General features: G+C 37.5%; 1 protein-coding gene and 1 long non-coding RNA gene across 3 annotated transcripts; both read right to left on the bottom strand.

The window, feature by feature from the left end:
* Positions 1-12,878: 12,878 nt before the first annotated feature.
* Bet1 (Bet1 golgi vesicular membrane trafficking protein) lies at positions 12,879-22,739 on the bottom strand. Its single transcript, XM_034518737.2, has 4 exons — positions 22,553-22,739; positions 18,115-18,239; positions 15,646-15,702; positions 12,879-13,991 (listed from the first exon to the last, which is right to left on the bottom strand). The coding sequence occupies exons 1-4, from the start codon at positions 22,569-22,571 to the stop codon at positions 13,836-13,838; spliced, it is 357 nt and encodes a 118-aa protein (XP_034374628.1). The 5' UTR covers positions 22,572-22,739; the 3' UTR covers positions 12,879-13,835.
* Positions 22,740-30,547: 7,808 nt separating this feature from the next.
* On the bottom strand, positions 30,548-37,785 carry LOC143434428 (uncharacterized). 2 transcript variants are annotated; one of them, XR_013103894.1, is made up of 4 exons: positions 37,638-37,785; positions 32,794-32,892; positions 31,793-32,078; positions 30,548-31,464 (listed from the first exon to the last, which is right to left on the bottom strand). It is a non-coding gene; the product is annotated as an uncharacterized LOC143434428 (long non-coding RNA). The 2 variants fall into 2 exon arrangements; XR_013103893.1 differs by having other exon boundaries at positions 31,793-31,969.
* Between the last annotated feature and the right edge of the window lie 34,304 nt (positions 37,786-72,089).

Genomic DNA, 72,089 nt, shown 5'->3' with positions numbered 1-72,089 from the left:
AAGTCTGTGTCTATGGTAACCAGAAGTCTCATTTCTAGAAAACTACATCTATTGCTATTTAAAATAAATATAATGAGGGTCACACTTCACATAGAATGTTTATAAGCCGAACTTGGCAAAAAAAAAAAAAAAATGCCTACAATACGACCATGTGATCAGTGGTTTCAGCTTTAGCTCAAGATTTTAGATAAACTGCTGTGTCTCCTGGAATAAAAAGTATAGTAAGAGCTCTTGCTGCATAGTGCCACACACATTTCTCCAAGAGCTATACAAATAGTACACTATTGATTTATCTTTACAGAAGGCTCTCTCTCTTTGTGTGTGTGTGTGTGTGTGTGTGTGTGTGTGTGTTTACAGCGGTTAGAAAATGTTGATTTAATTTTTTTCATTTTAATTGTTTTTCACTCTAAATGTTAAAATGAATGTAAAACATTCATTTAAAATGTTGATTTAAAAGTTAATTTAAATGATTTCTCCCATAAAACTACTGTGTTATTTTTGTTCGTTTCTAGATTTTTAAGTTAAAAATCAATATTTGTGCCCAAACATATCTCTAACAATATCTCTATGGAAAGGTCCAAGGTAAATGTTTGATAGGAAAGAATGGCTGGCCAATGGTGGACAGTGCATTAACAGGGCTTTAAATAAAACTGAAGAATGCAATTTCAGAATCCAAAATACATTTCTTATCATATTCAGAAGGCTTCAGTAACGTGTGCAAGACCCAATCTTACTCTGTCTCTTTCTTATTTCTCAAACCTGTGTGTTTATGTTCTCAACAGGATGTAAAGGGCATGTTGGCTTAGAAAACATTTTTTTTTAAAGATCCTGGATATTCTGGTTTCTACTAAGTTCTTTCTGGTGCTAGATTCAGATTTCAGCTTTAGGCTGTCTAGAACTCAGCCCTGGCCATGGGACTATCCTTCCTATGACCACCCTACACTGTACACAGAAACTTCTCTCTGAAGATGGGTTTCCAGCTTAGGGAAATACAAAGGAAAAAAAAAAAACCTTAAAGCTACAGCCAATTCTAAAATTCATATTGTCTGTGTCAAACTGTTGATTCCTCCAGATTTCAAGCCATTTCCCTGCCTTTTATTGGCTACCCTACACAATCTCTTTTCCAGTACTTGCTGGATTGTCCTTCGTGGCGATTCCATTAACTCAGTTATGGGATCATTCCATTGGTAGTTAGTGATGGAACCAGTCATAGAATCAAATCATAGGAAGAGTGGGAAAATGTTAGGATCATCCCAGCCTGTGAATAAGGAACATGGTGAAGGACCATGGTGAGAACAGGCAGGGAAGGATGAGAGTCTGCAATGTAATGTGGCTTCAGGACCAGTCTTGGATCCAAAAGAGTTGCTGGGGAGCAGCACATAACTAGCTGCATCTGGTACAGATAATCAGAAATAAAATCCCTACATTATCAATCCACCTGCTTTATTGCTTAATTGTAACTCTAAATACAATCATAAAGCTCACTGTAAGACTTCTTTAAAAAAAAGGGAAGGATCTTCCTGTCTGCTGCATGCAAGATACATACTTCAATATCAAGGATAGATAATCACCTCAGGATAAAAGGATGGAAAAATATATTCCAAGCAAATGAGCCTAAAAAGGCAAGCTGGTGTAGTCATTTCAATATCTAACAAAATGGACTTCAAAGCAAAACTAATCGAAAGAGATTGGAAAGAACACTACAGACTTATGAAAGGAAAAATCCACCAAGATGAATTTAATCTTATTCTTGGTTGTCAACTTGATCACATCTAGAATTAACTACTACCCAGAAATGGAGGGCATACCCATGAGAAGTTGTTATTGCTTGGTTTGAAGTGGATTAATCCATTTCTAGTCCGGACCTTTGAGGTAGGAAGACGCATTTCTAATCTGAGCCACATCTGCTGATAAGGACATGGAAGAAGAAAGCTTTTTCTCATTGCCTCCTTGCCCTCATATTGCTAAAATACCTTCATTTCCATTGGAGCCTACTTATCTGGGATCCCACTTTGGTAATCCCCGAACAACCCAGACTGATTCCAGGATAAAAGGTTGCTCTCTACAGACTGACAGTGAGACTGAATTGCCAAGGACATCCACACAATTCACTGAACACGGAGAAGTCAAACTATACCTACATGGAGCTTTCCCTACAATGTTTGAGTGTCTTTGGTGTGGGAAGGTACTCTGAAGGCTACTGAAAAAGAACATGGGCAGCAAACCAGGAACAAAACTTTTGACTTACAATATGTCCTGCCTGAAAAATGTGCTAGGAAAATGGTAGCACAGTATTTGTGAACTAGCAAACCAATGTCTTATTTAACTTAAGGTCCACTTGATAGGAAGGAAGCCATATCTGAAACTGCTTGAGTAACCAAGAATCAGAGACTAAATAGCTCAAAGACCATGGGTAAAACCAAACTTGACTTAGTGGGATGGGAGAAGAGACCTACAGCCAGACATTATGCAGAAAGAGTCTAAATTGGAGAGCTTCATAAAATCCTGTCCCTCAGAGCTCAGGGAATCCCAGGAAAGAGGAGACAGAAAAATTGTAAGAGTCAGAGGGGATGGAGGACACCAGGAGAACACAGCTCTCTGAATCAACTAATCAAGACTGAATCAACTAAGAGGTGGGAGAAACTGGGAGCAACAAAGAGAGGAAAACCCATAATTACATTATATTGTGTGAGAAAAGAATCCATTTTCAATAAAAAAAAAATGAAAAGTGTGAGATGACCTATCCCTTGATGTGGTGATCACATTGTTACGTCTATCTCATCTTGGCATTTCATTGGAAATTACATTTTATCAGCCATTAGCCTGTTCATTTATCTTGGCCCTTAGAACTCTATACTTTGGTGCTTCTCGCTCAACATTTTTTGTTTTGACAAATGCATAACTGTCTTAGTTACTTTACTACTTTGTAACATCCGAGGAGGCTAATAGTTTCAGAGGATGGGTCTATGAGCACCAAGTCAAGAAGCATGGCCACAGGCAGGCAAGCGTGACACTGGAGCAGTAGCTGAGAACTTATATATGATCCACAAGCACAAGGGAGAGAGAGGACTAACTGGAAATGGCATGGGCTTGTGAAATCTCAAGGCCCTGCACCCCAGTGACATATCTCCCCCAACGAATTCAGATCTTCTAATGTTTCACATACAATTCCACCAAGGGCCTACCAAGCATTTAAATATATGAGTATATGGGGTCTGTTCTCATTTAAACTACCACCACAACAAAGCAACTTTAGTAGGGCAACTTATTTAGGCTCACAATTCGAGTGTGCAATGACTCCATCAGGGAGAGGAAAGCATGACAGCAGGAACATTGAGGCAGATGCTCACACAGCATCCATAGCCAATAAGCACCAAGAGATGAATGCCGCTGCTGGTTTCCCTCCACTCACATTTCCTCTTTTTATGTAGATGACAATAACCCACAGGGTGGAGTCACCTATATTCAAAGTTAAACCTCACCTACATTCAGTTAAACTCTCTAGAAACACTCTCCAGACATACTTAGAAATGTCTCCCCTAAGTGATTGTAAATCCAGGTAATCAACAGTGAAGATTAATACTGTATTAATTTATTTATACATTCAGCCCACCCATTTTCTGCCCCGTGCCAGCTATGATGTTTAATACACGTAATACAGACTAGTGTGGCAATCTTTTCCTGTCCTTAGGAGACTCCAAGTATAATTAGAAAGGCAAAAAAGAAATCGAGGCAGAATGAAAGATCCCATTTCTCATTTCCAGGAGTGAGGTATTGAGTAAAGACTGTTTCTATGTTTGTTTACATTGTGCTTGATTCTTTAAACACCTCTCCACATTCCGATAGCAACAGTGATCTGTGTTACCTATACATGGGAAAGAGAGAAACTACATTTTTCATAAATACAAAGCCAAACAAAGGGGAAATGAGATACGCCAGATGTTGTACCCTTCAAATAATCCATCTTACAGATCTAATGTGCATTCTGATGCCAATTCTCTCCATTAGAGAACCAGAGTGGACATGTGCTTGGATCCAAGAGATAGAGGGGTGGAACCAAGGGAGAGAGAGAGAGGTAAGGGTTTCACTGTCTCACTTTTATTCAATACATAAGGTTGATCTATGTTTTGGTGTTTACTTCTTTTCTGCCACAGGCTATGTACCCAACAGTGATGGAGTATTCTGTCAGAGATCATTACTTTCTACAGTTCTGATTGTCATGTGAATACCCTGTGACTTCACGGAGACTTATTAATTATCCCTTTATTCCATGCCAAGTTGATGCTTGTGCTTCAAAAGCTTGTGGCAATGGCATCTTGTTCCCATATATTGAAACTATAGAGGTGGCATGAACCGGTCTGAAATTCATCAGTGAAATCTATGAAACTTGTGCTGTATTTAGAAGGCCAAAAGTCACAAGGGCTCGCACATGTGGAAACTATATACTTCATGTATCAAAGGTTAACTTTGATAGACATTGGGTTAATGTTTTTCAAATCAATATGAACATGGGTTTTACAAAACATCAATAGAAAAAAATGTTTAAGCATTATACTGTATTGACCAGAATGGGTCAGTTTCCTATCAATTTTTGGGTTCTAATTTTAGAATGTTTTCATTAAGTGCAAACTTATTTCAGATATTGGTCCCATTGACCTGTCTGCATTATTTACCAAATACAATGTTCTAATATATCAAGTTTATAAAAGGGGAAAAAGTAAACTATGAATGTGAAAACTTGGGAGTAACTATCTCTAGAATTTCTATGAGTTGTCTGCCTAGGCAGGCTGGCACAAAAACACAGGACAAGCCAGGCGGTGGTGGCGCGTGCCTTTAATCCCAGCACTTGGGAGGCAGAGGCAGGCGGATTTCTGAGTTCGAGGCCAGCCTGGTCTACAGAGTGAGTTCCAGGACAGCCAGGACTACACAGAGAAACCCTGTCTCGAAAAAAAAAAAAAAAAAAAAAAAAAAAAAAAAAAAAAAAAAAAAAAACAGAGGACAGCCAGAGTTCTGCAGTCCTCTTTATGGGTCTCCATGTTGGGCATGGGAGACATTATCCTGACACTGTTTTGAATGGGTATGGCAATGTATTTGTTTCCTATGGGGGGGGGGGTAAAATTGCCACAAACCAGTAGCTCAAAACAGCAGGTCTTTGTTATCTTACAGTTTTGTGGCCACAGCTTCACAACCAACATGTTGGCAGAGCCACATCCTTACTGAAGGCACACAGGGCGGGCCTTTCTCACCTGCACCCGTTCATGGTAGCTGTTGGTGATCTATTGCAACCCTCTGCGTAGAAGCAGAGCCCCCCATTCTCTCCATGTCTCTGCATACCATTCTCCTTTCAGACCACCAAATATCATTCTGGATATCAGGCATTGGCTGTGGCCATTGTAATCCATCCATTCATTGACTACATTCGTCCCCAAAGACCTTATTTCCAACTAAATTTTGATAGTCTGAATAGATCTGAGTCATTAGGAGATACCAATTAATCCAACGAACCTGAGAAGAGTTAGCAGCCAGCTAGTAACTGGCAACCTTCTAGTAGTATTGAAGTAGCACCTCTGTCAAGAGATACGAGATTTGACCATTACATTCCTTCTTTTACATCCCCTATTTTAGAGAAAGATACTTTCCTTATTGTACCATAAGCTAAACTAAAGGCTGCGATTTACCAAATAATAGTTATTTAGTAGATTGACAAAGCTTAGTGCTGACCAACATCTCCTTGCTAATCATTCCAACAATGCCTTATTGGATACAGTAAATATCCAGATTATGATTGCAGACGGCTGATGTAAATTCAGATCAGAGCACTGTACATTATTAAACAAAATGGGAAAAGTGATCTTCCAGGAAAATTCAGACATAAGTTTGGCTAAATGAATCAGTATTATTATCCCTTAGAAACGTGTATCATATACTACATTGCCATAGGATTGTATACCAAATATTGGACGACACAGGGATATGCCTACCACATTTGCTCACCAAGTCAGCTTCTGACTTTTAAAACTTAAGTTCACAGATCAGCCCCTTTAGATAGATTGGAGTTTTCAAAGATGTAAGGAATCAATACCTCTCCTCTGTATTTTGAAGATTCAGTAGTTTTAAACCAGGCACAGTTCTCAACAAGATAGCCTTGCTATTCCATTCTCTCATCCCAACAGCTCTGGCTTCTACTACACTGTACACTATACCAGCTCTTCCAACGAATCCTGCAGCTGCCAGCTGGCTCTCCTCCCATCAGGCTATAAAGTTGTGCTGTGAGCAACAGAGGCATTTTTTGTCTGATTATTGCAGGCTTTAGGGCCAGAGTCCCTGAATTCTAAAGTGTATGTGTAACTTTGGACTGCTTATTGGTTCTAGGCAAGGATTGTATGTGAAAAATAAGGCTATTAATAATACTTAGCACCAAAATATTATGAACCTGAACAAAACCCCATTAGAAAATGTTAGGTTGGAATAGTCTGGGGTCCCATAGTATTATCATTTATGATGATGATGATAATAAGTTATTATTATTAATGGGATGCTGGTATATAAAAGAATAAACCTATATGAATTCGAAGTAAACAATGGAGAACTCTAGAAAGAAACATGGTTGGTTTCCCATAGTGAACATACTTGAAATTTGAGGTGGCTCAGCTTTATAAGTGGATGGAACTGAGTAGAAAGGGATTCAACGAATAACGACACATTTCAACTATATTTCAAGCTCAGTACCCTCCCACAGTGAGAGACGGTCCTTCAAATAACTTCTTCCATGATGCTAAACACCAGAGCAAAATAGAGACAACCAAGCAAAGACCTACCAGAACCTCTCCGGGCTTTGAAGTGCATTATAGTTCAGTGTCATTGAGATTCCAGTCTTTTAAAAAATTCTTTTGTTTTTAAGATTATAATTGTATAATTCCTTGAGTCTCTTCCCAACTTGCAAAGCCTTGCATATACCAGCTTCTTGCTCTTTCAAACGCACAAGTACTCGCACACATGCACAAACGCAATCGGCTCATATGGGTAACTGTATGTTACCCATAGATATATTTGGGGAAGCTTTTGTGTGTGTGTGTGTGTGTGTGTGTGTGTGTGTGTGTGTGTATCATTTGGTATCGAATAATGAACTGGTTTGCTCTTCCCTAGGGAAGACTATTTCTCCCATTTTCAGGATTCCTTAATTGCCCCTTTGGTCTTTGTGTATGGCTGAGGCCTGTGTACTCTCCCTACTCAGTTTAGTATGTCTGAGCATGTCTGTCTTATCTGTGCCCGCATCTCAGTTTTCTTTCTTTAAGAGCTATGCTTTTATTTACCCAGCTAAAATCAATGGTTAGAATGTCGAGAATGAGATATAATAGCAGTTCAGGTATAGTTGTCTCTTATTCTACCTCTGAGTACTCTCTTGAATAATTAATCCTCAGTTCTCTTTTGATCTTACCTGTGAAGAGATGCAAGGCAGAACTTTGGACTTATAAAATATATTCTAATTCAATAATGCATCACTTGAAATTCAGAGTTCTATCTCCTAGAAATTTTAAGCTCTGAAAATGCATGGTAAACATAAAGAATCAAGTTCTTAAGAATCCTTAAGTTTTTGATATTCATCACCTTTCTTTCACAGACTCACTAATGGATCACCTGCTCTGAAACCTGAAGAAGAAACCTTCTATTTTCTCTTGTTCCTCTTCACCAGAGTTGGGGAAGAGCCAATGAATGACTGAAATACCAACCAGCCATGGATGTCATGGTGACTGGAAGTGCCTAGCTGCTGACAGCAGTGATGGATCTCACTAAATAACCTAAATAAACCCTTAGTGTGCCAGTGAAGTGCTCTAGCAAATGAGAGGACCCAGCCTACTCTATGGAAAATCGTTTCCACATCATACTGTTGGATTCTGAGTAAAATGCAGATATCTTTGTTATGGCCAGCAGTTAAGTTTATTGTTTAGAAATAGAACAAAAAAGGTGGCAATTTTAAAAGAAAAAAAATAATCTAAGTTTTCTGGAATGAAGAATCTTAATTACAGGATCAACTTGGGTCACTGTAGTCATTGATCTTAATATATGAACTTTGATCGAAGAAGAATATTAAAAAGTTTCCTTCCTTTATTCTGCTTCTGGGCTTAAATCACATCCATTCTTGACCCTACAAACAAGACATTCAATTTAATCCACACTCTCAGATTTATAAATGAGAAAAATATAGGAAAAATTTAAATTAGCAAAAATTTCATACTCCAGTTAACCTAATGACTATGTTATCTTCCAATATTCAAAATTTAAAACTCAGCTAATAAATTTATTTTGTTGACCAAATCATCTTTTAATTATATGCCTTCTAGAAGCTCAGCATTGGAATTTTAATAAGAGATGAAAAAATAAAGATATGTTCTCTAGCAGGAATGATTAATACACCATTAACTTATTTCTCAATCATGTGTTGGCATCTACTATGGCACTGAATAATACTTGACAGAAAGCACAGTTAATCGATGTAAGGTCCCTTTATTGGTATATGCCAAGGATTTTATTCTTGAATTAATTCAACAAAAACATTTTTAATTGTGCTATTTTTAATTGTGTGTTATAGAAAATACAAGTGCCCTCAAAAGCCAGAGCCATAAGATCCTCCCTGGAGCTTATGAGTACTGAACTTGGGTCCTCTGGAATGCCAGTATATACCTTTCCCAGTAAGCGGTTTCTTCAGCCCCAACAACTAAGTAGCAAGAATGTCACAAGGCAGGGATAAAGGATGCATGAATCTCCCTGAGAAGGGGAAATAGGTATCACGGGTGGATAAAGAGAGCAGGTGGGAATGGAAACAGGAGGTATTAGGTGCAGGGAGGATGGAGGAGAGAACTGGCAGAGACAACTGGAATTGGGGGGGGGGCATCTTAGAGATGAGCTAGAAACCCAGAATGTACGAGGGTGACCCTAGTTAAGACTCCTAGTAATAGAGAATATGGATCCTGAATGGGCCATGTCCTGTAATATATAATATATATGATAATATTAGACAAGATATAATATCATCTCCTAATGATATTCTGTTACACTTGTGGACAGGATCCTAGCATAACTGTCATCAGAGAAGCTTTATCCAGCACCTCATGAAAACAGTTGCGGAGACCCACAGCCAAACATTAGTTGAAGTTTAAGAGAATCCTGCAGAAGAGGGGGAGGAAGAAATGTAGGAGCCAGCCCCCTGTAGGATCAAAGACACCACAAGAAAACACACAGAATCAACTAACTAGTGCTCATAGGGGGCTCACCTAGATCAAACCTACAACCAGGGAGTCTCTATGGATTTGACCAACATCTTCTGTATAAATGTTATGGTTGTGTAGTTTGGTCTTTTTGTGAGACTCCTAACAGTGGGGGCAGAGCTTTCTCTGATTCTTTTGGGACCCCATTCCTCCACTGGGTTGTGGAGAAGTGCCTAGTCTAACTGCAACTTAATATGTCATGTTTGGTTGATATCCCTGGGAAGCCTGTTCTTTTCTGAAGGCAAAATGAGAAAGGGGAGTGGAGGCAGGGAGGAGATGGGAGGTAGGGAGGAAGGGGAAACTGTGGTCAGGATACAATATACGAGAGAAGGAATAAAAAAATTTAAAAGTCCATTTTAGAAATAATACAATTAAGTCCAAACAATTTAGTCAGGAGAAATAAATGCAAAGTAACGAGTTTAATGAAGCTAACTAGCACATATTGCTCTGAAATTGGCTTGTCTTTAAAGCAATAATCTAGAAGATAATCCGCTAATTATTGAGTTTTAATCTAACAGTATGTATCTAACAGTATCTCTTTAGCTGACTTCTTCACTGACACACATTTTATAATTGTTTGGGTGTGTGTAAAGACCAGCAAGTTGCCTTTAATATCTTTCAATATTTAAGTGTGAAATTAAAATGTTAAAAGGCCCTTTAAATATCCAAGCATAAAATCTGTAGGAATCCAATGCACTTTATTTCAATAATTTTTCTGAAACATGCTACTACAGTTAACACTCATCTAATTTCCTTGAAAGGAAGAGCTTATCCTGAGTGCTCTAAAACAAATGGTTACCAAATAACGCACAAGTCTAATAAGTTAGCTGCGTCAAGCTCTCTACTCATTCACTACCGACAAAATTCAGGGGAAAATAATCATATTATTTTAAAGTGTAAATCAATGACTTTAAACTCTCTATATTAGCATGTTTTATATAAATTTTGAAAAGATGATGTCTTGTGCTTCTGCTCATTTCTAAATTCATTACAGTCATCAAAGAATCTATGCATACCCAGGCGTGCATTCTTATGAGCCATTACACAGGAACAGATACAAGAGAAAGCACAGCAGGAATATATGTTTTCATACAGTACAACTATGTAAAATTGCATAGAACTGACACTTGTGGAGGCCTGAAAGGTCGACTTACTTCATTAAAAACATTAGGTTTCAAGTGCCATAAAATCTGTAGGATATATACTCTTAAAATATAAAATGTGGTCATATTTTAATAACACTAGTTTCAACGGTTATAATTAACTAAGCTTACATGAAATTTAAAAGACAGAACTGCTATGTTTGATTTGGTTAAAAATGTGTGCATATTCCCAATTTTCTACTCATCTTGAAGATTAAACAAAGACTGGCAGGAATTGGCACTGAACAAGTTGGCAACTCTCTATTTTTCTCAGGTCATGCCTTTGCTTCTGGAATGTTAAAAGGTCTGTCCTCTAGTAACTCAAAACAGGCTTCAGACTAACACATAATTCTATCAGACTGTTGGTGATGCAAAGGAACCTAAATGAACTAAATTCCAGAAGATTCCTAGAAAAGACAGTTACTTCTGTTACTGGCAGAAGAGTGGATGGAGAAAGCCCAAATTCATCAGCATATGTCAGGTGGTGTGACACATAAGAGTCCCAAGAACCTCAACAAGGAACCAGTGCCAAGCACCCAGGCTAGACCATTTTCATTATCACAGAAAGCTTTGGAGGGAATGACTTCAATATGTGATTTTGACTCGTTTCACAAATACAGAGGTTAAAGGGTCATCAGCTTGGAATCGGAATGTGGGGTACAGCTGGGGTTTATGTCCGGCGATGTGACCTTACTGGTTTAGGTTTAGCTCTGAAGCGCTTTTGACTTGCCAGTAAGTTTATTGATCAATACAACATGATGACCAGCTCCAATTACCAAGCATTATTTCAACCTTCTCACTGAGTAAACTCAGTATTTATATAATTTTAAACATAGAAGCATTAAAAAAATTAAAAACCAGCTTTATAGAACCAGAAGCTTTGCATGGATCCCAGTGCCAGGGCTCTCCACTGCAAGCCGCCGGCTTAGCACCAAAATATCACACATCAGATTTAACTTATTCTCAGCACAAATATTTTAGAATATGAATAACTTACATGACATCAATAACGTATAGTTCACCCCTTCCCACTCATATGCTGATTAGACCTATAAAAATAAGTTGTACCGGACAGTGGTGGCGCACGCCTTTAATCCCAGCACTTGGGAGGCAGAGGCAGGTGGATTTCTGAGTTCAAGTCCAGCCTGGTCTATAAAGTGAGTTCCAAGACAGCCAGGACTACACGAGAAACCCTGTCTCGAAAAACCAAAAAAAAAAAAAAGTTGTACTTTTTATTATTTGCAAGTCAAGTGTTTGGTTTATTTCTAAAGAACATCTAATGAATTAAAGCAGCTACATGTTTTAGGAAAAAATTACCATTTGGAACTTTAGTCTCAGAGCATTCAAATAGATTATAGCATGAATAGTTCATTAACCCTATGATTTACAGCCAACTTCTCTAAAATAGCACATGTCTTTTAAAGACATAGAAGTTTATAAACTACTTATAAACTGGTGACTTTATATACTAGTAAAAAGAAACAGAACATTTTCATATTTTAGTTTTTCCCCAAATCTGACTCATAGGAATGCTCTTACCTAAGGAAACAGAATACTGGCCAACGGCCCTGAACAGAGCCGTGCAGGCCACGACTTCCAGAGTTCCCCCTGCCTCTGGCATCTTAGCACACAGAGATAAAGGTTTGCGGAAATCCCATGCGTAGTTCTCCATGAAAATAAAAATGTTATATTGACAGATATTGTAGGAGCGTCACTTCTCCCTCATCCTGTGTGACTCCTACTGTTTGCCCTCAGTGAGTCCCAACTGCAACTTAAATTACTGACGGTGACTTCCAGTCTTCCATAAGTGATAATGTCATCTAAGGCAGAGGACAGCTAAAAATGTCTCTAAACAATGAGTCACTCTGAATGCCTAAGGAAAATAACTGCTTAGAGGTTGTATCAGCGTCTCAAGACCTAAAATCAAACTACTGTCTGACCTTGAAAAGGATGAAGAGTACCTGAGTGTGGACAGGGATAACACCTCCTGTGGTGGGTCAGGCACTTTCCTCTAAGCTGTACAGATGGACAAATAGAGGCTACATGCCTCAAGCATGTGCAGAAGGAGTGGTGTTCGTAACACAGGATGTTAAGTCACAGTACAGCTTCTCCCCTACACCTCAGCCCTGTCTCTTCAGGTCATTTCACGGCATTCAGATTCAGTGTTTGTAACCTGTACAGAGAGGCCCAAATGGAGCACCAGAACAAGCAAACAAACAGTCTTGACCTGATAAGGAATTGCAAATGAAAAAAAAAAAAAAAAGAATTGAAAACTCATTCAAGCCCAAAGGGAGAGACTCTTGAGTAGAAATAGAAAGAATGAAAATATTTTGAAGCTGCAACCAAAATTTGTCTTACTTGTTCTGATTTAATACAAATACTAATTCTGATTTACTTTGTTTGGAATCTGAGCTTTTGGAACATTAGATTTTATGCCAAGAATATACAACACTTAAAGAAGCCATAAGCATACATTAATAAAAGTTTATTTTTGAACTTAGAAATAAGCAAATTTCTAAAATAAGAGCAATACAGAGTGTTTTACAATATTTTAGGGTTTTTTTCTCTTCTTTACTTAAATCCATCTTGTGTTTTGATTTCTGTAAGCAAATAAAATGCAACTGAATAACAAACGTCTGAATTCTGGATTCAAAGCCTAAATATTTTCAGTACTAAATTTGAGCATATAATAAAACAGGCAATTAATTTTCTTGGACATATCTTTTCTTGTCAGAGCTTAGCAACCACTTAACTTTACATTATTCTGACACAAATAATAATCAAATGGCCCACCAAAGCATCTATAAGTCAGAAACTATTATAAAGCAAGTCAGTAGAATTTATCATTGATATAAAACAACAGCTACGTTGATACATATGTATATTAGGCTCCAGTAGAAATGTGCCAATAACTTTACTGAAGGAAGTCCTTGTACAAAGAATTCATGTGACAAATGTATTAAGAAAATTGTAGGGGGAAAGAAATGGCCCTACATGGTATCAAGCAAAGGTGCCCATCATCACAACGATGATATCAAACAAACAGAAGCGGGCTTTCTACCACCACACAAGCACCTCCCAAAGGCTGATCCCAGGTTCTCTGGAGTTCTTCTGCTCTCCCACTTGCTTTAGAAAGCTACACTTACGTAACAGCAGGGTATAGTAGTCATGTTTACTCTGACTGGAAAACATACATAGGTACAGCCACACTGACTTCAAGCTAACTCAATACTCCTGACAATGGAAGGTATAATGAGTCAATAAGAAACAGTATTCAAAACATTATCTGGTATAGTGTGATTTCTGAAAGAGACAAACTCCACTAATCTTCAATGGAGAAGACCATTAGGAATGTTGGGATGCTGGCTATCAAAGTGGTACCCCAAGACATTAACTGCAACAAATTCAAAGCCCACACTAACTTGCATCACCTCAGTTTAATAATCCAATAAATGACAAAAAAGACAAACAATGAAAACAGCATCATATAGCATAGCAATTTCGTTTGGCTCCCTCTGGATAAAATCTTCAGTCTTCCCATGGTTTTACCTAGAAATCCAGTTGTAGAATCAAATTGGGAATCCTATGAGGAAATAAGGAAAACGGAATAAATTCTAATATTCTAAACATGCACATTCAAACAATTTACATATTGTTATTAGTATGTATTTTTAAAGATAATCTGTATGTTTAATCAATTCAAGTATCTATTAGCTTACAAATCAGCATGATTGCTCCATGCAAAAGAAAGCAGTTCTCTCTCTCAGGGGTTCTTTCATTATCCAGTAAGCATTTCTTTCAGTTCTTTATCATAACTAAAAAGCACAAATGATTTAGTTTTTCTTATTCCAGTCATATGGATAAAAAGCCATTAACAATAAAGGTGAATAATTTGTGTGCTATCAAGTACGGTTTTGTCCACTTTCTGTCAAGGCGCTATTTTTCCAAGGTCAAATGTGTGATTGTTTAGAAACTAGGACTTCATCTAAAATTTAATATGGTTAGCACAAAAGTTGATAGAGCCTTTGTTTAGACACATGAGTTTGAAAAACAATAAAATTTACTAGTGTTAAGAGAATATAATGTTGGTGGAGCAACAAGTAGAGATATTTAAATACAGATATGAAAATACCAAATTAAATTAGAGCCAGGACAGCCTTTAAGATGAGTAGACTAGGCACAGATTAGAAATAAAGCACTTGTATTAAAATTCAATGTCCTGAGATGAGAAAGCAATCAACACAATGGGGTTCTGCATAGTTTAGTCTCCGCACACCCGGGCACTTGAACTCTTTGCTTTGTCACCAGAGTCACTGTATCAGAACCACTTGGGATGCTTTTTCACAAAATATATGCCTGGGCTCCTCTCTGTGAGATTTTGAATGCGCTTATTTGAAGAAACAGGAATATCTGTTTTTCAAAGAACACTGCTTTCAATGATGTCATATTTGCTTTCAGATAGTCATTTTTGAATGCACGTAAAGAAACAAAGGAAGGTCTAGAGAAGCTGGGTATCTAAAGTTAGCATTAATGACTGGAAGCCCGCTCTGAGAAGAAAAGGCACATGCTCTTGAGCTTGTTTTAGACTAGAAATAAAGGGACCCTGGCTACTCAAATTTGTTCAGTAGATTGTTCAAGGAATTTGTTCAATAGTAATCCTTAGGAAATCAAGCTGAAGAAAGGGTTTGTTAAGTGAAAAGCATTAAGTTGGTTTGATATAAAGTGCTTTTTGATTGCTTGGTTAATAAATTACTAGTGGCCTACCCATTAGGGTTTCTAAGACCACTCAGCATATCCATTAGCCTTCAGATTTTAACAGTGCTTTAAATCTAGGGTTAAAAAAATGCACTGGCTTCAATCTTCACTTCTTATTTATATCTTAGACAAAAACAATGAAAAAAATACATCTGATAGAAATTGTAAACTCATTAGATTAAAATGGAGTGAAATCTATCAGGATGTACAAAGTCTGACTTTAAACGGGATGAAAAAAAAAAGAGTGAGGGGACTAGGGAGAGTAGTAAGAGAAGGAGCCAGGGGAGGTGGAAATACTCAAGATATATTGTAGGAAATGCTTGAAAAGTACAATAAAATAGTACTATAGTATGTAAAAATATATCCTAAAAAACTGTTGACAAGAATGCTTTATTTAAAAAGGAAATTCATTATCCCTGGTGAACAGACAAATTTTGAAAACATCAGGGAAAATTTCTTAGTTAAAAATCATAATGACTTACCATTTCAGCTAACAGTTTGTTTTGATTTTTAACTTCATGGCCTATTTCAATGGAAAGCTATGAAGAAGAAAGCATATTCATTACTGCTTATGTGAAGTTATTCAAATAAAGTAAAAGCACCAAAGCCATCTGAAGTGGATTTAATTTCTCAGCTGAAACTGTATTCTAGAAATATATATTCTCTCCTGATACTGAGTCCAGAGAAATTATTGGTAATTTTCCCACCTTCCAACAATGAACATTTTTTCTAGTCTTCCACATATTATTCACCCCCTGTGTTAACATTCTCTTCCTGTCTCTCTTATTCCAGCATAATTTGTTCTCTGTATTTATTTATTTATTTACTTATTGTCATATAAAATATTTATCTGTATAATCCTTTCTTATATTTTAGCAAATATAAGCATTCATGTGATTAGTTCAAATGCAGACATATACATTTAATAGTCACCTAAAAAGGGCATTTCTTTGAATTTAAGTCAAGATTTATTATTTTAAAGACTTTTGCTTTAATATAATAAATTGCAAAACCCCTTAAAAGTTAGTATTATGTATAACTTAAAATTACACAGAAAGAGTCTTAGCATGTCAAACAACTAACTAATTACAGCTGCTATGCAACATTATACTTCATACCTCACACAACAAAGTCACCAAAAGTTTCCCTTCTAATGCACTTGACTAAATACAATTGCTGAAACTCTTTGTGAATAAACATACAGGTTCTTCTAAATTTAATCTGTGTGAAAAGCATACATAATACTTTTATGAAATTACACTAATATTATACAGATCAGATATGAGGTTTTCCTCCAAATTCATCAGATTAAATGATAAAGCAGGCATTCTAACCTATTTAACTACTCTGAGCATGAAATTTATGCCAAGGAAAGAAATCTCCAGTATATCACAGCTTTCTTCTAACACAGAATCCTACTAATCAACCACAGAGGGATTTGTTGGTTTGTTTTGTGGTTTAAGACATTCAATTCTACGTCCTTCCCAATGAGTAACTTAACTTTTTAACAGGCTACCTTACTCCGTCCATAGATTAAATCATTTTAATTAGGATGACTTTGGAAATAATACCATATATCAAAAACACTATTTTGAGTACAACTTGAATATAACTTTCCAAAGACTGATATTCAATACCAATTACATGTGACAGTGTGACCTTCTATTGATGTTTCACAAGTGGGTAGTATGTTTATTGCCATGGAAATCAGTAACACATACTTTTCAAATCATCCTGTATAATTCCTTCAACAGAAGTTTACTCAGTACTGCTGAGAAGGAACTACACTGAATGTCACGAATGATCCTTGTTTTATAGGGAATGAGTTAATACCGGATAAAGTACTGAGCTAAAGCATGCAGAGGGACAGATTCAGCACTGGCATCTTCCTGGAAGAAGGAAGATGGTGACAGTACTAAAGGCAGTTTGAGTTTTTAAAAACATGGAATAGGGGCACAGTGGTACGCAGAGTACAAAAGAGAACTCTCATTTGTCTGGCCATAAACCCATATGCATTCTGGATGTGTTGGGGAGAAGCTCTGAAAGGCAGACCATTCTCTGAAGAACATAGAGAGAGCAATCAATCTACAGAATAATAACAGGAGAATCCAAGACTTCTGAGAGAGCAGGACATGTTTTAATAGAATTCTACCGATAGCCATGAACATTATGAAGATCAGGGGGAGCTGAGACAGGTCCAAGGATTCTCTCTGGGGTCTATACATAAATGGCAGGGCCATGTCAGAGAAACATGGGAAGGCCCAAGATTCAAATGAGGCCCAAAGATGGAAGTATTATATTTTAAGCCACTAGCAGAAAAGGCTGAAAGGACTATTTCACTGGATCCCCCAATGCTCTGACCAGTGAAATTATTGGAAAATGTCCTTCTAACAGTTACATTTTCTCTCTTCTTTATAATATTCAACTTGCTTGTTAATATTCTTTGGTTCTCTTATTCTAGCACATTTTATTTTCTCTTTTATTCATATATTTACCTGTATATTCCTTATATTTTACAACATACAAGTACCACAGGACAAAGTCAAATACATATGTATTTAATATTTTCCTAACAAAGTATGGCATTTCTTTGATTATAAGTCTAGACTGGTTAATTTAAATATTTTTTATTACAACAACAAATGGGGAAAAAGTACAAGTTAGCACTTACTATAACCTGAAATTATACAGAAAGCATGCCTAGAACTGTTGGAACTGCGGCATATAAGGTATAGTACATTTTAGATTTTGCTAGGTACAGTTTAAGAAAAAAAAAATAAGCAAGAATACCATATCTTTGAACTTGCCACATCTCTAACTTATTTAATGAATGGTCTGAATTTTTGGTGCACTTTGACCTCAGTGCACCATTTTGAAATGAATCCCTTCCTGTGATGACAATAAGTTCAAACTATGAGCTACAATGTGAACGGCATTGGTTCTGTACTTACAGATTTTATAGCCGTTACTTTGCTTCTCAGACTTTCAGTGAGTCTGTCATTCTCTTCTTCACAAGCATTATAGCCACTATTGGCATAGCCATAGTTCCCATAGCTGCCAGGAGGTGCTCCGTCACCTACAAGGATCAGAAGCACACTTGTAGGACTGCAAAACCAGAAGCTACTCTTAAACCTTAGTAGTTAAAAGAAGATGAAAAAGACGCCGGAGGGCATTGCAGACTACATATATCTATTATAGCAACACTGTAAATCAACTATTCAAAATCAGAACCAGATATTACAAAAATTCTTTTCATATCCTCTTTTGAGTATTCATTTTCTTCAATACATATTTATTGATCATTTATTGATTGCTTAAAAAACACTAAACTAGACACAGATATACAAGGATATTTGGAAGAGATTTGTTGCACACTAGAAATATGTTTTAATAAAAGACATAAATGTAGCACTATCTACCCATCATAGAAACGTGGTTATAAGACAAAAGGGAGAAAGATAATGTGGAGGGAAGGTTCTCATGGCAGAAAGATGGTAGGATTTTCCTAGCATCTTTCTCCTATAATAAGCAAATAGTAAAAAATCAAAGAACAAAGGGAAGAGAGGGCCATAGATGAAACCCTGGGGAAGGGACACAGTGGCTTGTTGAAGCCATAGCTGAGAGTCTCAAGCAATTCACTCATCTTCCAAGCAATATGTTTTTCTACTATGTTTACAGAACTTGCATTCTAGGAGGTGATGTGGAAGATAGAGGGATCCACTACTGTGTACTATAGTACTTGGCAGTCATCAGGAAACCATAGGTGTGAGCATTAGGCAACAAATTCATACATAAATGTTTGGGGACTGAGGGCACTTCAAGTTGTAATAAACTGTTATCATCATTTTCTTTATAAATGAAGAAAGCAAGCCACATAGTAAAGAAGAGTGATCCCTTAGAATAAACAATAAAGAGAATCATGAAAGAACCATGACTCAAATCATTCAGTATTACTATGAGAATAAATTAAACATGGCCATGGCAGTATACTGAATTGGCTTCTGCCCTCGCAGATACAAGATGTTCAACAAAATGGCTCCTCCTCTGTCTCAATCAGTCATTAAGAAGCTACACTATTGAATGGCTGTAGAACTGAAAGTTTTCATTAATGTTGGGACTGCAGAACAACAAACCCACAAACTTTGATGTAGTTTAATGGACAAAAGAGTATAGTAAGTATTGAAGGGACTAGATTGTCTATGGTTGGAAGCAGATTCTCTAATGACCTAGGAAGACAGAAGAAAGGGATACTCTTAAGCTATAGGCTGCCAAAGGCTCAAAGAGCAAATGCTTTGCCATGATAGTAAGAACAATCATAATAACAGCCAAGAGAGTGGGTAGCAATAAGTCTAGTAGCTGAAGAATGGTTATGTGTGAATTAGAAACTCTTTTAAAGCACAGCACAATTTAATTTTATTGAAGTAGCAAAACTTTTGAATCCTGATAGCTCTAAATGTATGACATTAACACTGACCTCTACATTGAACTATCAGAGCATAAACTAAATTTATTCATTTATCATTCCAGATCTCTGTAAACACACAGGTGTATGAGCAAGCATGTGGACATGGACACAAACATACACAGCCTACAACAGTACTTATGTAAATACTTATAAATGAACTACAAAGGACATTTTTCCTTTACTGTTAACCAGCTTTGTCAATAGCAGAGTGTCTCATGCTTCTCTACCCTCCTGCACCCAATGAACACTCTCTGTGTGTTAGACGTTTATATTTCTCCCTGTATCACAAAAGTCACAACAAAATGTTAAATATTTCAAACAGAGGGAACAGTTGCACGCTTATTGGCTGACACACTCTCCCCGAAGTTCTCCACACTTATTTTCAAACAGATCAAAAGCTGGTGGACTGGGTATAATCATTTTTCCCCACTCCCCAACTAAAATCAACACTTAAAATACTCCATGCAAACCCTAACAAGACCTGCAACTTGTTTTATGTGACTAAGGATTGGGGTATGACATACTGTCCAGTAAGTAATTCTGGATTGGATGAAGTTAGTCACTGGACAACTTCAACAATGAATTTGTCTGAAATTAATGGCTATTTTGTTTCATTTCTTTTGTTTTGACTCTCTGGCCTATCATAAATTTAATTTCAGAGTTCTTACACTTTGTTCTTTTAAAGCAAAACATTCCTTTTTTGGTCCAAAAATTTGTAATGCAGTTGCAAATTTGATCTTTCTTCCCACCATCTCCTATCCCAAAACAGAAAAACAAAAAAAAAAAAAAAAAAAAAAAAAAATAAGCTAAAATAAAATACTACAGTTGCTATTCCAACTGAGATCCAATTTTTCAGAGAGAATTAATTACTACTATGAAGAAAAGCAAGTAGAAGAGCAAGTCTTGAAGGTCATCTTTAGCTGATGTCATTTCTGAAAAATGCTACTTCCTTGAAACAGGTACTATCAATAATCAGGCCAATTCATTTAATAGCCCATGTGTAATGTGGCAAGTTTTACATATGAATGCCTATCAAACTCACTATTATTTCAAATTTCAAATTCAGGTCAACACACATGGTACTTTTAAAAATCTTAATTTAACACCAATTTAAGTGATAAGCGTACTTAACCAACTAATTACCCCTCTTCTCCACTGCACTTCAAAAAGAATTAGGAGGGACTCTAGCATGATGATTGTAATTTAATTGAAAATTTAATTTAACATCTTTCTGAGTAATCCTAACATACAGTCAGAGATAGAAACCTACTATCAAGTCTCCGACCTTCATGCACTAAAAACAGTACAGCACAAAGGAAATTCTAATAGGCCAGTGGCCTACTGATGAAATGTAAAGTCCTTGAACAGACAAAGATTTTTGGAATGCCTCAGGGTCCTAGTTTCACTCAGAGTGACTTCATCACCACAATCTCTTGTACACATCACTCATAACTATCCTGAATCTTGTCTGATCATCTTCTCATCTGGAACTTACTTCTCCCAGTCCTCACTATCACCAGCATCCTTCAAGTTCCCTTGGCTCTAGGAGGTCCACAACGAGCCATTTATTATGAAATCCCTACTGCATTCACTATCTGTTGAACTGAACTTGTACTGGGAATGAAAAGTTACCACCTTGGATCATAATTTGTCATCTGCTTCAGAAGCAATTTGTCCTTTGCTCCTCGGTAACACTGGAAGCTTTGGGAAGCACACTGTGTGTCACAATACATGTCTGATGTCATTAGTGATGGGAAAATGTAGGCATATATAACTAATCTTGTTTGAAAGTAGTTCTTTAGGTTGAGATGGACTACTTTCTTTCAATGATTGCAAGAATTCATAAAACTAAATTTACAACTTCCTTCACATGCACTTTTTTATTGATAACCCTGCAAATCTATATTACTGATACCTTTCAAGGCCCTTATTTTTCAGTGGCTTTAGACTCCTCACATTCTATTCCTATAACCAATCTTATTAAAAATACTACCATGTCTCCACTTTGTCATGAGCATTGTATTACTTCTTATATAACTAAAAATCATAACAAGCTGTGAATTATGAGTTGCAAAAAAGGCTTTATATTTTTCATAATAATTTTAAGTATGTGTCCATTCACTGGCTTTAAGCACCTAAATCTTTTTAAAACTATGTTTTTATTATTCCAATTTATGCCAGAATGGCAACATCCTTTTTAATATTTCATACATTTTTCAAGCACTCTGCCCTTCTGTCTTTAAAAGATTGTTAATAAAGAACTTCAGAACCAGAAAACAATATTCTAATTATTTTCTGTTATTATTAAGTTATTCCTTCCCCTGATCCATAAAGGCAAGAACAAGTGTTAAGTCATCAAAACTACCTTCTATTGCCTTAGCAGTGGGACAAGGTTTAGGTGAGAAATGCTCCCAGTAACTCGCCTTTGACCCAGACCTTTCAACAGCAGGCACTTTAACAATAAGGACACGTAAATTTACCTTTGTAACTCTGTTATCATACAATACATCGTTATTGGAGGCTTAAAGCTTACTACCCACTCCCCAAATGTCACTTCTTTTAAAATAAACAAACAAACAAAAACAAAACAAAACAAAAACGCTAACATCCAGAATGAGTAAAGCAAATGGAACAGCAAGGCTTGGGAAATATGGCTACTCCTCAAACTAGCACACAGAGAAAGAAAAACTTATACCAACCAACTCACCACTCTGTGCAATCTACCATATAGGTTTAAACTTTTGTTTAAATACAACTTAAGGAAAACCTCGGAACTGGGACAAATGATGTGAACCCAAAGAACTCAAACTACTTTCGAACCCTAAAGTCACTGACAGAAGGCCGGTAGTTTCCCTCCCACACCCCTACTCCCTGCTAAGCAAGTCTTAGGGTCCCCAAACTTCGAACCTCAGCACTGTTCTTACCCAGGCCTGCACGCCTCATCCTGCCAGGAGAGGGAAAGGCGGGCAAGGAGGAGTGGGTAGGAAAGGGCCAGGGTCACCCGACCTCGGCTTCAGTCCCAGGGCTCCTCAGAGCACCAACTTTTTGCCTCAGAGCGCCACGACATCAGTAAAGTCTAAACACTGCGCCGGTTTATGTCGTCACCCGGACAGATATAGGCGCTTTGCAATGAGATTTAGTTGCATTCTGGGAAATGTAGTTTTCCGTCTTCTGGGACACTGGGTAAGAGGGCGGTGGTAGGAACCAACTATGGAGCGGGCGGGGCTTCCGGAAAGGCAGAGACAGCTGCTGTGGCTCTAGTCCTGTGAATCTGGGTCTTTACCTCTTCCAGAGCTTCCAGTATGGCACTTTTTGATGTTACTGTCAACTTTAACCTGGGAGAGTTACTCCTCCCTAGATGGGATGATGATTGACTCATCTTTCCTGATTTTCCCTTGCACTCCCTCCCGCTCACCCAAAGTCAGAGGAGAGAAAGTCAGTGCAAACTTTTGTTCAAAAGTCTCGTCTTACTGTCTGAACTTCTTAGCAGGAATCAATCCTCTTCCTTCCTGATCCTGCCCAGTGAAACAGAGAAAATCTATATCCTTGTAGTAGAACATCTGGTAGGGAAGTGGGAGTCTCTCATACCTCGTTAATGCATTTGTTCTAAGTCTGGAACAAATTTTAAACACTCCCTCCTATTTAGACCTTTTAAAACGTGCATGCAAATTCCTAATACTTGTTTTCATGGAGCATGGAGTCCATTTATGGGGCTTAAAAGTTTGTTGGGATGTGGGGAAGTGTAGTTGTTCATTTTATATCACAAAGGATCATTATGAGGTCACACAAAAATAATGTTCTTTTGAAGCAGATAGTTGTTTACTGTCCATGTTAAGATGTTTTACAGTTGTGTTGCTTCTGTACGGCAGTGATGTGGTATTTATGATAGAGCTTTCTGAGAACTGTACTCTTTGAAAAGTAGTGTTTCCCACTATAAACACTGACCATATAAATCAATTCTCAACTTAAACATTGACTGCAACTATAGCTTAAGTCTCTGCCTTAGGGCTGTGTCTGTAAAATACACTTAAAATAATTTTCAATGTGATATATTGACTGGGAAGATAAACTTTGATAGCATTAAAACAATCTGCATAAAGCTAAAGTAAGCCACCACTCTCCAAAAGCAGTGTGCTTAAATGATGACAAGGGTCAGGGATAAGTATAATTCAGTGAGAGAGATGATGGGCTTTGTTTTTTCTGTGATGATCCTTCTCGCCACCCCAAACTCTTTATACATTCAAAAAATGCGGCTCAAAGTAGGTTTAATTTACAGAATAATAGTTACTGATCCTGATCACAATGGGCAGAGAAGAGAATTATTTTTCCATTCTTTTGTACTTTTAAAATTCTAAATTAAAAATCTTTAGCTTGCTTTATTGACTTGGAGATGAATAGCATTAGTAATTTGTGTCTATTCTCAGAGATAATCTTGTAGAAAGCATGCATGTCTTGGCTGTCATTGGGAGATTGATTAAAGATGACGATAAATTAAGTGTTCTGGTGATACAAAACCAAGAACACAGGCAGAAACGTCCTCATTTTTTTTTTCACAAAAATAGAATTTTGCATTTTCCTGTTTGATTGACTTTGGTCCACTTATAATGTCTTTCTATCACTGGCCCAAGTCAAAACCAAGGGATTGACAAAATACAAAGCTCTTAAAATATGTTAACCATTAAAATTTGTTTTAAGCAGCTAGAAAATTCAATACCTCAAGCATTACATTTGAACATAAAAATGTAGACTAAAGTCAAATAGGTTTTTTTGATCTACCAATAAAGTGTGGGACAAAATACAGTTTGTAAGTTCTTTATTTGCTCCCTACAACAGATTTTCTGGCAATGAAGTGTGTTTAGTTTTCAAATCCAGTTCAGAAAACAGAATGCCATCTAGTTTGCATCCTTGACAATCAAAATATATGTAATGGATGAGACAGTTGAAACAGTTTATGTTTTCCTTAAAGAAAATACATTTTAAAATGCATCCCCTAATTTAAAATAATGTTTTAATAATGTTTGTGATTAAAAATACTAAAGCTTAATATTTTTCTTCTTTCCATGAAACCTCGGCATCATGCTATTTAAGTTTGATAGCCTTCTAATGACAGAAACTTAGTTATTAGCATAAATTTAATCTTTATATTGTTCAATAGCAATTTCAAATACAAACAAAAACCTTAATATGTGAAATCACTAAAACTGTATAATTTGTGTCTTATGGCTCACAGCTGAGTACATATTTTATTCTTGTCAAAACACCAGGATCTGTTCATCAAGTGAACATATTACACTTCAAATTTTATCGCTTTTGGGGGGGGGGATGTGCTTACTTTCCCATGTATATGGATGTCAAAGAACTTTTGGGAGTTGGTGCTTTTCTTCTACAGTGTGGGTCCTGACAGGATCAATTGAGGTAATTTGCAGCAAGTACCCGTAGCTGCTGAGCCAGCTCACTACCCACATTGTACATCGTAATAGACACAGAAGGTACAAACACTCTGCCTTCAGCTTACTGAGGTTCGATGGTTGACAGAAAAAGGAAGTCGGAGTTCTACTGTCTTTGCTTATGTAATCATTGCCAATTCAACCAACAGACAATGTGAGATGAGTAAGGGGATATAACAGAGATCCTTGGTGATTTACTTATTTCATCACAAGTTCTGATTCAAGTAGAGCATGTGACAACGGGGACTATAAGTGTTCAGACTTGAGCATAAACTTGACATCTTTACCATGTAGCTTTTTGTATCTTGCCAAATTTTGACGAATCAGAGGGCTACCAGAATCCAGAGCACATTAATGAAGAACTATAAAAACACTTATTACAAATATACCCTTTACACATGAACATGTTATATTATCCCATTAGACTTCATTTGCATGATACAAGGTCAAGGGCAAAAATTATTAAGAATTTCAGAACAATGACTGAGGCACACCAAACAAGTGTAGGGGCTTGGGTAAGGGCACAACTACAGTGGTCACATACCCATGAACTTGCACTTGTCCTAGGAATTTTCTTTTTGATTATTCAAGGCTGTAATTGGTAGAAGAAAAGGAAAGAAATGGAAATATATGTATGAGATTTATGTGATAGATAGAGATAGGTATATAAAATAAAAGTGGGTTGGTATAGATATATACACAGAGAGACTGAGATAGGTAGAGGAGAGGAAGTTGGGTAGTTCATAGATATGATATCTCAAGGAAAAGGAAAGAAAGGACAGAATTGTATGAGGCACACTCCTCCCAAACCACCAACCAAGCAGGTTTGTATGTAGAATAAGTGGCTTCTATGGTTAATGACACATATATGAATGAAATTCTTGTGATTTAATAAGTCCAGGTAGTAAAACATGGTCTTCAAGATAGGCATGACCTTAGCAGACTCAAGGGATGGGTTGGGATGTCGGAGGATAACACTGCTGCTGTATACTACGCCAAGATGTTTCTCTCTTCCATTGCTTTAGGCATATTACTAAGTCCTAGTTCCTTCTTCATGCCAGCTATCAGTAGAGCCACACACTGAAGTTACATTTCAAAACAGGCACTCTGACACCTTAATAATTGTATTTAATTAATAATTTTAATTCATTTTTAAAATTTAAAATTTGTTGGCATCTCTAAAACATCATTTTAGATTAATAGAGGCAGATTTTATTTTCATGGTATTTACTTTAGAAGATCACGTTTCCTGCCACTCATGATCAATTTGCCCAAATTCATAGTCAGTTTTATAGCATTCAAAATTAAAGAAATTTGTTGAATGATCTTACTGATAGATTCAAAATGCCAAGAGAGTTGGCTTGGTTCTTTTCCTATCCATGGATACAGTATTGTGACATGTTGGGGGCCAACTTTTAGCAGAAAGCAGCTATCAGCTTTGCAGCCATCTTGAGCCATATACCCTGACATGTGACTTGGATTACAATAGCCTACAACAGCTGAGCACACTCTGATAATCTTGGTTTAGATACCTTGAGATTAAAGGTGCGTGAGATTAAAGGTGTGTGACTTAAGAGTGTAATTTAGAGATAAGATTTAGAGACAAGACCTAAGGGCATGATTATAGGTGTGACTTAGAGGCATGGCTTAGAAGTGAGACATATAAAAGGCAGAGACAGAACAGAACTGAGTATCAGACTAGAGAGAGAGAACCAGACACAGTAGAGAGAAGACAGGTAGCAGGCACTTGGAAGAGAACTTGGAAGAAGTAACTTGGAACTTGGAGGGACTAGGAGCTAGTCCATCCTCACTCTCGCTCTTGCTGAACCCGTCCCTCGGACCTGAGCGGCAGCTTGGGCCAGGATACAGTGGCCGCCCAAATGTGGGTCGGCCCAGGCCTCAACATTTTGCTTGGGTCTCGACATTTTTTGGCTGCCCCAACGTGGGGCTAGTGTGGACCCCAACAGTGACAGACAAGTGATAACCATCAGCGTACCTTGTGGGTTTTTAAACAATGGTGCAGATTGGTTTTCTATACTTAAGAGACAAAAATAATTTTCCAAAAGATTCTTCAGAGGCTGTTGAAATATGCCCACTAGTTTTATTTATAAAACTGATATGTAAATGTGGACTGGAGGAAATGGTGACAAAAAATGTACATGTGCATTTCAGATTTGATTTCTTCCCCTCCCCCTGTGCTATCTTACACTTCACCCATTCTCTGCTAGTTTTTGTGTAGTGGATATCTCTCTTTCCAGTTTTATACAAAATAGGGTCTCTTAACTCCTGGTTTCTAGAACAGAGCATGGCTGTGTCACTTATGTACCCAAGTAATATCATCTCAGTTTGTCTTAGTGTACGGAAAAGAAGTATTCTGTAACTAGAACCCAAAAGATCCATCTTTATTACTGTGTTAATCACACAGGCAGCTGAAATGGTGTCTTTCTTGTGTATCAATATTCAACTTACTACATTCCTGGCTTTAGTTGCTTTGGAGTAGTCAACAAAATGGTTTAATAACTGTTCTGAGAGTCATCAATAGTTGATATCTGCATTCCAAAATGATCATCGGCTGTTCCTTTAAAACATTGTGATAACATGAAACAGATTCCTACTGACTTCATCAAGTGGAATTTTCTGATTGTGTCATGTGATGCAAACTCATGTGGTGTTTTGCTAAGGCAAGACCCATGAGAAGACACTTGATGTTTGGAAAGAGTATAAATAGGACTCAATGGACAGTAATGGGGTGCTTGCATAGCTAGCCTTTCAATGATCCATTGGTCTAGTGTCTTCACTGCTCTTCACTTTGTGGAGAGAGGCATGGCAGAGAAATGGTTAAGCATAGTTTAAAATCATTTTTGCCCAAGACTGTGGCCCTCGCTCTGGCCCCTTGTAGCTCCTTTTTTTTCCCTCCTGGCTTAGGTCCAGGATCAAACACAACCAGTCCTAACCTGGCTTTCTTTTGATAGCTTTGTTACCTTAACTTGCCTGTTAGCATAATTACTGGGTGCCATATCCTTCGCATCCTTAACCATCCACCCATAGCAGAGGCCTCATGCCCTAGCTCTCCCTGAGGCCTTACATGATTGCTGTCTTCTTCCTCGAAAGTATGAGAGAAAAAACTCCTTCTCTCCTTCCCTACGTCTCCTTTTCCTTTTGGCACCAGAATTCCTACCTGTACCTTCCATCCAGCAATTGGTTCCTGGCCTTCTTTATTGACAAATCAAGAACTAATTAGGGAACTAGACCTTAGTGTCAGAACCTCCTCTTACAGATGAGGTGTCCTGCTGGTTCTGGTCACTCCTTCTGACTCATGTTGATTTGGGAGAGGCCTGGCTGTTTCTGCTGGATTGTGCTACCACTGCTGATTCCTGTTTCGTATCCTGATGCTACTGAACTGGACTGCTGGTATTCTGAGATTGAAATCACTCCAAAAGAATGACTTCTAAACAGGTCCACATCCCCTTATCCATGGAAGCTACACACTACGAGGATGGGATACGAACACACCCCCTTCTCCTATTTACCGTCTTTTCTTCCTTACCTTTGGACAGTGGGCTAGAAGTAGGGTTGAAGCATTTGAGAACCCTTATTAAGGTAGGTTTTGAAAAATTTAAGCCCACAACTTCTGCTCTTGATATTCTTTATGGGATGTCAGTATCAGTAGATACAGCTTGAGCTACTTTGCAGTAGTAACCTTGTGATAAAGATAATTTTTTATTTGATGTCATTAGGTCAATTGATGTTCAAGTAAAAATATAACGACATAACTTTTTCTTAGACAAAAGTGATTGAATGTGGAGTATAACTTGAAAGGCACAAAAAAGAGGGTTGGAAATGTTGGTATCTTTGTGTTAGAAACAATTTTTTAAACAAACTGCAACAATCATTAACCACAAAAGGAAGTTTTCATACACTTTACCATCTTAAAATAACTTGTATTAATTAAACATAATTAAAAGAGTGTTTCAGTTTGAACATGCTAATAGTAAATTCAGAGTAACCAATAATAGGTTGGTGTCTCATTGAGGAAAAGAAAGTATAAAGCACCTCCCCTTAGTGTAATTTAAACAAAAGTGTAATCAGATTTGAACTCTCTAATTCTCTGTCCCTGCATCGCCAGTCGTTCCTGTCTGTCGATTGCATGAGTTTAATCTGTGCTTGCCTAAATGCTGTTCTGTGAATCTGTCTACCCCTGGCTCAGTCTGTATTTCTCTAACAAAAATCTTTACTCTCTTTTATTGAACAGCACAGAAAGCATTGTGTAAGGAAGGAATGATGGGTACTTCACAGAAATCTTTAACCGAGTTTTACAAGGGATTAAGTCATTGACTCCTACTGACCCCATCTGACCTAGATAACAAAGAAATACTATCAAGCAATAGCTGAGTCCTGCTTCCAGAGTTGGTGCTGGATATTCATTTTACAAAGCAACTTCCAGATTATATTCTGTTTCTAGCAATTATTAACACTACACACATGCAAGCACATATGCAGCTCTATCTGGCTTAGGGGCAGAGAAGAGCATATAACTTATGACAATAGTTATGCTGAAATAACTATTTAGGTTGTAAATGTTGATAACATGGGAAGTTCAAAGCAAGTAAGATTTCTTATATTGTTCCCTTCAGCAGAAGGGCTCACATTAAAGTAAATTCATCTTGGAGATAAGGCTAAGCTGTAAATGGAGACTTGGTCTCATCATATTGTGATGATTCCAAAATTATCACAGTTTCCCAATACTGAGAATATAAATAAATATTAAAATACATAATCTGATATTTGAGGATCTGGAATTTTTCATATCCATGTAAATTAAAAAGAATTATTCCTATCTCTGTCCAGCTTCCAAATGAATGAGACTCAGATTATAATTTATTAATTTAGCTTTGTGGTAATTTTTTAAATGTGCCATTTTTATTTAACCAGTAGTTTTAAATTGGAGAGAAAGGGTTGCACATCAACAGCTGGTGTATGTGGGAATTCGCTCATCTTTGAGCAACCATATCTTAGAGTACAGAATTTAGCATTTGAATACATAGTAGCACCATACCAACCCCCAACATAGCAGCTTACCCAGTCTTCTGGTGCTAAAGATTAAAGAACACATGATGAGGTACAAATGACTGCCAACTTTGGCTACTGTATGGATGAATCGGATTCCACAATTAGTTATCCTTCCATGAAGAGGACTTTTTATGTACTGTATGAACACTGGTAAGTCATTGAAACAGGAAAGTTTAGAGTTTATTATAGGTCTGAGATGTCTATTTTTGGAGACTATCGACTCAAAAATATTACGACCCACCCATGTTTTAAGCAGTTTTTGATTCTACCAAAATTTAATGGGTTTTGTCATTGTTTCAGCATTAATTACTCAAGAATAACCCCATAGTTTGCTGTAATCTAATCTATTTATTTTTATAGTAATTTTAAATGAGCACTGAAGCCAACAGTCAGTATTGTTGACGTAATGTTTTATTTCTGTATAATAATTTTTTGCTTTATACATTTTGTAGTAACAGGTAGATGGGGATAAAGGGAAGGCTAGATTACATGTTGGTGAGATGGATACAGATAAATGACATGTAGATAGGTAGATAATAGATAGATATAGATGATATAAATACATTTGTAGATAGATAAATATATAAATAGATTATATATGCATACAGATATGTAGATAAGATAGTTACATAGATAGATGTATTAGAATATTGATATATAAATTTATAAATGATATACAGATATGTATATATATGTATATATATGATATATAGATAAAAGGAAAGGCTTGATTACTGCTGGCTGATGTGTGTTTAAATTATATAGACTATATCTATAGATACATATATACTTACATATATCTATCTAGTCTATATATACCTATATGTCTATAATCTATATGTCTATCTCCATATGTATCTATCTCTATCATTAAGATAGATAGATAGATAGATAGATAGATAGATAGATTCATTGCTATATTGCTATATAGATATATAGATGATGTGTAGATATATATTAGATATATATTTATAGATATATAAAGTATGTAAATTATATAAATTATATAGATATGACATATAAATACATAGATCTAGATAGGCACACAGGTAAATAACTAGATATACCAAGGTAACCAGTCACATAAATATAGACTTTTAAAGTGAATGTTCTGGAAGTCAGTTGCACAAAGCAGTGTTATGCTCTTTGAGAAGCCCTACTGCAGCCCATCCTTTTACTTTTTTTGATGGTTTGGGTCTATGCCGTGTCACTCACATCATACTCTGTACAGCCTCACCCAACGAACACTTCGGATCCATGTCTCTCTAACCCTCCAACTTGATTCATGTCAGAATCTTTGTTAGATGGTGTCTTAATCTCTGGGAGAAAAAAAAATCAGATTGGTCAGATGCAAGTAAGATGCCTACCTCTGGTCACTCTAATTGGCTGACATAAATGCAGAAGTGAAGGGGGTGATTGAGCCCAGCAGATACTCTAAGACAGTGCAGTGGAAATGGGAAAGTCCATTATTCAGTAGCTCAATATGCATTTCTGAAATGTGGAGAATTTGTCTAATGCTCCTGATAACTGAAGAATAAACAGATTCTACAGGATACGCTTGGGGGATGTATAATCTTAACCTCACTGAGTCTGGCTATGTGCTTTCCTTTTTTGACTGACATTTCTTTACTGGAATGTGAAGACCACCTTTTTTTTCTGGAAGAAAGGAAGTAGACTTGATCTTGTTTGAAGCACCCAGCTTTGAGTTGAGGTACTCTGTGCCAAGCTTTGCTGTCCTCTATGTAGTACAGGCAGAGTTTCACATTCTGGCCTCCACGGGGTCTTCAAAAATGGAGTCTACAGGCTTTTCAATAGACAGTGATTCTGGAATCAAATATGATCCTCACAATTTAATAAAAATTAGAATTTCATGAACATAAATTTTTCTCTAGCAAAGATTTTATTGTTCCTCCTCTTCATAAGAAGACCATTCCTAAAACAAAATTAGTGTCAATACAGTTTTTGAAACAAATATCATCTTGTTTTTATTGTCTCCTCACCTATAAAAGTTGTTTGTTGCTTGATAGAAAACATGAGTTATTTTCTTTTTTTTTCTCTGCCAAGAGTAGTTTTCCTCAAAAGTCTGATACTACAGGCTCAAGATCACAAAAGGTAGATTGATTGGTAATGATGGTCAAAGAGTCTTGCAAAAATTAGAATTGCTACAAAACGAATACTAATACTGCTCTCATAGTGCTGGATGACAAAGGATTAAGCACTATTATCCCAGCCCCTCAAATTGTGCTAAAGTATTAATGTTATATTCCTGGATACAATATTGATGCTGCACTCTAGGTTAGCACAAACACACACACACACACACACACACACACACACACACACACACACACACAAACACACACATGCACACACACACACCACACACACACACATTTTCTAAAGGTAAAAAGTTTTAATGATAATTTATGACATAAATATCCATGTTCAGTCACCCTCTGAAGTTGCTCATTTCAAGATTCCTTCCATTAAAGAGTAACTGTTTTTTTTTTTTTTTTTTTTTAATTTACTTCCAGGTGTCTTTCATTAGAGGAGGACGGTGACCATTGACATTCTGCACTGTGCTTTAACATCTGTGTTCTGTAGGCTTTGAGAAAATGGCCAGTTATACTCAGTATCCTATGACTTACGAGTTATGACTTAAGCAGTCTTCAGTGGGAGTGTTGAGGGTCTATTAATATCAACATTTCTTCTTTCCCCTCCATTCCAGATCAAGTATAGTGATCTGCCTGTATAGATGACATAGGATTTGAAACAGAAGGAATCGCTGCATGAGAATGGGCAGACAGTGCGCATGTGTTACTTTGCTATAGACAATTGCAACATCCTGTTTGACACTCTAATTCTGGCCCATTTCTTTACCTGGTAACTTATCCTCACCATTCTTTTGGACATTTCTGCTTGACTGTGTTAGCATGACCTCCTCCTGCCATCTTTCCTTTCATAATCCTCTTTTATATTGTTAAGACTGAAAACTCTGGGCTCTGTTGAATTTTCTTGCTTTGTCTACTATAAAAGCTTTCCAACAAGACCTATTTAAGGTCCATTTGGCATTTTTATAAAAAAATTTCTCTCTTTTCCTTTCATTCCCAAATAACAGTATCAGTACAGAATCCAAATGCCTCTACTTGACAGGAGCTTTTTCAACTATGTCTCATTTCTTCTTCCTCTAGATTCTGCTTCCTAACACACTAGACTTTTGTAGACTATCATCTTTTAAAAGGAGTTCAGTGAACTCTGTAAGTCCTATTTGGCAAAATGGTGGACTGTTCATTACATTTTAATTCTGAAGCTCCCTCAAGGATATAGATCCTGCAATTTCCCTGTAAAAATCTATAAAAGGCCAGACATGCCAGGTGGCAAAAGTCAGCCTCAAACTCACATTTCCTTTCTTTAGGGGTCAAGACCTGCTGGCTGACCTTCCTGTTATGCACCTGCCATCAAAGCATTTGTTTGTTTCAAAACTATCTCCAGTTTCACCTCATTAGGGTCCTTTGTCTTCTCTAGGCACAGCATTGTGTCATTATTTCTCACTTGTTTTTTTTTTTTCAGACAAGAAATCAGTAAGTAAGCAGGAGAAAATGAAATTGTTCCAATTCCCACGTGTCAAAGCATTGTATGGGAATCGTGGTTTCTTTAGATTCCTCTGCAGATGCTGTTCAAAATAACTATACAACAACCAATAATGATTTCTCCCTTCCTGCCTATAAATTTTACCTAATTCCCTGATTTACCTTTCAAGTAAATAGTATGTTTTTTCCTTATATTTTTCCAGCTGTGCCATAGTAGGAAAAGTCAGGAGCACAGAGGAAGAGAGTGGTCAGTGACCGAAAAGTGGTAAAATAGCCCCAAATGGTTCACTTCCTGTCACCGGAACCCTGTGCTTAATTGTCTTACTAGTAGATGGGACAGGGTGGGAATTTGATGTCTTTTGTTTCTGTCAGTGCTGGAGAGAATTCATGAAGTCAAGCTTGCACAAAAAGGAAGCCTGAGATAGGGAACTGAATGTAATCCTTGAGCTGGGTCCTTGTTCTGGTCTTGCTAGCCAACTTCTAATTTTTGACATTTAATTTCTAAATCATAATTGATTAGCCTAAACCATCATTCTTGTTACTCATATTTATTGAAGATGGAGTACAGTGCTCCATTCTAAATGTTCTAGAGGGGTTATCCTCTGTGCGCCTATTTTTCTGCAACTATTACACCAAAGCTTTAATTCATTTTCTAATTTCCAAAGCATTACTCTGTGATTTTAAATCTTTAGCCCTAATAACTTAAATATCTGGTGATGGACAAATTAATAAATAAAATGTGGTCTACCCATACAATAACGGCCTTCTGGTGGGGCTGTCTAATTGCCAGCTTTCTCTAATTGGGCTAAAATGATAAATAGGCTATTTATTTTTATTTGAAAGAAATGAGTATTATTGTTACTTGTCACACTACCAAGGCACTGGATAGTCCATGTTGAGTCTCTAGCACTTTATTTCAGAGTCACCTTCCTCATTTCACATACTTTTGGTTGAATCTTCAAGTTAGCAAACTACTCCTGTCTACTCTCTACGGACACAAATCATGCTATTGAGACCACTTGTTCCTCTGTGTAGACAAATAACCTAGGAAAGTCCATTCAAGTTCAATGGAGTGGGAGAGACCATGCCTAGTCTTCTTTATCTCATAAGCAGTAAAGATGATTAGTGAAGACCACAACATATGCCTTTCCTAACTTAAGGAGAAACTATATTGATGAGGATAACTAAGAGAAACCATGACATGCATCAGTGAAATTGTGATGGAGGTGAGGGGGAAGATGGAGATATGGAGATAGAAGTAGCAACAGAAAAATGATGGAGAGCTTTAAAAACACTGATTGGCTCTGTATGCAAACACCTCAAGTCAAAATGCACAGTTTTACTTCTTCATTTATAGTCACTAGATCTCATTTCATTTCTTAGTTTTGTCTCTATTGCACTGTCAAGAATATCCAATAAAATGAATAGTGATAATTTCATTTTCTAATTCAAAAGAAAACCTCCAACGTTGTACACTGAAGTTATTACCAAGCGTCCTGCTTTCTTAGATATTTTGACAAATATTTTGTCACATCAAAAAGATTCTAGTGTGCCAAGAGAGTTTCAGGCATTATTTTTTGTTATATTTTATTTACGTCCTTTGCTTAATGATATGATACACTTCCATTTTCTTTTAATTCACTGAATTTCATTGAATTTCAAATGTTAAATCAACTCTGAATATAGTGTTATTTTTGAAGATATTTGGTAATGATTTATACACTCTCATTTATTAGAGACTTTTGTCGGCAATGTTCCCTTTAGTAATGACCCCTTTTTTTTTCTTTTCCTTTTTCTCTTCTTTTCTTTTTTCTTTTTTCTTTTTTTTTTTTTGTTTTTGAGACAGGGTTTCTCTGTGTAGCCCTGTCTGTCCTGGAACTCACTCTGTAGACCAGGCTGACCTCGAACTCAGAAATCCGCCTGCCTCTGCCTCCCAAGTGCTGGGATTAAAGGCATGCACCACCACTGCCCGGCTTCTAGTAATGACTCTTAAGCTTTCAGAATTGAGAGTATGACAGGCTAATTATCTACATACTTGAAAAAATCCACTGGTAGTGCCAACATGTCTTGATGTTTTTCACATATTTTCCTGACAATATTACTTGTTTTAACAACAAGCATCGATGTGTTTCTATTGGCCTTTCTCCTTTGTTTTCACTCAGGGACTTTATTTGTTTGGCCAGCATATCTCTTGTTAACTCGGCTGTATGGTAGAGTATTTGCAATGCCACTATAAACATTGAAACATTTTCATTTTTGATAAAGTGGAGCAGATTCAGCTTCTTCTGATACTACATATAGTTCATTGAGGTTTTTTTTCTGGTTAATTTAGTTACTTTGAAGCTGAAAATGGGTTTTACTTTGAACTATATGTGGCCTGAAACACTGAAGACCTAGGTAACTAAGCAGAAATGTTAGTGAAGGTTAAGATGGAGGGACTGGGGAGATGTTTAAGGTTAAGAACACTTGCTCTTCCACAGGTCCCAGCACCCGCATCAGGCAGCTCACAGCCTCTGTGACTGCAGCTCCAGGAGATCTGGCTGGAGATGCTCGCGCCACCTGCACTTATGCACATAAACCCACATGCAGACATATGCATCTATTCAAAAGTTTTAAAAATCATCATTATAATAAGCTGTTTTAAAGGTTAAAATGGGAACATCAGTACAAAGGCAAAACATATATTCATGTGTATTAAAACTCAAATGTCTGTAAGGGGAAGTCTGCTCAGGTATAACGGAACTACTTTGACTCTAATCAACCCTTTATCTCTGAACCAGGACTGTTAAGAAAGAAAGAAAGAGAGAAAGAAAGAAAGAAAGAAAGAAAGAAAGAAAGAAAGAAAAGAACTGAGTAGAATTAGGAAAGTACAAACATGAAATTTGTGAAATGACTGATAACCAAGGCTCAAGTTTATCTCAATCGTTTTTAAAGTTCTTTTATGAGCTGGTGGTAAAATATTTCAAATAATTACAAAAAAAGAAACACTTCCCATGAATATCTTCAAGTCAAATTAAGGAACAAAAGTAGTTCATTTGTCTCCAATTAGTCTATAGAATTTTGTCTGCTCTTACAGACAATATTTTTATGCTTAGATAAATGTCCAGAAATTATAAATTGTATTTAACATTTTACAGTACTTGTACAGAACAAGTCAGGATTTCATGTTGGATAAGAAGTCTTGGTTTGTTAGTAGTGAGATAAGACTTTCTATTGGACCTTGACCCTTGACTTTCTGTACATAAACATAAACACGCAAAGAGAGAGAGGAAGAGAAAGAAAGAGAGAGAGAGAGAGAGAGAGAGACAGAGACAGACAGACACACATACACACACACACACACACACACACACACACACACACACACACACACACCCCTAAAGGGGCTTAAAGGGGTTTGTTCTCTGGTTGAAGACTCCATTTCTAGAATCTCACATTATATTTCTTATAACTCCATTATATTCACACAATATGGAATATTTACAAGATATGATTAAAATTAGTATTCTAAAAGCACCTGTTCCTTTTTATTTTCCTAATACTTAAAATGGGAAACATTTGCAGAAAATACCCAAACTATTTTATTTGAAATGTGATTTAAAACAAGGAAATAAGCACATTTAATTAATGTGAAAGTTGGCAATGAATCTTTTCTTATCCTAGTTACCCAGCAAAGGTTGAAATCTGTATAAATAATGGGATGAGACTACATTTTCATATTAGTATGTAAAGTAATTACTACATCCATAATTTGCTTTTCAATGATGTATAATATTTGAAATCTTTCCAATTGCAAGCAAAGAAAAATAAAATTGAAACCACCATTTCAGAATTTTCATGACCAACAAAAGATAGAAGGAAAGAAAAAAGCATTTTTGAAACACCCTGCCGAGTCTGCTTACCTCATGGCAAGACAAGCAAATTATATTCTATGGGGGAGAAAAAGCAAAGTGAAGAAAATCTCAGCCAATCTGACAGCTCTGAGGGAGTTCGCCAGCATTCTTCACAATGGTCAAAGCAAAACCAAGGGCTGTGGGGGAGGAAACAGGAAATCACTGAGTCATCCAGTGCCCTTTAACCCCTTCATCAACAGCAGCAACACAGACACATAAGTTTAAAGTGGAATTGCCAGAAAGTTTTTCAAGGGATTTAACTTTATTCTGAAAGCTATGTGAGGGAAACTCCTTTCATTCTTTTAGTTCTTACTTGTAGAGTACAGCACCTTCAGGCTGTCAATAAAAATCGGGACTGATTCTTGTACTCTTGGTATCACCTCATTAATTGTGTTCTATGCTCAAATGTTTTTGCTGTTAGCGTGTGTGTGTGTGTGTGTGTGTGTGTGTGTGTGCACGTCTGTGTGTACACTTGTGCACATGTGAAGGGGTTCCTCACCTGTATCTGTTTCTTGTTCCTTTTCTTGGACCTTTTTTCATTCTGTTTGTTCTGTCATTTTCCAATGTGTTAGTTTTGTTTTATCTTATTTTAATTTGTTTTTATACCCTAAAAGCCTTTTATTTTTCTAATAAGATACAGAAATGGATAGGTCCAGATGAGAAGGGAGGTGGTGAAGAAATAGGAGGGGATGGAGGTAGGGAAAACTGTAATCATGACATACTGTGTGAGAAAAAAAAAAGTCTACATTCAATATAAAGAAAAAAGAGTTTCTGCATACTTTCCCAGAACTGCTGCTCCAATCTGTGGAATTAGACACCAGCAAAAAATAGTGAGAGAATGGATTCTGAAGTCTGCAGAAGTCTGAGCTCATCTATCTACAGTCCCTGCCTACCTGACATCTTGTCCTTCTTATTCTCTTATTATTCTCTAGAGAGTTTTGAACTCTAATGTAGGTGGCACAAGCCTCATGAGAGGACTTTTGCAAGTTCAAGGCTGCTGCAGTCATCCTCCAGGATCCTTATTCATCCCATGGCAAAGAATGGAGAAATAGTTTGAAGGAAGGATGGATGATTGGAGAAGTGGAGACTACTCTGTTGGTTAAGTGCCTGCAACAACAGCACAAGCACATGAGGGTCTGATTTCAGATAGCCAGCAATACACATAAAGGTTGGGCACAGCAGCACAGCTGTGTTTATAAGTAGAGTCAGGTGCTGAGAGAGGAGGTTCTGTAACCTGCTGGCCAGTTGGGCTACCTGAATTAGTGAGGTCCAGACCCAGGGGGAGATGGTATCCTCAAAGTGGAGAGCTACAGAGGAAGACATCCAATGTCAATCTCTGGCCTTCACACACAGACACGTACTCATATATACACACACACGCAGGAACACAAACCTGCATGCAGCAATATATACACATGAATAGGTACATGTACATATACATATATGTAAATGAAAAGTGATTGATTTAACTTCATGAAACTTCAACTGCATTGTTGCCAACAACTTCAAAAACACTTTGTAGTATTTGCTTTTTTAAGTTTGGCTTCACCTATTAGAGTGTGTGCTTGCAGTTAGGGGGTAGCAGCTCAGAGACTGAAATGTCCATCTGCTCACCACTATGTATAACCATTTAATTTATTCTTTCTCATGAAATATGAATGAATGTAATCCATACTTACTACTGGGCCAAAGCTTACTAACAGACACGTTTTCCTATTCCATAAACTTGTCATGCCTCTGTCCAGGAGAAGATTTTGATTAAGGGGTGAGGACAGAGCAAAGTGACAAAATCAAAGACATGTGGGCCCCAAAGAAACTTCATTGAATGAAGCAATTATAAATCTCAGATTCTGGAGGCCTAATATTATATGCTAGAGATACCCTGTTTAAAATATATAACTAATTATAATCTGAATTAAGAGTTTACAATTTTATTCATTAAAATAAACATTTGGAATTGGAATGGTGGATCAATGGTTACGAATATTTTTTGCTCTTTCTGAGAACCTGGATTTAATTCCAGGCACCCACATTTGTGCTTACACTATCTATAGTTCCAGTTCCAAGAATCTAACACCCTCTTTTGGCCTCCATGGGCCCAAGTCTGCACATGGTACACAGAAATACATGCAGACAAAATACCAAAACATTTATAAGATAAGTTTTCAACTAACTATTGATGTTAAAACTATGAATTAATAAGATATGTTATACAACACCTGAGATTAGAACTTCGTCTTTGATGAAGCTATCTTTACCTGACTGTCAGATATCCACTGTTGTTAGAGCTTTAAATCAATGTGTGACAAGTAGTTTGGCATTATGTACTAAAGGGTTAAATGATGACATACTCTGAGGCAGAAACAAAACACTGACAATTTTACTAAGATGAAACTATGAACGAGCACAGAACATTCCTATCATCATTTTTAATACAAGAAGAGTGTAAGTGAAATTATCTATTATATAAATTGTACTATGCCTGGAAGATTATATTTATAGTTAATATATTTTGGGTATTATTTCTCTTATAAAATTATTTCTTAATCTTTAAATATATACATTTAATTTGCAGTAAACAGAGTGTATGCATGCATGCATGTGTAAGATAGAGAAATGGTAATCCAGGGAGACTCAGAGAGAAAGAAGAAACTGAAACAATGTTTTTGCAAATGTGAACAGTGATGACAGTCCTATGTTTATAGAACATTTTGTTGAATATAATTCATTCTCTCTCTCTCTCTCTCTCTCTCTCTCTCTCTCTCTCCCTCCCTTCCTCCCTCCCTCCCTCCCCTCTCCCCCTGCCCCTCTCTCTCTTGCTTTACAGTAGTTATGTAGTAACATATTTATGGGGTAAGACAGAATAAGTGTGGTTGCTTCTTCAAAGAACACAAGTAAAAGGTGGTTTGCAATTGTGTACCAAGAACAACTAACTCCCTGAATAGATATGATAGCAAAAACTCACCCTGTTTCACCTTGATTTTTACTCTGTATCAGTCATTGACCAAAATATGTATTTGGGAGACCCACTATGCTCCAGAAGCATTGTTGTCAAGAAGAGTTGTCTGCATTCACTCCTGCATCCACTAAGGACCAGGGCGAGGATACTTTGTTAGTAAATTTTTGAAAGTGTGAGGCAAAATAAGCCTTTCCTGCAAGATGACTATGTTGGCTATTTATTTCACAGTAACAGAAACCTTAGCAACATATAGGAACTTTTATGGTACATTGCTAGGTGGTGATGTGTCAGCTTTAACCAAAAGTCTACTTATCTCTGGAGCAAGTTAAAGGGCTGGTTTAGAACAAAAATCACAGTAAATGGCAACTAAGGGAAACAATCCAATTAATGTGTTTAAAAAATCTAATTCTTAGGTGTATGTATTTAAAATTGTATGATTCTTTACAACAGCAATATTCCTTGATAAAATATAATAATAATGATTGTAAACCAGTTCAGTCTGATGTGCAATGTATAATGTACTGTTTGATGTTTTTCTCTAAAAAACAACAAATTCTCAGATGATCTCTATTTCAGACAGTGACAAAACAGTTGCTCTTAAATGACCTCATAATGGGTTTTAGAAACTAAGATTCATAAAAGAACATGTGGAAAGTCACATTGTGAGAAATTCTATGGTTTGTGCAAGACTAATAATATATATGTTTTTATAAATTAGTCTTTGTTTGAGTGCTTCTGTAACTAATGACAGTTATGGCTCTTGTGTTGTGAAGGGAGGGTCCTCATGGAAAGATACTGTCTTAAATCAGCATCCTGGCAGCTGTGCAAACGGGGAAGCAATTCTTCAGCACTCTCGGTGGCCTTCTGAGCAGATTTCCAGGTGTAAATAGGCTCTCTGTTTTTATCTACCTGTTCCTAAGGGAACCAGCCCTTACATTTCACAGTTAAGGAAGATAGCAATTGATGTGTCAATGACTTGGTACAAGTATCCTGCTGGTTTCTATCTGTGATGGTGCATTCTGTTTCCCAGGAGAACAAAGAATGAAAACCATGATGGGAGAAACATCCAGAGGAAGCCAAAAGGCAGCAGAGAGGGAGAACAGAGACATCTCTGGCTTGGAAAATGGGAGGACTTATGTGACAAATCTGGGCTCTTGAAATTTACTGGGTGGTTATTGTGACACTAATGGGGTCATTAGGATGGGGAAATTAAGAATAGGTTTACAAAATCATATGAAGGTTAAAATGAGGTAGTTATTAACTTGAGAACACACAAGCATAACATAATATCTGTCTCTAATAAACAGTGTTTATAAAGTTCAATTAGTGTATAAGATGATTTTCTTTATCTAAAATCATGTTGTAATTAGATTGGGAAAGAAGAGAGGATTTGGTTGTGAAATATTGGTCTTTTTCTACCATGAAGGAAAACAACAAATATTCAAAATTTGAAAGGTAAAAAATAGTGGGATGTATTGAGAAATATGAAAATAAATACACACACCTAGCTAAAAGAAGTCAGGGAGTTAGTAATTTCTCTTTGGAGCACACACAGGGTGAGAATGCAGTAAGACTCAGTCACTCTCTGAAATAACCCTTGAAACATATTCATGCATAACCAGTAACATGAGACAGAACAACCGAAGAAGACTGCTTTCTTTTAAAAACATATTCAGAGGTGATTTCAGATTTCTTCCATCTCCATTTTGCAGAAGCATTTTAGCAATCATTTTTTTTTTTAAAATGATTGTGTTAAGACCAGCCTGCTGGTTCACAGGCATCTGTGAACTTGAATTTTTTTTTTTTTTTTTATGTAAACTTCGGTTTCTTTTTTAGGAGAGTCAGAGGAGATTAAGGAAGACTATGCGTGTTAAGTTTTGGAGTTGCCTGGCACATGACTGCTTTAGCCTTTTCACTGAAACTTCTGGTGAACCCTATGCTTAGAGTATGTCTTTAATCACAGTCTCCCATGATGACTACTGGCTCTTTAAACATATCTCCCCAGTTCCTTTTGGCATTTTCTTCTCCTAAAAGAAGTTTCCTCAGGGATTTTATTTTATTGCCTCCTGGACAATCACATTTTTTTTTTCATGTAGTTAACAGTCACGTGCTGGCAGCTCTCTCTTGATAGATCTATCACAGACCCCTGCTCTGATTTCCATACCTATAGCTCCAATGCACAGGCCATGTCTTCTCTAATTTGTGTGAATTATATTTCTTTTCCCTATCTCATGTGGCTTTCTCTATATTACTTTGGATTCATGAAATAACTCAACTTAATGCATATAATGTCAAGGCAAATAATTTATCTTCTTTGATAAAAACAAAACAAAACAAAACAAAAAAAAAACAAAAAACCCTACTTGTTTCTTAGTTTCATTCTGGGAAGAAATCCATATGTGCTGGCAAATGGTCAGAACACACAGTACAGTGTAAGGACAGATTCAAATGGAGAAAGAAATGGTATTCGAGAGGATACTTGGGGATATGCACTTGATGTGTCAGAAGAAGACTCTCAAAGTCTGAGTAAGCTATACTCTGAAAGGGCAGAGTCAGGGGACTTACTTGAAAGCAGAGCTCATGGGAAACAGCTATTCCATCAGGAAGCACTCTGAGCAGACTTAGCATGTTTTACTTTCCAAAAGAGACAGGATGTGGGAAGTGCCGCAGTAGTTCAGGGAAATTTCAAAAGTTACCATAAATATGAGTAAACGCTGAGATCACTAAACATCTATGTGGACGATCAGTTTAGAAGCAGAAGACCATCTTTTGTGGCTTGAGCTTTTCTGTTAGTGAAGCTTTAGCCTTTAGACAGGATATCTTCATTTCTAAGAAAGCTTCATTGCAAGTCACAATCCAGTTGGTGACACAGGGTGGTAGGGACCTATGATGTATAAAGAAACTGCATCAAAATGACTAGTGCCATAACCTGTACTATAGATGAGGAACTCTTGTGAAAGGTGTTCAGCATGGTGACTGTGCACAGGATTTGACTCCCATTAGCCCACAGAAGAGGAATCTTCATTGTTTCCATTGTAAATACTTTAAACATGGCTGAGGAATCATATTCTAGTTAGTTATTCAGTGGATCCAGAGCAACAAAATGTATATGTAAATGACAGAAAGAAAACTTAGTTCCCCCAAATCTTCCTTGTTTGAATTATTTGATGTTTGAATGCTAGTGTATTCTATTGGAACAGCCTTGACTTCCTAATCTCCCAGTATCTCATATCCTAAGCAGAGAAAGTGTTTGTTTACAAAGGAGTTTATTGTGAGTTTACTATTCCATAAGACAAGGCTCCTCATTTTCTTTTTTTTTATATTGATCATATTTTTATTTTTTCTTTGAGACTGTAGAATAAGAATTTCCATATATTGTGCAACTATGACTGTCTTCTCACTTCTATTGATATCTACAAATACCAGTAAAATCATCACCATCTCTAGGACTGTGCAATAGGTGATATTATAAGAAGGCACTGGGAAGGCATCCTAATGATGAAAAAAGACTTTCTGAGATGTAGATTGTATACAGCAGAGGTCAAGAGGGAGGGTCCATTCCATGACCCAGATGTCAGTCATGCCTCTTAGATCTTTGTTTTATTTCTTCATTAGGAAGAGGATTTTCATGGTAGCTTTCTTTTGGGTTTAAGTTCATGGGATCTTTCTTTACAGAGCCTTAGAGGCTCTGTGCTTCAGATCCTAGCTAACATTTTTTCCCCTTGCTATGATTTACAGTGGTCTCATGGACTAATGGAAAATCTGAGTAACATTTTGTGTCTTAGAACTGCTATTCATATGGAATGATTCTGTAGCATCCCTATTACCGTTTGTATTTAATATCCATTGACTTATGACTCGTTTGTTCGTATATTGAGACAGGGTCTCATTGTGTTGTCTGTGTAGGCCTAGAAATTGTTATGTAGCACAATCTTCCTGGGATTGTAGGACTGCAATGCTATTTTTTTTAACTATTATTGTTTTTTTTTAAGAGGATCTGCTTCATGCTGCTTTAGACTTAGCCTTCCCAGTCTTGTTGCATTTTTCTCACAAAAGTCTTCTCACGAAAACATTGCCACCCCACTGTTCCTCAAGTCAGGTTCAGCTGAAAATCAGCTAACTAAGGCTCCTCTGGTACTCTGTGTTTTCTTTTCTAAAGCTGTACCACTTGGTCAATAAGAACAAACCATCCAGAGGGCAAAGGGCTTTGGAACATAAGCAAGAACAGCAATACAATGCAATGTTTATTAACACAGAAGATATGCAACCTTTGATAATAAGAATTCTCTTATTACAGTTCAAATAATTTTAAAATCTCATTTAACCAAGAAGTGCAAGAACATTCCTTCAGGCATGAGTTCTCTCTCTCTCTCTCTCTCTCTCTCTCTCTCTCTCTCTCTCTCTCTCTCTCTCTCTCTCTCTCTCCTCTCTTTCTCCCTCCTTCCCTTTCTTGCCCACTCCCTCCCTTTCTCTCTATTTGATTTCTGTTCATCTCTGTTTCACACAACATAATTCTATCTTTACTTTTTATATCCAGCAGCTTCTGACGTGTGGTCAGATAAGATAATCACATGCAAACATAGTTTCCTACCATCGTGGCCTGGTAACCAGAAGAAAGAATGCAACATGTATTTCTATAGTTCTATGTTAACCCCAAGCAAGACTATTTTATTCTGTTGGTTTCCTGTGTGTATCTGTCCTCCTCAATGCATTTGAGGGACTGGAGTGCTATGACAATAAAGCTAGGCAATCTCTCAGCACTGTTACAGCAACCTCAGCAAGAGCGTACAGGATGCTCTAAAATATGGTCGAAAATATCATAGGACAGGCGAAAGAAAGTATGTCACACAACAGAAATGCAAGAGATTCACACAGAAATTGTCTCAGATCACCAAGTCTTCTGAGATTGAAAATAGCACTATAGTCTGTTATGGTTGGAGTTGTCATTTTCCCACAAAGGTCGGGGGCTTTGGCTGAGAGTCCGTGGAGCCTTTTCTGTATAGGGAAGAGGTTATGTCACAGGGCATGAGCATGCAAGGATACTGGAACCCTGGACCTTTCTTTCTAGTTCTCTCTCTCTCTCTCTCTTTTTTTTTTCAACAGTGAGCTAAGAAGTTTTGCCAACTGCTCCCTCTTTACCATGATGTTCTACCTGGATGCAGTTCTGAAGTAATAGAGCCTTGCAAGGGAGACACCTAAACTTGTGAGCCAGAGTCTTTTAAGCTGTTTTTCTAAGTCATTTTTATCACAGTGACAGGAAGCTAATACACATTCTGAGTGCTTGTATCACCATAAAATCTATGTATTGAATTCTAATTGCCAATATGAGAGGGTGTTAGGAGGCAAGGACTTTGCAAGATACCCATATAGAAATGATTAGCTTTGCCGGGCAGTGGTGGCACATGCCTTTAATCCCAGCACTTGGGAGGCAGAGGCAGGCGGATTCATGAGTTTGAGGACAGCCTGGTCTACAGAGTGAGTTCCAGGACAGCCAGGGCTACTCAGAGAAACCCTGTCTCAAAAAACCAAATACAAAAAAAGAAAAAATAGCTTTTTAAATAAATGAAACCCCTTTGCCATGTATATTGGTAAGATACTAACTCAGTTGACTTCTTAGTTTTGGACATTCCAGCTTCCAGACTGTGAGAAATAAAGTTCTGTTTTGTATAAACTAATTAGTCCAAGGCATTTTATTACAATGGCCCTGATACAACTGAGGCAAACACTATCATATAAGTTACTTGGTGACCAGCATCCTATCCTGCATATGTAGGGATGTTTCCATGGCAGAGAAGGAACGCGTACATAGATCATAAGATACAAGTTGATGTCTTACATCTCACCTTTACCTTTTTTGCTGCCATTTCTTTTCCCACCTTTGTCAGTTCACCATCAAAAATCAAAGTAAAAGATTTTGGGGCTGTGAGTTTATTATACCTTATAAATACAATTTGAGATATTATACTAGGAAAAAGATTAAACTCTATCAAATAAGACAAAATGCTGAAAAATTGTCCAGACTCCTATATGATGTGATCTGATTAAAATTCACATTTCCTCCTGAAGAACTCAGGAGAAAATCCAATACATTAATATTTCATGAATACTGGGGATAAGTAAATCTAGCAATTTCCTTTGAACTATATGCTAGGAATGGAATAAGAAAGACAATTCTGGTTCATATTTATAACCCATGAAAACTAATAGATTATAAACCCAGGAAACTCCATCTTCCAGTTTTGAAAAAAATGTTTATAAATGAATTTAAAAGGACATCAGTAGAAAAGCAGAGAAAGACTTACCAGTGACAAAACCTGTGATAAATGACAATTGTATTGCCACAGCACCACATTAGAAAAAAAATCTCTTTTGTGGCATTAGTTAACATTCTACACTGAACGCATTGTAAAAAGATTACTGTAGGCTTAAGATCTGTGAATCAGGTGTCATTTCTAGATATATTCAGAAATCAGTGCAGGTCCAAAGTTTTGTTTCATTTTTTCAGACAGACTGACTCGATCTTTTTAAATTTCTTCCCTTTCAGGGGATACATTTTGGAGCTCTTGTAATGGAGTGACCCATTTACCCAGAATGTAAGGTTATTATGGTTTTTGCTCCAATTTCTAGACTGGAATGTGCAATGAAATATTGGTGAATTTTGGCTTAAAAGACTAATTATAATGTATGTTAGGATATGTTATTAATAGTTCTAATTAATTGACAGAATACTGCATAGAATATTGGGTTTTAACTTTTTATCATAAAAGCTTTGATCATAAATTAGAATCAAATAAAAAACAGATAAACTAACACTAAACCTCCTAAATAATAATGAAAATAATACCTCACTAATAAATGCAAGGCCAGGAGATTAAACAAAGAAATCCACCAATTGGAAAGTTTTTAAAATCCTTCTGAGGGTAGAGTGGATTCTGAGATCTGGTCTAACCTTCCTTCTGAGGGTAGAGTGGATTCTGAGATCTGGTCTAACCTTCTCATGCCACATCCCCCTCTCCTTTCTGAACCTGGCATGGTGAGGTCTCTGGAGGACATATTCCCACCCCTCATTTTGACAATATTATTCTGTGAACACACTTTACAGTTAGCTGAAAGAAAAAGCCATTTTTAAATATGTGCCAGCCACTTGGACTTCTAGGCTGATTAAATATGTCATATTAGAAAATGTTCTGTCTCCTCCTTAGTGGAAGAAAGTTAAATTAAAACAAAAACAGCATGAGAAAGTTCCTGGGGGACTGCCTGGGGGAACCTTTTTGACTGAAGTACCCAGCAGCAGAGAGAGTGAAAGTTGCATTTTGTAAACCCAGTCCGATTGTGTCTGACCTGTACTCCATGGATAAAGACGGTGAGATACTTGCAACAATCCAGTCCATCTAAAAATGTCCACCTCTCTTTTCCTTCCACTAAATCTCACAGTTTCTTGCAAAGAACATCAGACATGACAACAGTGTAGTCATTTAGTGTTGTTTTTCAAAGAGTAACTAAAAGTCTCAGTCTTTGGAAACTCAGTGAACAGTGGACAACACACTGTAACACATGAACTTCTATCATGAGAGTCAAGAAAATATTTTGTCAGTAGGCATGTCACTTCTCACAGAAGTCCTGAATGTAACATAATGGACATATGGATAGATAAATAGATACGTACTGGGTTAAAAGACACTTAGGGGTCTCTCAGAGTTAGATTTTTTGGAATAATATATTTTAATTTTAAATTTCCCAGGACTTGTTCTCCTCAAGCTTGGAGGATACCCAAGGAGGCTGTGTTTGGAGCAATCTCTTACCAAAGCAAGCCCTGAGAACAAGGGTTCTGTCTAGATGAGCGATCTTCTGTGACCCTTTAGATTCTAAGACATAAGAAATCTAAATAGATTTATATTTGGTTATGTATCACTCTGCAGTTTGGGATTTTCACAAAATTTTTAAAATAGAGACAGATCTTTTTCTCCATACACTCTTCAATCGTTTTCCCTTAATGTTAACATTTTATAATCATGGTATGTTCTCAAAAGTAAAAAGTTTACATTGCCACATTCAAATTTATTAGACTCAGACTTGATTCAAATTCCCCAGGTTATGTCATGAATAGCCTTCTTTGGTTTAGAATCTAATTGAACATAGGTTTTATTTTTTCCTTTTTCTTTTTATCTTCAAATAATGTAATAAAAACTACTTTATTGAAGAGCTTAGATAATTCAAGATTATCGGAGGATAGTAAAAGTTACATGTTATTTTCTTTAAAATAGTGTTAAACTCTCAACATTAAATTGCCTCGCTCCCTTAAGTAAATAAGAAAATTTAAACTTGAGCATAACAGTAATACAGCAACCATTTCAAGACAATATGCAATTTCTTTCCTTCAAGCAAAATCCTTCCACCTAGGAAATGATTTTATGATAAGCTATATTTGATTTATTACAACAAAGCACCGAACAGTTTCTGTTAGGAATTTTCCAATCCACTTATATCTAAATGAGCACACTCTTAAAGCAGATACATTCTGAGATGCTTGGAGGCAAGAACTTGTTCATTTTTTTTTTTTAATTCTGAACATTGCCTTAGACTTGATAAATATTTGTGGAATTAATGAACATTTGAAATTGCCTAGAATCTTCAGGCTAGAGTGAGTTTGAAAACTTGACATTTGCGGGTTAATTAGACTCCAGAGTTTTCACCTCTGACTACCTTTGGGATGTTTCCATGTAGATAGTGTCAAAGAGGTTGAAAAGTGATGTGTTGTATAGACAGCTTCATGGAAATGTCATGAACCTGCATAGAATATCACCAGAATACTTGCCAGGTTTTAAATATCTAATGCTGTTCTTCCTGAAAGAACTTACAAAGTCTTTAGCCTCTTATTATTGTCTAGTCATCATTAGAGACATGTGTCCATAGCATGATGACAAACATCAAATGAACTAGGTGGAACTGGTTGGCTATAATCAATTTCCTAGTACTGATGTGTCATTTAGACAAAAATTGTTCTAGAACTTGAATATCAATATAAGAAGTAGACAATACCCAAAACACACCTAGTGATCACCCTACTGTTTAAAACATGGTTGTGTTTGTTAAAACTTGAATTTGAGGGGTTGGAGAGAAGGCTCTGTGGTTATAATCTGGTACTGATCCCTCAGAAGACTTGAGTTTGGTTCCTAGCATACACCTTGGATGGTTTGGAGCTTCCTATAACTACATCTCCAGGGGGATAAGGTCCCTTTATCTGGACTTTTCAGACCTAAACTCACATGTACACTAAAACACACACACACACACACACACACACACACACACACACACACCACATACACATACACTCCTAAAGGAAAAGAAAGTTTTTATGTCAAGTTTCAGTTTTTTCCTCCCAAGTTTGTCATCTTGATGTCTGGGTTCTGGGACCCTCACTGACAGATGAGTCCAAACATATTTCTCAATACCCTCTTATCATAATATCCAGTATCCAGGAGATCCTCAATCATCAATTAAACCAACAGGAGATTGAAAATATTCAGACAAAGTAGCATCTGGACTGAATACATACAGATGTTTTTATTTGTTATTATTCTCTAAGCCATACAGAACAACTATTCATACAGCATTTATATTGTCTCTTGAGATGATTTAAAGCACATAAGAGGATATGTGCAGGCAATATGCTAACACTGCACTATTTTATATGAGGCATGAGCAGATTTTAATATCTGAAGGGTAGGGGCTCCCTGAAGCCTGTCTCCTATGGGTACCAAGGGATAACTATACTTGTTTAGGCCTTATGTCTGTTTTATTAATGTTTTGTTCTCTTACATTTTTAAGCCTAAATTACTTGTAAGTCCTGATAGAATTTTAAAGTTAATTAGGACTAAGTCTATAGGTGTTTGTGTCTCATTTTCCTATATTACTCAGGTAGAACTTCAGCTTCCTTGGCTCAATCTGGACTTCTGGTGTGTCCTGAATGCATCTCTCCCAATTCCATGCATGAAAACCTTAATTCTCACCACCACATTGTGAGGGGTGCATCCTTTTGGGAAATATTTAGATCATAAGAGTTCTACCCACAGCAAAGGGAATACATCTCCATTGCTGGTGAGAATGCAAACTTGTACAGCCACAATGAAAATCAATAAGGTAGTTCCTCAGAAAATTGGGAATTGATCTACTTGCAAGACCCAGCTATACTATTCTTAGTCATATATTCAAAAGATGCTTCATCTTACCACAGGATACTTGCTCCACTGTGTTCACTCAGGCTTTATTCATAATATCCAGAAACTGGAAACAACCTAGATCTCCCTCAACAGGAGAATGGGTAAACAAAATGTGGTACGTTACACAATGAAGTATTACTCATCTGGGTTTTTTGTTTGTTTGTTTTCTTTTAATGGCATGACGAAATGCACAAGCAAATAGATGGAACTAGAAAAAAAATCCAAAGCCAAAAAGACAAACATGGTATGTATTCACTTATATGTGGATATTAGCCATTGAGTAAATAATAACTAAGCTGCAATCTAACCTAGAGAGGTTAAGCATAGAGGAAGGGACATAGGGGAGGATACATAGATAGATCTCCCTGGGAGGAGGAAATAGAATAGATTGTACGGGTAGACTGGGACCAAGCTGTGGAATGGGAAATAGAGGATCAAATGGGGGGGGGTGGAGGAGAGATGGGGTTGAAGGAGGGAATGTAGGGAGAGACATCTAGAATTGAGGGGCATTTAAAGGGTTGTAGGGAGAACAATGCAATGGAAATATCCTAAAATATATGAAGGTGATTCTAAAGAAGTCTTTAAATAATAAGGGAAAACAATCCCTCCATCGCTTGGCATCAAATGAAGCTTCCAATGCTGAGACTGGGTTACATCCAATTGTATTTTTGACAAAAGGGATTCCATAGAAATCCTCAAACAACCTAATCTGCTGCAAAGACAATAGGTTGCTCTCCACAAACTGACAGCAAAGCCCGATGGCTGAAGACAACCTCACACAACTCATTGAACATGGAGAGGTAGAGTAGTGGTCTACAGAACCTTCAACCTATGTTCTACTGTGTTGGTTCCAGAAGATCCTCTGCAGACACCAACTCACCCACAAACTCTTTGATTTACAATCTGTCCTATCTGCAAAAATATGGTAGGGCAATAGTGCACAGAGCTTGTGGGAATAACCACCCAATGCCATTTCCCTTAGGGACCACTCCACTAGATGGAACCCATATCTAACACTGCCTGGATGATCAAAAACCAGAGGCTAGATATCCCAGATAACTAGAGTAAAACCCAATACTACTGATCTAAGTAAAAGGTGACAATAAATTGACCCCCAGTGATATTCTGCCTTATGCAGCCATCATTGGCAAGTCTTCCTTCTGTAGCAGATGGGAACAAACTCAGAGACTCACAGCCAGACCTTAGACAGAATGAGACCCTGGAACACACGTCTCTAAATGAGATGTCTCCATCAAATTTCTCTTCTCAGAGTTTAGGGAATGCCATGGAAGAGGAAGCATAAGAAATGTGGGATTCTGAGAGGATGAAGTACACTGAGAGAACAAGGCCCCCTAAAACAACTGAGTAAAGCTCATATGAACTCATGAAGACAGAAGCAGCAAGCACAGGACCTATGTGGGTCTGTGCCACATCCTCTGTTTATGCATTGTAAATTTCAGTTTAGTGCTTTTATGGGACACCTGAATATGTGAATGGGCGGGTCTCTAACTTTTGTGCCTTCCCTTATTGTTCCTTTTCTTCTGTTGGTTTGCCTTGTCTAATTTCATTGTAATGCTTTTGATATACATATACATACATACCATTAAGGCAAAAAAATTATAGCACGTGGATACTAGAAAAAAGAAAACTACAGAATCCATATTGGACAGTGAGTTGTTCTTTGCCAAGAGAAAAAAAATGAGTGTATGGATCAATGCTGTTGCACAAACCACTCACTGCATTCATCTTCTGCATCTGGACACTATAATTTCTCATGGCATAATTTTACCTTTGGATGTGGCTGGAGATGTTGTGGGTAATCGACTGAGTTCTTTTGCTCTCAAACTTGAGTGGATCAATGACTTACAAATTAAGACTGAATCTACAAGGGGAAAATTTACTTTGTGAGACATCCTTATAGACAATAAAGAATTTTTTTCCATAAGACTCACAAAGTACAGGACACATAAGCAACAATAGATGAATGAGATCTTATGTAATGAAGAAGCTTCTGCAGATATAAAAACGACAACTTAGAGTAGTAGGAAATATTCTCAAACTGTTCATGGATACGATATTAATACGATATTAATACATAGTATAGGAGAAGTTTTCAAATACCCAATAACAAAGGCATATATGTAGCAAGATAATTCAGTCATAAAAAGAAAAAAAACTGTCATCTGCAGACAGACAAAACTAAAGGAAATAACAGTGAGTTAAATAAGGTAGACAAAGACAAGCCAAAACTGCATGCTCTCCCCTAGATATGCAACACAGAAACAAAGATTTCAAAGGAGTAAAAGGTACAATAATGGCCACTAGAAGCCAGAAAGAAAAGAGTGGGAGGGACAGAGGGATGCCAGATAGCAGGTACCAAAGACAATTAAGAGGAATAATTTTGGTGTCCTGTAACAACATGTGGCAGTAACTTACAGTAATTTATTATATTTTGTACAGAACCAGAAAAAATAGATATTAAATGTTTTAACACAAAGACATTGTTAATGTCCAAGATATTGTAAATACTAATTACTCTGATATGATCATTATACTCTCTATACTCTCTCTACACATATGTATCAAATTACCATACTTGTACCTTATGCATGTACAGTTTAAAATTTAAATTGAAAAGTATATTTATAGAGAGCATAAATTTATAGATGACTCAAAACAGCATCAAACCGGTGATAAAATAGCCCCCTCTTTATAAATCATCCAGTCTCGGGTATCCTGTGGCAGCAAGTTAAAAAGTGGACTAAAACAGGTTCAAATGTTCTCCATTTGATGAAACAATGAGAAAAGAATCATGGCACAGGAATGGAGACTGTGTATTTGTTGCTTAAAGGACTGAAGAGTTAACTTTGATTCCACAGCTCGGACTGTGCACACAGCCAGTGGCACTATCAGCCCACTGCTAGTGATATTCCCAGGGAGGTTTTTCTTAAGATTATTTAGAAAGAGGCAAGGTAACACGTTCACCCACATCACACTTTAATAAGCATTATTGATTTTACTAGGTTTATGGATAATGGGCATAATGTGGAACAAGAGTAAAGAAGCTTTTTCCATAAAGGGCTTCGAGTGAATACTTCAGCCTCCTGGGTCTGTCTAAACCACTCAATGCTGCTTTGCAACTTGTAAACAGATCTTGACACCACACAAACAATGCAGTCGCTCTGTGTTTCAGTAAGACAAGTTACAAAAGTGGGGGAAGGGCTGCACTTGGTCTCTACACCACAATTAATCAACCTCAATACATTTTTTTTCTGTGTCTTTTCCTAGGAACAGTTCACATTTGGAATGTGCTTATATAGATTTGGACTCCTTAAAAATACATCATAAGACCTCATGAAGTCACTGGATTAACTGTCTCCAAGATCTGTATCTTAGAATGAAGAGCTGGTTGGATAGCTATAGCTGGCCTCTTCATATGCATTGACAGTTCTGGAAATGAGAGGGATTATTTTGACTATGTGTATAATTATAGGCAAATAAATGATTGATGGTCACGATTAACTCACACACTCATATTATTAGATTCAAACAGAAACAGCATGGAAAGTCACACTTCAACTTAGCTATACGTATTTCAGGGATGGTTTCTACCTCACAAAATTGGAAGTCTGTATGGAGTTTATCCAACACTCATGTCTTACACTTCCTTCTGGTAAACACCTCTCTTAGGTGGCATGTACCTTAGATGTCTCCAGAAGCACAGTCAAGATGTCTTACAGGAACACATGCTGTGCTTTCTTGTATCTCCTTCCTTTCTCCCTTGAACAGTTAGTGCATGCATACCCTGTGACTGAGAACAGAAAAAGAAGAAGAGTATGTAAATCCAGAAGAGTATGTAAATGAGCCACCTTTAGGTATGGTGTCTAAAAGGGCAGTTGTATTGAATACAGTTAGAGTCTGCCTGTGGGTGCTGGGAACTGCTTGTGCAGGGCAGGAGTGATATTTCTTTACAAATGTTCTAATGCTTTCCAGGCAGCTTCCATGACTGGTCAATTACATGATAGCTTCCATTCATCAATTCAGTCAGCTTGAACATGAAGCCACTTACTATTTTGTACTGTCTCCTGACAGTAGGCATTTGGTATCAACTATTAGAAAGTTTCTATTTTCCTTCTGGCAGCAATGGATATTAATTTTTTTTCCTGCTCACTTACCCTTGTGGAATATTAGTCTTTCTTAGTTCTTGACATATTGGCCACTTGATGCATAACATGTTCAGAGTTTTCTATCTGAGCAGTCAAGCTAATTCCCAATGAAGGATATAACCCAGGAAGATGAAGCAGCAAACCACTGGCATCAGTATGAGATAGGTTACGCCTTCATTCTCTTTCCCATAGTCTGTCCAGAGTCTTGTACTCCTGTACAAGCTGCATGCTATAATTAAAGATATTGTATGAAAAGGAGAGGTGTAAGTTTAGAATTCCAGTTTTAATTTTGACTCCACCTCTTTTTTATTAGATATTTTACTTACACTTCAGATGGCATCCCCTATCCCCATTCCCCCCACCCCCCTTAGGAAACCCCTATCCCATGCCCCCTTTTCCTTTTTGCATTTATACATTTTTTTAAAAATAATGTTAATCATAGGCTTTATAAGTTTGGAATTGTTCAATCAGAGGTGTAACCCACTGACCAACCTAGATATAACAACTATCTTTGACTGGTGGAGATACATGAATATCTGCCCCCCTGTCTCCCTCCTCTTTCTCTCTTTCATCACCTAGCTTCTCCTCTCCTTCTTCTTCTCCTCTTCTTACTCCTTTTCTTCTTCTCAGTACTCCTCCTACCTTAGCTCCTCCTACACATCACCCTTCCTGTTAAAATGAAACTTTTCTCTCAAAATACAATTAGAACATAATTATGCCAATTTGTACCAGTGAGGTACAGGATAGTCCTAATACCCAGTCCATCCTTTTGTGGACTAACCAGCTCCTCTAACATCTATTCTAACTAAAACATTTAGTTCTGAACCTGGTTTTAGGATGAATGTCAGCTGACAACCATCCACTCAAATCTTTTCTCTTAAGGTCAATAGCTATATGTTTTCAACCCCATCAGAAATCCAGAATGACTGAGTTAACTATAACTGTGGGAAGCACAAATCATAGTTTCTAAATTTGAAACAACAAAGATTCAACTACCAGACGACATGAAGCTCATGAAGAAGAAAGAACAAGTGAGGATGCCTAGGTCTTTCTTAGAAGGAGTAACTAAATACCCAAGGGAGCAAATATGGAGACAAAGTGTGGGACAGAATCTGAAGGGGGGGTTGTAGGGAGACCATTCTATCTGGGTATTCATTCCATGGGCAGTCACCAAAAATAGACGCTGATAGGGATGTCAGGATGGGAAAGCTGACAGCAGCCTGATAAGGCTGTCTCCTTAGAGGTCCCCCAGAGTCGGACATACCCAGAGACGGATACCCACAGCTATCCATTAATCTGATCAAAGGTTCCCAATGGAGGAGTTAGAGAGTAAATTGAAGGAACCTTAAGGGCTGGTGGCCCGTGAGGAAAGCAACAATACCAACCAGCCAGAGCTCCCCAGGGTCTAAACCACCAGCCTAGGAGCACATATGGAGAGACACATGACTCCAGCTGTATATGTAGGGGAGGATGGCCTTGTTGGGCATAGGTGGGAGACAAGGTCATTGGTACCCTGAAGGCTGAGCACTGAGGGGGGGAATCTGAGGGTGGGGAGGGGGGCTGGGGGTAGGTGGGTAAACACCTTCATAGAAGCAGGAGGAGGGGGGATGGGATAAGGGGTTCCTGGGTGGTGGGGGAAATATGGTAAGGGGATAAAATTTGAAATGTAAATATTATATCCAATAAAAGAGGGGAAAAAATAGAAAAGCAGCTAGAACCAACATTCTTAATAAAATGTCAGCCCTCTTTAAAAAAAACTATCTTGATACTAAAATTTGTTTTGAGAATTGTATATTGCAGAATGACCAGCCTTGGTGTATCTACTCAACAAGCAAGCTGGGCAGACCTGCTCAAACCTCTGAGGTCCGGGAATTCCATCTGGAGGCAGCGAAGACACAGCATCAGAGGATTGTCAATTTGCTCTCCCCCCCACTCCTCTTCTAATATCTCAACGCCCATAATCAGCTTGAAGAAGCTAATGAAGAGTCAGCGCCCCTATTCCCTGGGCTTGGGGACTAAGGTGGTAAATGTTGGGCTGTCTCTCTAGGGAAAAGTAGTGGTTTTGTCGGAATAGAGAGGATTAGCTAGGGTTTATTGCATAGCCATAACCTATTAGTAGAAATCTGTATAATTAATATCAAGATGAAGATATAAATTCTTAAATGGCACCAATTTACTTTGTTTACAAATTTTAAGGTTTTCATTGGCATGAGCTTCTTAGTGATATAAGAGTGAGATGAATATTGTTACTCCCATAGGCATTGTACCAGTATAACACATTTAGGAATACAAAGCTTAGACCCAGTCCTTCTTTAACCTTTTTTTTTTAAACTGATTTGAGATGGTCAGCCTGTGAGTTAAGGGACTATAGCAAATTCATGACTTGGAGTTTATTATAAGGGTGTTCTCTATGTTTTATTTAGAAATAGCTGAGTGGAGTTAACAGGCAACAGTCCAGATTACCTTACATGGATAGCTGGTTTTCAAAACATCAGAAATCCTTAGAATTGACATGACAAACATTTCAGTATTAATGTTCATTTTCATTAGAGACCTGTCTGCTCTGGACAGCTTCCTATATTGAATTCTAAGAAGAAATTGAGCATCCTTGGAGTTACTCCAGTTGTGGTGAGACAGCCACTAGGCAAGAATTGCCACTTTCCTTCTACAGACAAATTACTGTCCAGAAAAGGACACACTTGCAGAATAGTCGACTGATTATATCTGCCTAGACAGAGTAATCAGCCCTTAATAATTCTGCAGCACTAAGGTCTGTCAGATGATCCTGGGCCAGAAGGCAGAAGAACAGATGCTCCAACGTTTTGAAGTAGAGCGAGTGTCCAGGTGTTCAGAGGTCTCTATAAATTGACTCCACCTCTTACATGTGTGGCCTGGTACAGCTACTCTGGTGGGAGAAGAGATGTTACAAAGATAGGAGCTCAGGCTCCACCCTTTGACTGTCAGACTATTGACATAATTGACTTTTAAAAATTAAAATTTTTCACAGGAATCTTATGCTGAGAGGGAGAAAAGGCTGTAGACCTTGTATCAACCCGAAGAGGAGCCTGACTCCCCAGAAGAGGGTTTACATTTTCTAGTAACTTGTCAAACCATACAGAACAGTGGAGCAGAGACAGTGAGGGATGGATGATAGGCAGCACCACATCTTCAGAGTATATCACCCTCTGTTTAAGCCTAAACCTCATGTCAGTGTGCTTGGAGTCACTGGACATTTTTCCTTCTTCTTCTTCCCAATGTGGCCACACTGGATTAAAAAAATTTGTTTCTGCTTTCCACTCTTACTGATCTCTTTAATGGTATACTATGAGGACCCAACCTACCTTGCTAATTGAGATGAAGCCAAGACTATAATTCTTTTTAAAACTCCACAAGACTGAGACAAATCATTTAATCTTTACCTCACTGACTTCATCTGCAACACAAAAACTTACATCCACTACAAAAATAAGATAATTGTGTATAGAATTGTCTGTGTACATAGAAAGAAACTGTATGCACACAGATAAGGTATACATACATACATACATATATACATATATGTGTGTATATACACATACATACATATACATATGTACATACATATGTTACATATAATAAATAAAAAATATGTATTATCTATACATGTTAATACATAGTAATTATGTACCTCATAAATTCATTTTTTAAAAGAATATTTTCTTTTTCTTTCTCTGTCTGTCTGTCTGTCTATGAATCTGGCTGTTTCTCTGTCTCTGTCTGTCTCTCTGTCTCTCTGTCTGTCTCTGTGTGTGTGTGTGTGTGTGTGTGTGTGTGTGTGTGTCTGTCTGTCTGTCTGTCTGTCTGTCTGTCTGTCTTCATTCAAACCAGGGCCTTGCACCAAAATCATGCCACTCTACCCATAGACTACATCTAAATCTCCAGTCTCTTTTAAGGACTCTTAACTCACATAACCTGGCTGAGTGAAGGGACAGCTAGCTTCCTTAGATCTCCATTGGGCCTCTCATCAGCAATGCTTTACAGATTGTGACAGCACATGCTCACATTAGAACCATAGCTATGGAGACCTTGGCAGTTGTTGTGACTCTTGTGTAATGGGATTTGTATAATGCTATTAGGATACAAAACTTCTTGTCTGTAAACATCCTCCATGTGAACCCCTGAGGCTGCAGTACTGATGCAGTTCGTTTATGCCCCACTGTAAATTAAGATGAACCACAAGCCCCCAATTAAATGGGATCACTGAGATCACTGGAGGCTTTCTGGACAAGATATAACAGAAAACATTTGTAAGGAGCTCAGGAAGGAGCTCCTTACAACACCCTTCTCTGTATTCTCTCTAGGGGAGAGCTATACTTCTGAGACTGAACTCACTTCCTTACAAACTATTCATGTTCCTTACTGACAGTGAACATGGAATGCAAGTTCAAATATAGGTGTCCTTGGTTCTGTGAGCACAGGGATCTGAGCAGCACTGGAATATTCTTATCCTTCACCTTGATGTCCACTACTGTTGGGAAGGACACTTCAACTCCAGAAACGGTTCTGGTTTAGCAGGCCTATCCCCATAAAACGTTAACACAGAGAAGACTCAGAAAGTCATCCTTTTAGATAGTGCCGTTGCCTAGGAGCCGTGTGCACTTTTAAGGTCAGTTTGAGAATGATGGATTTGCAGGCAGCTGATGGAGCAAAACATCAGAAAAAAACTTCTCCATATAATTGAGTGTCCTGTCTGCAGAGCCACCCTGATGAGCAAATGTACTCTCAAGTTTCAGAAGCCCAGCAGTTCCTATTTAACACATTAGGCAAGATTGGACCCTCCATCTTCCCTGGCCCAGCCAGATTCAACACAGCAGTAGCATGCTGACTGTAGGATCCTTTCCTTGTCTTTCATTATCTGCCCCTAACCCCTGCTGGTGTCCTTATTATGGGCAGATCCATTTGGCTTGTTTCTCTTTTGGTCTTTATATAAAATTAGAGCTACTAAATGTATTTGCTTATCTCTTTCAACGTGGTTCTGGAAACAGACATACCTATTCCATCAACCCATCTTCCCTGGCTAATAGTCTATTCAGTATAGACATGCTTTCTGAGCATAAATACCAGCTGTACTCTGTCCTATGCATTAGGACTCAATGGTAAGCAGGCCGGATACAGAGTCTCAGAGCCATAACAAGAAAGCCAGGAGAATGAGTCACTGTGTCTCTCTATAGAGCACTACAGATGAGAAAAAAAAGAACTTGTAGCTGGCAGCTTTTGAAAGCTAGTGTCGGGAGCACATCCTGAGGAAGTATTCTCAGGACCAAGACTCTGGTGGTAGATAAGCAAAAAGCAAGGGAGATGATCTTGTACAAAGGCCCCGAGACAAAGGGAATTTTGCAGACTGGAAGGACTCTAAGAGAGCCCAAGAAGAAAAAGAAAAGAGGCACTGGCAGGGATGGCCAGCAGTGGCCACATCTGATAAGAACAAAGTCATGGGGGTTTTACCTTTAAAAAAAAATCTTCAAAACAATGGCTTGGAAAGGCTTGGGAGACCTTTGTAAAAGATGAATGGAACTATAATAAGGAGAAATGTAAATGAGGAGGAGGGTGATTTTCAAGGATGCCCTCAAATTCTTTGATATGTCTTGCATTCAGGGCCGGAACACAATTTTTCCTAGCATGTGATATTCTCATTAACTTGTTCCTGCTAATAGTGTGTAGTGGAGGTGGCAGTGGGTACCTTCTGAAATTGGATAAACACATAATAGCCTGTCCGGTGGCTCTTTAACCAGCTGGAGGAAGGCAGCTACTCTGCCGTGAGAAACTAAGACGTCTTGCCAAAGAACTAGGAACTGCTGAGGAAGCCAACTGGAACAGGTCCTCCAGCCACAGTCCAGCCAATAGCCCTTCCAACCAAGTCAGAACCAGCCAATTCAGTGACCCCTGGCCTCCCGACTCTCATAAACAACGAAATAATGAGGTTATCTAAACGGGTAGACGTTGGAGTGAGTTATCACACAGCAATACGTATTTGCTGTTAGAAGAGGGGGTCTGACATTAATCCAAGTAGATGATGGCAGTTTGGCCTCACTTCCTCTTCCTGTGGACATAAAAACTGAACTCTGAATAATGTAGATGTGATTTTGATCCAGGCCTTGTTATCTAGCTCTAGGTTTGAACAGTTCTTTTGTGGTTGATGTGTGCATTCACACATCAACCCAGATCATTGTTGCTCTACGGATATGAGGATGGAAAGGAAACTTCCTTACATACCTGAGCAAAAAGGCTACCACTGGAGGCCACAGAGGTGACCTCATATCTCCACATTAGTAAAGACTCCAAAAGACAAAGGAGGCTGAGCATTTGAGATGTTTGACCTATACTGAAAGCATTCCAGCATTCTTTTGTGATAGAACATATATTACTTTCCTTCTGCATTACATGAGGAAGTGCATGCAAAGTCCATAGACATCTCATACCCTGATACCTGTCAGTTTTCCTTATTACAATGTAGTGTTTGCATATGTAGATTGCCGTTTGCTCTTCAACTCTGCTCTCTTCTGTGATGCTCTGTGATTCTCTTCTCCATGAAGCTGCTCTGTGCTTCTCCCTCTGTCAGATTGCCTCTGTGCAGTCTCATAGCTTTCAAAGTAAACTTCTGATGTTTTGAGCATGCATCATAGCTTCCCTACCTTGTGTGGACCTCAGCTTCATTCCAAATTCATCTTCCCCTCAATTAGGTTCATTTGTGATTTCCTGTTTGTTTTTTGACATTTGGTTGAGTCACTTAATTTCTGTTATCTCCAGAGTTTTCATTTGCTTACTGAGTGCAAATGAAAGATAGATAATAAATAGCTATGCCTCTTCATGTGCAGGGAAGCATAATAAAAGTCTAGTTTCCACATTATAAGAAATTCAATGTAATTACAAAAACCCAAGACACTAGTGTTTCACTTTCTGCACACACGCGCTCACACACACACATACACACACACACAGAAAGAGTGAGAGAGAGAGAGAGAGAGACCCCTAAAATGGCACAAATACTGAAAGACATCTCAGAAATTATACTAGTTGACAGACTTGCTCTGGTGGTCACTCAATGTCAGGACATGGAGCAAGTCTGACATCTGTCTCACTTCCTGGCAGAAGCATGAGATACAGTCAATCATTGCTGATAAACACTCAGAACACTCAGTCCAGTTTAGTCGATGGGTTATTCTATGGCAGTCTCCTGCATTCACACATCAACCCAGATCATCATTGCTCTACGGATATGAAAGGAAACTTCCTTACATATCTGAGCAAAAAGGCTACCACTGGAGGCCACAGAGGTGACCTCATATCTCCACATTAGTAAAGACTCCAAAAGACAAAGGAGGCTGAGCATTTGAGATGTTTGACCTATACTGAAAGCATTCCAGCATTGAAATAGAACATGTTTATGGTAACACCATTTTTATAGCCCTGTAGACTTGCTCAGAGTCAGAGTAGCCCATCATTCTTCTTTGTGGTGAGAACCTCCAGTTTCATAGGAGTTCATTATGTCTGGTAGAATTTCTTTCAGAGACCAGATGTATTGCCTAGAACATTACATGAAGATTTTTTCCATCTCTAAGCCTTCTTTAGAAAACACAAGGATGCCCACAAGGGAGACTTACTTGCCAAAGATATCCCAAAGTCCTTCCAAATTTTAATTTTGGTTGCCCGAGTCTGTCTGACTATACAGACATTTCCTATGCTCCAGTGAATACCTCCCCATGTGTGTTGACCCACCCTGAAGTCACGTACATACAAGTAACACTAAAGGGACTGAGCAGGCTGAGTTCATTATATCTATATATTTATTTGATATCTATTAAATTAATAAATTAAATTTGATATTAATATTTTGTATCAATTAAATATGCACATAATCAATTGATATATGTGCATATACAAATATATACATCTGTGTGAGATACTTATATTATATATGTATATATATGTATACATATATATATATATATATATATGCATATTTGCTAAAAGAAAATGGCCATGAATACAAGAGAGATAAGGTGGGATGTGGTTGGAAGCAGGAAGAGGAATGTAGAAAATGACATAGTCATATTTTAATTAAACAATAAATTTAAAGGCATGAATTTTGGAGAGCCATTGCTGGGATGAATTGGGGAGAGTTGGAGGAGAAAATGGAGGGGCTGGAAATGACCAAGCTTTATTGTTTACATGCAAGAAATTCTCAGGAATAAAGAAAAATTATTAAGACAAAGAAACCAAACCTAAGCTATTTCACATGTGTGCTTTGTAATCTATAAAGAGCATTTACTGTTGAAAAATATGACAAGGGTTTTGCATTAGGACCTATAATAGAGGTTTTATGGAAATTTTTTCAACTGTATGTAATGTTCATGTCTTCAGTATCCAAACCCTAAATTTCTCAGCATCATTTGACATATAAAATGTGAGTGTGTGGGATAAGTTCAGATATTTATGCTAAATAAAATCCAAAACACTGGAGTTTTATTCTAAGTTCTTGACATAATAGCTGGCGAATGGGATTCTTTTGAAATTTATGGTTTGGGGTGTGAAAAGATACAGCAGTAAGCTACCCAAAAGGGTTGACTTCACACCTGCAGAAACCATCTCCGGTGTCTGAAGTAGTAGCCCATGGCAATACAGTATTTTGAAGGTCACCCAAGGCTTTCCCTCTCTTTACACAATTACCCTTCACAACTCATGCAATCCAAATTTCCTATTAAAAATGTTCTCTCCGCCATAGAGGAAAATTCAACCATTTTGCTACCATTGCTGGAAAAGAAATACTTTTCTATAGAAAGAATGGGTCTCAGAAGCACCTGACAAGTCTTCATTCTATACACTTAGAGCAATGCTTCTCAGCCTTTCTAATGCTGTATTTCTTTAACATAGTTTCCCATGCTGTGTTGACCCCAACCATAAAATTTGTTACTATTTTATAACTGTAATTTTGCTCCTGTTATGAATTGTAACATAAATATTTTTGGGAAATAGAAGTTTGCCAAAGGGGTCAAACCCCACAAGTTGAGAACTTTACACAGGCTTAGCTGATGCTTTCTTTTAAACAAATGCATGCTATGGGGGAGCATGCCAGGAAAAAAAAAGAACAAAACAAAAATCAATTCCAAATGCAACATTGTTTTGCCTCTATTCAAATAGCCTAAAGGGTATTTTGATTCAATATTCAAAATGGCTGTCTGAATTTAGATTAAAACATTTTGGGGCGTGGGGGGCTGGCTCTCAGTAAATTCAGAAACCTTAACTGTCACTTATGCTCTAGACACAAGTAAAGTAACAGGTGGTTACACTGGCTTTCACCCCCCAGGCTACTTACTCCAGGCCATTTCAAAGGGAAGTGCATGTGAGAATATTCTGCACAGTCCAGGTGATGCTCTGCCCATCAGTTGTAATATTTACACAGAGTCAGGCACAAAGAGTCTCTCATAAGCAATGGCAAAGTAGGGTTCTTTCAGACCAGTAGGGAAGCTTGGAAGTTAAAGAATAAGAACTAAAGTAGACACGCATTGGAACGTGCACATCAGCACAACAAGAGCAGTGTCCCTTGGTAGCCATTTCTCAGCTCTTTCTCCATCTAAATGCTTCGACGCTGTGAACCAGAGTCTTTCTCAAAAATGAACTTTGATTCCATTACAAGTCCAGTCTACCAGATGCTCCTAAACAGATTTTGAACGCGTACTTTTTCCTAGGCCTATACTTCAAGTTGTCTATATTGCTTTGGAAGAGTGAAGTATCTCTTTATGAGTTTTCAAAGAGGACGGAAGAAACCCTTCTGGTTTAGATGGATGGATAAGCATCCAGTGTGAGTATTCTCTCAGGGGGATTTAATCGGGTTGGGAGATATGCTCAGAAATGTTTATGGAAAGGAAGTCTTAATTTCTAGTTGCTGCATTGACTATCTTTGTCCTAAAGAAATTGTTTTTAAGATATCCTAAAAGTTATCTATTAAGTCTGCATTAACTTTTGATAAAATAAACTTACGAAAGTCAATATTCTTGATATAGAAAACTGGATTATAGACGAGAAAATGAACTCAATTACATGGGAGCTTTTAATAACAGCGATCACCTAGGCTTATTTTGGTCTGCTAGTTTTTATTTTACAATAATCATTCACTGTGATAATTGAAGCCAGTCAAGTATTCTCAAATGAAATTTTAATTAAATTGATAAATCCTCTGGAAAAGATTCTATGAAATGTTTATAAGGTAAGATTTTTCTTTCCCAAAAGTCTTGCCGCAAATGGCTTGTTAAAAATCATCTTTAATTTTTGCTTACGTTACTCAAAGACCACATAAACACTTTATGTTTTCAGCCATGATAAGTAGCTGACATTCAACTCAACTTTCATCTTTGATAATTTTAGCACACTCATCTTTTGTAATTATAAATTATTTAAAAATATAGAGTAATTGTCTTTAGTAATAAAAACTGTGCCGAACAGAGTTACAGTTCAAGGGAGAGGCACATGAAGCATATTACATATTCACTAGGGGTCCTTCCTGGAGACATTTATGGAAAATGGAGCTCAGTGCAGATAGTGTATGAAATGGCTAACATGCAGTCTTCTGTAGAATCATGTTTTAAAATTATGTGTGGATTAGGATCCTTAAGGATTCATGTGTTAAGCCCCAGCCTTCAGCATAGCATTCTTAGGAAGTATGGTCTGGTAGGAAGTCCTTAAGTTGTTGCAGAAAGCCTTGAAAGGAAATTGCAGCAGAGTGGCCTCTTTCTTTTTTCCTTCCATTTACTGGTTGATGGAGTGAGTGGTTTTGCTTCAGTAAATGCTTCTGCAATGATGCATTCACTTCACCACAAGCCCAAAGCAATGGAGTGAGTCAGTCATGGACTAGAATCTCCAAACTGATAGCCAAATGAAGCCTTTTCTCTTTATTTGTTAATTATCTCAAGTACTTCATTGTAGCAGTAAGAAAACCAATACATGCTTTACAAAACAATAGGCTCTTCATTAAAGGACAGATTTTTAATTAGAAATTCACAAGCAAAAAAAAATGTTGGCATCCTCTATATGTTGGTGGATTTATCTTACAAAATATTTCATAAGCTGTATTGTTTTCTGTTTTACCTACATTAGGGATTCTATAACTGTTGGGTGTATGTATTATATTGCATGCCTCCCATTATCTAGTATATTCAAAACTTTTCCTGAATTCCCATCCCTGAAAACAATATTTTTGCATTTTAATCAAAGGCCGCTGAAGCAGCCGCAGCGGACTGTAAGGCGTAGACAAAGCACAGCTAATGACAACTAAAGAAACTGACCACTTGAATTGAATACTGAGCATAGCTACTAAGTAGAGATTCAATCCCACATAACTGAGGGTTTAGTCTCCTTATACATTAGCCCTGATTTATGTCCCAACTTGAGATCATTTCCAGGTAAGGAGAGCTGATCAACTACTGATCACAGGGTGCAGGTTTTCCCCATTGGAGTCACACATCTAGTCTACTGAGAGATGAAAACCAGGGACACATGGTTCATCCTTTGAAGTGTTATGATGACTGAGCATTAGAAACAACAATCCTCTCTACCTTCAACCTCATCCAGAGTGCTGTAAAATGTTAATTGTGCAAGAACTTAAGGATGAGAAAAAAGACCTGGTTAAGAGTGTTCCACTAGGAACCTTCCAAGAGGAACTGCGTTGATTCCACACCACCACTCAGAAGAACATGCAATGTCATACCAGGCCAGGGTTCAAACTCTACGCAGACCTTTACTGATGATATAGTTTTGAGAAAGCTGCCTAGGCTTTCTTAAACTCACTCACACTTAAAACAAGTGAATTGATGGCTTACTCCAAGACAGAAAGTGTGGTGGTTAAAACCTTGCCAGCAGCTCAGAGACCATGATGCTTGTTTTGGTGTGCACTCAGTTCTTTACCAGAAGTAAAGTGTTTTGCCAGTGTGGCCATGAGACCGTCACAAAGGTGTGGAGAAGTCTGTCCTGAGATCAGTTTGGCCACATGATCCTCCTCCTGCTAGGCATTCTAGCTCTGAAAATGGTCTTCCAGTCATCTCAGTTATGTGAAACTAAGTGAATGCAATGTTAAATTAGCTAACTATAGTCCGAAACATCAAGAACTCCCATGAGTTGTGGCGGACTAAGACTTTAGAGGGTAAGACAGAAGGCTGAAGGGGAAGCTCTCAGATGGAGGAAGAAAATTGAGGTCAGGAGCTTCTTTGCTATTTTGCTCTTTGGAGTGCTTGGTGTCTGAGAGTGGTGGCAGAGGAGAGTGGATTGTGACACAGCAGCCACGAGAGGTGACCTAGGGTCTTTTTTCCATCCCCCTGTTTCACACTCAAAGGCTTTTTACAACGTTAGAGGTTGTAATTCGAAGAGGACTTAAACAGTTTGTTGATTGTACCTCAGAGAATCCTATTTGTGCCAGTATGAAATTCCAAAAAAAAAAAAAAAAATGATTATAGATAGAGGGCAAAGAAAACCTAAGACATGGATACAAGGCAGGATCTTAAGATAATCATGTAGCTTCTCTTCCTTCATTCAATACATACCAAGCACCAGGACCATAAATTGAAAAGCTGAGTGCCTAAGCCTAGGAATAATCTTCTTAAGACTGTCAGAGGTGTGCATTCACTTAGAAAGAGTATAGACAAAAGTCACACTCTCAGTGTTCATTTCATCAATGTATAAGCACATGTCATTTTCATTTTTTTCTTTTCCTGATTTCCCAAAGGCCCAAGAACACCTCTGGCTCTATTTCTATAAAGTAAACACACACACACACACACACACACACACACACACACACACATATATATGTGAAAATATATATATATATATATATATATATATATTCATTCTTTGTCTTCATTCTATTCATTCTAAACTTATAGACTCAGAATATTCTCCTCTAGGAGCCCAGAAAAACACTGTTTTAGAAGACTCCCAGTGTGATCTTATGTAATTAAAAGCTGAGAACTCTAGCTGACTGTCTCTTTTTTATTCTCCCTTATCGGAAGATAAATGACACCGAGGACTTTCAAAGCAAAACCAGGAAAAAAGATTACATGTGCTGTGAAATTTCCAAATACAATCTTTCTAAGTATGTGTTGGTGCATAAACTGATTTGTTTTGACTGATTTTATCTGTGGGGCCAATGCACAGAATAGTCATGTCAATCAAAAAGTCATTTCCTTTTGTTTGTGTTTTAACATTCGCCAGCCTGGGGCTTGTCACAGACAAAGGTTACCTGATTACATTACAGTGCTGGCGGTTGGGTGACTTCTGTGGGAGCCACAGGGAGATATATATCAAAGCAGAACTTTTTTCGTGAGCAGGTCGGCACTTAATGAAAGTGTCAATGGCTCTGACGAAAGAGTTTATCTCCATTCCATTCAACCCTTGAGGAGAAGCTCTGTAGATTCTCCTCATAGTGGTCATTCTTAATTTTACATAGGTAAAAGCAATTGTTCTGAGAAGAGTAAGGGCACTATCTATGCAGGAGCAAGATAGGGAGATTCAAGGTACAAGAGCTTTAGTCCCTCAATTCTGGAAGAAAGCACAAGAACCTGGACAAAGCTGGGCAGTCCCCCACCACTCCCGAAGAATCACTGAGGGAAGCCTGGATCTCAATAACCAATCCATCTTGGGATATTTCTTCAGTGTCTCAGTTTTCTATATGTAAAAGGGACAAAGTAGTAACAGATAAGATAGATGCCAGTTTGGTGCCAGATCCCCTCCTGAACTTTTGACATATATCAACTCACTTTGTCGTCACAGTAACTCGGTAGAGAGGTGACATCAAGCTTGTTATTTTGCAGAGGATCAAATAGAGGGTATTGGATTTATGTTTTGGTAATAAATGTCTGAGCGCATTAGCAGAAAGACGAATGGTTTTAGCAGCTTCAGTCCGTGCTATACTAGTCATGCTGGTTAGGAGCTATGGCGGAGCAGCAGATGTTGGTGAGCCGGCCTGGCTGAGCGAAGGAGGAAGGAAGGAGGCAACCAAACAAAGGAGGAAGAGACAAACCCTCTTCAAGGGCGTGCCTCAAGGATCTAAACCTCCCAGTTAGCCCTGCTCCTGGGAGGTTCCGCCATCTCTTGATAGTACAACTCTAGCACAATCAGATAGAAACTTTGGTAATAGGAAACATAACTCAATGGGGTTTTTAATAGCACTAACTCTGATAATACTGAGAGTGAGTACTTAGCTCAGAACCTACTGTATATCAAGGATAATGGTTTCAATTGGTGTGGGTTTTAAAATTCACTTTGGTTTGCCTCCGTGAATCCTTTGCAATGGTCTTTTAAAAATCCGCAACCTCACTGGTCTGGCCCTTGAGCTTGTTAGTTGCCACGCATGTTTGACTGCACACTGGAGGCACTTTATTTGTACTTCAAGAGAAGATACTTGGAGATTTGGGAAATTGGTCTCAGGACACTGTCATCCATTTTTCTCCCAATACAACTCTCATTTGTCCCACTGGTCAGAATCAGTAGTCACGAATGTCAAAAAGGCATTTATCTGAAAATATTACTGGTCAAAAATTGTAATCATTTCCAAGGTCCTGTGCTGCAGCCAGGTCTGTACCCTGTATCAGGCTGTGGAGGGAGGACACAGTGCTGCAGCTGTGGTTTGATCTTTCCTCATAGAAGATGAGCCACTCATGGTGCTTCAAGTAGAGGTTCCTTACAGAGTTCTGTGAGATATTAAATGAGAGAACTAATGGAAGGAAAGGTCCCAAGCACGCTGCATAGCACACAGAAGATATGCTATATAAAACCATTAAAGTATGATGGTTTTATTATTAAGGTCAGATACCATAATAAGCTTTCAGACACAATAGTTCTGATAAATAGTGTCTCCAATGACTGGGCAGCCAGCTCAAAGTGAGGTTATGAAGGTTCAAGCTCTGGTTAGGCTAGTGTAGAAGTGAGTCACTTATAGAAAGACCATGATTGTTTATTACTTCATTAAATCTCTTTATTGAGGGTTTCTATGAAAACTCAAGTTTATGGATACAATTCTTGTTATGGGTCTAGGTGAAGACTGAAGTGGATTTTCTCTCTCTCTCTCTCTCTCTCTCTCTCTCTCTCTCTCTCTCTGTGTGTGTGTGTGTGTGTGTGTGTGTGTGTGTGTGTGAGAGAGAGAGAGAGAGAGAGAGAGAGAGAGAGAGAGAGAGAGAGAAACTGAGTAGTTAACATTTAGAAGAATTCCCTTAAATAGAAACTAGATGGAAGCCACGAGGTGAAAAACAATGAGAATCTGCTCTTGACTCCCAAATAAGAGCTGAGCATATATGCTTGCTGGCTCTCCAAAGAGGGGCTGAACAAGGATCCTAGTGTCAGCAATGGTTCTTTATCCCAAGATTGTGACAAAATGTCAAAATTGCCAGACTCTGAAAGCTACTGGCTTATGCCCAGTGTATTCCTCAGTGGTGACCAGTACAAACTGAAAACTCAAGTGTAACTTCCTGTTTACCCTCTGATGTCATAAACTGTCCTCTCCTAAGACCTAGGATGCTCAGAGATAAATGGGAAAAGAAGGACCCACAGTTGCCTATTATGTTCCCTGCCACCTAGATGGTTATGGAAAAGATCAAAATATAAAGTATAGAGGTAGAGTTGCATTTGTTCCATGTGTTTAACAACTATCGCTTGTAGAAATCAGAAGATACTAAAGAGAAAACAAAAAACTGAGCCATTGACAGTTTGTTCTATCATCCACCCTGTCTGATATAGAGCCAAGTTTGTATCCCACATTCAAGTGAACTGAGCAGTTGCTATGGAATTACCCAGAGAGCTTAGCAATACAGATTATGGGTTTTACCCTCGTGGCTTCTGAATTACCGAGTCTAACAGTATCAGAGAGTTTATACTTCCAACAAATTCCCAGGTGACGCCATTGCTAGTGATACCTGTGGGTCTTTTACTTAGACACAACTTACACTTTCATTCATTTTATATGTAATGAAAATTCCTTTCTTGTATAACATGATATTACATTCTCACTGATACAGAATTGTGTAAAGGTAATTTATAGGCATTTTAATTTTTAAATTTATTAAAATATAATTTTATATATTTACGAGGTAGAGTATTTATCCATTCATCCAATATATAATACCCAGACCAGAGTAAATGTCATATCAACTATCTACAACATTTGCCATTTCTTTGTGTTGGAAACATCCAAAGTTTTATTTACTATTTTGAAATATACAATTATTGTTGTCAAGAATAATTATTCTACAGATTACAGTCAATGGTCTGACCTCTTTTCCTGTTCTTCATCTTCCCTCCATCCCACCTCCTTAAACTCTTCTTGGGATTTACTCACCACCACTCTACTTTCTGTTGCCATGAAATAAATATTTTAGCTTATAGAAACTTTGATTTCTAATGACAATTTTCAAGGCCTGAAGAGCAACAGAGAGAAATTTTACTATTGTTCTTTTACCTTTAGATTTGTAAAATGTCCTGTTCTTGTCTTTCAAATTTTATTGTTAAAGAGAACATTGAACTGTTTCTTTTGTAGATAGAACTTAAGCATTACATGTTGAACCAAAGAGGTCAAGATGACTGTACCACATAAAAAATATGAGACTAAAATTTATCATATATAGTCACATTGTTTTTACTTTCTTCAAACAATAGCTCTAAGGTATTATTTGTGTGGATTGTTAAAAGATAATTTTGTAATAAATTGTATCCATTTTTCTTGTCCTATGACAATATTCTGATATTCTTTCATCAACTAATGAACAAAATATAAAATGCATTACTGATTTTAAGTAATGCAGTGGCTACAATCATGGGTCCCAATGCTTAAGACACCTCAGTTCATATCTTGGCCCTGTCTCTTTAAAGTGAAGGGTAGCCAGGGACAAGCTATGTTCTTCGAAGTTTTGTTCTTCGAGCCTCAGTGTTTTCAGCTGGGTAGCAGACATAATGGCATCCCTTTGGGCTGTAAAAGGACTGAGTCACAATATATGAACAAAAATAAACAATGTAAGCAGAATTATCACTATTTCTTAAAGATGATCCCTTCTCCAGGCCTTGTACTTCTCTCTGAAGCTCTTTAACGTTATAGACG

The sequence above is a fragment of the Arvicanthis niloticus genome, chromosome 15 (genome assembly GCF_011762505.2).
Source record: "Arvicanthis niloticus isolate mArvNil1 chromosome 15, mArvNil1.pat.X, whole genome shotgun sequence".
In the NCBI taxonomy this organism is placed as follows: domain Eukaryota; kingdom Metazoa; phylum Chordata; class Mammalia; order Rodentia; family Muridae; genus Arvicanthis; species Arvicanthis niloticus.
This window is presented reverse-complemented; position numbering and strand designations above follow the sequence as displayed.

Coding starts and splice junctions, on each gene's coding strand:
- Bet1 (XM_034518737.2), bottom strand. Junction 15,703..18,114: donor AAGTAACGGCTATAAAATCT/GTAAGTACAGAA, acceptor TCTTCTTCATAG/CTTTCCATTGAAATAGGCCA. Junction 13,992..15,645: donor ACAAACTGTTAGCTGAAATG/GTAAGTCATTAT, acceptor ATTTCCTCATAG/GATTCCCAATTTGATTCTAC.